This window comes from Bos indicus x Bos taurus, chromosome 19 (assembly GCF_003369695.1).
Source record: "Bos indicus x Bos taurus breed Angus x Brahman F1 hybrid chromosome 19, Bos_hybrid_MaternalHap_v2.0, whole genome shotgun sequence".
Classification (NCBI taxonomy): domain Eukaryota; kingdom Metazoa; phylum Chordata; class Mammalia; order Artiodactyla; family Bovidae; genus Bos; species Bos indicus x Bos taurus.
Window position 1 is genome coordinate 2,668,388 of NC_040094.1, and position 72,089 is coordinate 2,740,476.

A 72,089-nucleotide genomic window follows, 5' to 3' on the forward strand; every position below is an offset into this window, starting at 1 on the left:
CTGGCAACTTCTTTAACATTTAGAAAGACTAGATGTTAAATGTTGTAAATTAGGACTCAGTTGTTCATTTTATACACTATATACACAGCAAAGTGGAACAAAATGCCTGAACAGAAAAAAGACAATGGTTAATCTTTCCTCACTATGAAGATACTGGCACAGAGGTCTACATTTCCTTCTCCTACCCCTAATCTTGAACCAGTGCACAAAACAAAATCTGTACTATTCCAAGAGATGTTTTGGCTAACCCCACCTCACCCTCAACAACATATGAATCTTAACAAAAAGGTATTTACAACAATGTATTTTTATTACCTCTACTTTTAATATATATCAGGCATTTGAGACCACAGTAGTTCAGATGGTAAAGAATCTGCCTGCAATGCAGGAGTACAAGGTTCAATTCCTTGGTCAGGAAGATCCCCTGGAGAATTGAATGGCTACTCACTTCAGTATTCTTGCCTAGAGTATCCCATGGACAGAGGAGCCTGAAAAGCTATATGAGGTCAGAGTTGGATAGGACTGAGCGACTAATACACACACACACACACACACACACACTTCAAAAAAGTACTTGTCAACTATACATACAGTAGTGATGAATAAAATACACACAAAACAATGGCTATATGGAAGTGTCTTCCAAGTGTGACCAATGCTACATAGAACTTTCTATTCTTCCTCCTCAAGATCTTCCATTCCATGTCCTTCAACCCATTGAACAAAACATAAAATCTGGGGGCTCTGGATATTTTCTATGGTGACCAAACAGCTCCATTTTGAAAAGTCATTTCCAGAAGACATTTCATTTTTATAGCTTAAAAACCAAGGGTGGGGGGAGCATTTACAAGACATATGATTTTTCTAACTCTATAATGCGTTGACAATCTTTTTTCATTTAGGAGGCCTAGATATAATGAAAGTTTTCTTTTGAAATGTTGGGGAAACGTTGAGAGCAGCTTTTTCATATTATATACACAAGCCTTCTATCAGCAGCCAGTAAATCTTTCCAAAGGGCCGTGGGCACCTCCTGTTGGCCACATGGGGCATCTTATTCTGCCATTTTTATCTTCTAATATCAAGGTCTTAGCAGAATGATGACCTGCTGGCCTGCTAACATTCCACCTGTTGCCGACTGCAGCTCCGTTCACCTTCCAGGCCCATTAAGACCTTTCTCCACTGATATCCAGACAAAGTGAGGTCTCATCCAACTGGGACGGAGTGGTCACCTTTGGTTGCTGATCTTCACGGCTTCAAGGACTAAGAGTGGACCAGCTGGCATCTGCACGCTTTCCTGGATCCTGCAGGCTCTAACAGATCTCTGCAGTATTTGAGCGGCTGCCATTATTTTCATGCCAGCACACCCAACTCTCAAGTGGGCAACATCCTCAGTGGCCAGGGGGAAGTTTTTCCTAAGCCCAAGCACTGCAGCATTAGGTGAAGAATTCTAGCTGTCTGCAGGATCCTGGCTTGGAGGGGGTCTGCCGCCATTAGGTCATGGTGTTGGGGTAGCGGAGGAAAGGTTCCTGACTACTTCAATACGTGGTCCTCACAAGCTGGCTGCCTTGGTGAGCGCTCTGCAAGACACAACTCAAAACTGTCCTAGGAACCCCATGCCCCTAGTTTACCCACAGACCAGAGGCCTGCAGTACTCCAGGGTAGAAGGACACAATCCACTACTGGCCGTGTTCTCTACAGTGAGTGAGTGAAGTCGCTCAGTCGTGTCCGACTCTTTGCAACCCCATGAACTGTAGCCTGCCAGGGTCCTCTGTCTGTGGGATTCTCCAGGCAAGAATACTGGAGTGGGTTTCCATTTCCTTCTCCAGGAGATCTTTCCGACCCAGGGATTGAACCCGTGTCTCCCACATTGTAGGCAGATGTTTTACCATCTAAGCCACCAAGGAAGTCACTGGAACTCCATATGGTAGTTCTATTCCTAGTTTTTGAAGAAATCTCCATACTGTTTTCCATAGTGGTTATATCAATTTATATTCCTACCAACAGTGCAAGAGGATTTCCTTTTCTTTACATCCCATCAGTTCAGTTCAGTTCAGTTATTCAGTCATGTCCAACTCTTTGGGACCCCATGAACTGCAGCACGCCAGGCCTCCCTGTCCATCACCAACTCCTGGAGTTCACCCAAACCCATGTCCATTGAGTTGGTGATGCAATCCAACCATCTCATCCTCTGTCGTCCCCTTCTCCTCCTGCCCTCAAACTTTCCCAGCATCAGGGTTTTGTCAAATGAGTCAATTCTTTGCATCAAGTGGCCAAAGTATTGGAGTTTCAGCTTCAACATCAGTCCTTCCAAAGAACATGCCAGACTGATCTCCTTTAGAATGGACTTGTTGGATCTCCTTGCAGTCCAAGGGACTCTCAAGAGTCTTCTCCAATACCACAGTTCAAAAGCATCAATTCTTTGGTGTTCAGCTTTCTTCATAGTTCAACTCTGACATCCATACATGACCACTGGAAAAACCGTAGCCTTGACTAGACAGACCTTTGTTGACAAAGTAATGTCTGCCTTTTAATATGCTGTCTAGGTTGGTCATAACTTTCCTTTCAAGGAGTAAATGTCTTTTAATTTCATGGCTGCAATCACCATCTTCAGTGATTTTTGGAGCACAGAAAAATAAAGTCAGCCACTGTTTCCACCGTTTCCCCATCTATTTCCCATGAAGTGATAGGACTGGATGCCATGATCTTAGTTTTCACATCCCATAGCCAGTGGGAATTTGCTGTGTGACACAGGGAACACAACCCAGTGCTCTGTGGTAATCTAGAGGGGTAGAATGGGGTGGGAGATGGGAGGGAGACTCAAGTGGGAGGGAACATATGTATACCTGTGGCTGACTCATGCTCATGTTAAACCAACACATTATTGTAAGGCAAATATTTTGCAAAACAACAACTATATATATGTATATGTGTGTGTGTATATATATATATATATATATATATATATATATATATATATTTTTTTTTTTTTTAAAGAGAGAGAGTGAGAGAGAGACACAAGAGATGCAGATTTTATCTCTGGGTCCAGAAAATCTTCTGGAGAAGGAAATGGCAACCCACTCCAGTATTATTTCCTGGAGAATCTCATGGACAGAGGAGACTTGCAGCCTACTGTCCATAGGATCTCAAAGAGTCAGAATTGGCTGAAGTGACTTGCCATGGAGTCAGTATATGGCTTTTGTTTGGTGTAGTTAATTCATCTCCATTTAAGGTAATTATTGGTGTGTATATCCATATTACCATTTTCTTAATTGTTTGGGGTTTGTTTATGCAGATATTTTGTGTATGTGTCTTGCGTTTCCTGCCTAGAGAAGTTCCTTTAGCATTTGTTGTAAAGCTGGTTTGGTGATGCTAAATTCTAACTTTTGCTGGTCTGCAAAGTTTTTAATTTCTCTATTAAATCTGAATGAGAGCCTTGTTGGTTAGAATATTCTTGGTTGCAGATTCCTCCCTTTCATCACTTTAAATATGTCATGTCATTCCCTTCTCCCTTGCTGTTTTTTTGTTGACAATTCAGCTGATAACTTTATGGGTGTTCTCTTGTATGTTATTTGTCATTTTGTTTTTAATATTTTATCTTTGTTTTTAATTTTTCTCAATTTGATTACTATGTGCTTTGATGTGTTCCTCCTTGGGTTTTTCCTGGCTGGGAATATCTGTGCTTCTTGGACTTGGTTGAGTATTTTCTTTCCCATATTAGGAACACATTCAGCTGTTACATCTTCAAATATTTTCTCACATCCTTAGTCACTCTCTTCTCCTTCTTGGACTCATATAATGTGAATGCTGGTTCATTTAATGTTTTCCCAGGGGTATCTTAGACTATCTGTTTTTCTTTTCATTCATTTTTCTATATTCTGTTTCGTGGCACTAATTTTTACCATTCTGTTGTCCAGGTCACTTATCCACTTTTCTGCCCCATTTATTCCATTATTGATTTTCTCTAGTGTATTATTTAGGCTTTCCAGGTGGTACTAGTGGTAAAGAACCTGCCTGCCAGTGCAAGAGACTAAAAGACTTGGGTTTGATCACTGCGTTGGGAAGATCCCCTGGAGGAGGGTGTAGCAACCCACTCTGGTACTGTTGCCTGGAGAATCCCATAGAGAAAGGAGTCTGGCGGGCTACAATCCATAGTGTTTCAGAGTCAGACAAAACTGAAGTGACTTAGTAGGTAAGAATACAAGTAGGCAGTGTATTAGTCATCTATATTTGTTTATTCCTTACTTCTTCTAGGTCTTTCTTAAGCATTTCTCTATTTCTTCCACCCTGTGGAAGTCCTGTAATCAAATTCCACTAGACTTCAAAATCTGATTCCCTGGGAATTTCTGGTCCCTTTGCCAGAGCCCCACACTGGGAAGCCTGACATGGAGTGCAGAACCTTTACAATATTGGAAGAACTTTTTTTGTATTATTGTTCTTCAATTTGTGGGTCACTCACCTAGCCAGTATGATATTTGGTTTATGATAGCACACCTTGACCATCTCATTTGAGCTTATCACTTGTCTTTGGACATGGGGTATAATTTTTCAGTGTGTTTCAGCAATCTCCTGATTATGATTGTGACTTTGATGCTCTTGCAGGAGGAGGTAAGCAGATGTCCTTTTATTCTGCCATCTTGAACCAATCTTTACATTTTCTTCATTGCTGTTCTGTGCATAGGGTTATAATTAATTTTTGAATTTTTAATGCAGCTATCTTGTATATGCTATCTAGGTTGATCATAAATTTTCTTCCAAGGAGTAAGCATCTTTTAATTTCATGGCTGCAGTTACCATCTGCAGTGATTTTGGAGCCTAAAAAAATAAAGTCTGACACTGTTTCTGCTGTTTCCCCATCTATTTCCCATGAAGTGATGGGACCGAATGCCTTGATCTTCGTTTTCTGAATGTTGAGTTTTAAGCCAACTTTTTCACTCTCCTCTTTCACCTTCATCAAGAGGCTTTTGAGTTCCTCTTCACTTTCTGGCATAAGGGTGGTGTCATCTGCATATCTGAGGTTATTGATATTTCTCCCGCCAATCTTCATTCCAGCTTGTGCTTCTTTCAGTCCAGGGTTTCTCTTGATGTATTCTGCATATAAGTTAAATAAGCAGGGTGACAATATACAGCCTTGACGTACTCCTTTTCCTATTTGGAACCAGTCTGTTTTTCCATGTCCAGTTCTAACTGTTGCCTCCTGACCTGCATACAGATTTCTCAAGAGGCAGGTCAGGTGATCTGGTATTCCCATCTCTTTCAGAATTTTCCACAGTTGATTGTGATCCACACAGTCAAAGGCTTTGGCATAGTCAATAAACAGAAATAGATGTTTTTCTGAAACTCTCTTGCTTTTTTGATGATCCAGCGGATGTTGGCAATTTGGTCTCTGGTTCCTCTGCCCTTTCTAAAACAAGCTTGAACATCTGGAAGTTCATGGTTCACATATTGCTGAAGCCTGGCTTGGAGAATTTTGAGCATTACTAGCATGTGAGATGAGTGCAACTGTGTGGTAGTTTGAGCATTCTTTGGCATTGCCTTTCTTTGGGATTGGAATGAAAACTGACCTTTTCCAGTCCTGTGGCCACTGCTGAGTTTTCCAAATTTGCTGGCATATTGAGTGCAGCACTTTCACAGCATCATCTTTCAGAATTTGAAATAGCTCAACTGGAATTCCATCACCTCCACTAGCTTTGTTCATAGTGATGCTTTCTAAGGCCCACTTGACTTCACAGTCCTTTGCCAACAAAGGTGCATCTAGTCAAGGCTATGGTTTTTCCAGAGGTCATGTATGGATGTGAGAGTTGGACTGTGAAGAAAGCTTAATGCTGAAGAATTGATGCTTTTGAACTGTGGTGTTGGAGAAGACTCTTTATAGTCCCTTGGACTGCAAGGAGATCCAACCAGTCCATTCTGAAGGAGATCAGCCCTGGGATTTCTTTTGAGGGAATGATGCTGAAGCTGAAACTCCAGTACTCTGGCCACCTCATGCGAAGGATTGACTCATTGGAAAAGACTCTGATGCTGAGAGGGATTGGGGGCAAGAAGAGAAGGGGACGACAGACGATGAGATGGCTGAATGGCATCACTGACTCGATGGACGTGAGTCTGAGTGAACTCCGGGAGTTGGTGATGGACAGGGAGGCCTGGTGTGCTGGGATTCATGCAGTCACAAAGAGTCGGACATGACTGAGCAACTGAACTGAACTGATCATGTATATGGTATCCATCAGTTTCTTACAAATTGCATTTAATAGTTCAGGAAGACCATCATCTAATATATGGATTATAAAGAAAAAAAAATCATTTCCAAACCCTTTACCTCATATTGCTTTTCTGTTGTCTTTCTCTTTGGTTAGCAGTATACTGGATATTTTTAATTCTTTTCCTTATCTTAAAGTGATTGATTCTAATATTTCACCTTTGGTGAAATCATTGTTATAGTCTTTCAGTAGGTAAACTTCCTTAGGTCAAGAATGATTTCTTTTCCATTTTCAGTATACAATGAATTTTATCTCTTAAGTGTATTAAATTCTACTTAATATATTTTTTTGGATAAGATTAGGTAGCTTTTTTCTCCTTTAATCAGTGTGATACAATGATTATGTTAACAGATTTTTGTAAAGTTAACAATTCATACATCCTAGAACAAATCCTACTTGTATGCTCTAGAAAAAACACCTCCATGCTACAAGTAAAGAGTATGGGTTTCATCTCTAGGGAAAGTTGCTTAAAGGGGCATATCCAGGTTTATAGAGACCCGAAGCTTATTTAATTTGCCTCCCTATAATAAAAATAATCATGCAGATTTATGAATATAAAAGAGCCATAAATGCAAATACATATTTGAATTAAAAAGGAAACCATAATAAGTCAGAATATTATAAATCTGATAAATATCCTAAATATCACAAATTCTAGGAATGTAACTTAACTCTTATTCATCAACTGCTATTGATATAGCACTGCAATTTTTTTTTTTTTCCCCCCAACTCTTGGCTACGTGATCTTAAACTAGCCTTTTAGGACAGTTCAGTTCAGTCACCCAGTCATCTCTGAATTTTTGTGACCCCATGGGTTGCATTACGCCAAGATTCCCTGTCCATTACCAACTCCTGAAGCTTGCTCAAACTCATGTTAATCGAGTCAGTGATGCCATCCAACCATCTCATCCTCTGTAGTCCCTGTCTTCTCCTGTCTTCAATCATTCCCAGCATCAGGGTCTTTTTAAATGAGTCAGTTCTTCGCATTAGGTGGCCAAAGTATTGGAGCTTCAGCTTCAGCATCAGTCTATCCAATGAATATTCAGGACTGATTTCCTTTAGGATTGACTGGTTTGATCTCCTTGCAGTCCAAGCGACTCTCAAGAGTCTTCTCCAACACCACAGTTCAAAAGCATCAATTCTTTGGCTCTCAGCTTTCTTTATGGTCCAACTCTTACCTGACTATTGGAAAAACCATAGCTTTGACTAGACTGACATTTGTCAGTAATGTCTGCTTTAAAAAAATATATATATATATATATTTGTTTATTATTTTTAATTGAAGGGTAATTGCTTTAGAGAATGTTGTTTTCTGTCAAACTGCAACATGAATCCGCCATAGGTATACATATATCCTCTTCTTTTTGAAACTCCCCCCATTTTCCCTCCCATCCCACACTCTAGGTTCATACTGAGCCCCTTTTTGAGTTTCCTGAGCTTTACAGCAAATTCCTCTTGGCTATCTATTTACATATGGTAATGCAAGTTTCCATGTTACTCTCCATACATCTCACCCTCTCCTCCCCTCTCCCCATGTCCATAATCTATTCTTTATGTCTGTTTCTCCATTGTGGCCCTGTAAATAAATTATTCAGTACCATTTTTCTGGATTCTGTATATATGTGTTAGAATACTATATTTATCTTTCTGTTTCTGATTTACTTCACTCTATATAATAGGCTGTATAATAGGTTCATTCACCTCATTAGAATTGACTCAAATGCACTACTTTTTATGGGTGAGTAATGTTCCATTGTGTATATGTACCACAACTTCTTTAGCCATTCATCTGCATTTTAATATGCTTTCTAGGCTTGTCATAGCTTTACTTCCAATGAGCAGACATCTTTTAATTTCATGGCTGTAGTCACCATCTACAGTGATTTTGGAGTCCAAGGAAATAAAATATGTCATTGTTTCCATTGATTCCCCATCTAGTTTCCATGCAGTGATGGGACCAGGTGCCATGATATTTGTTTTTTGAATATTGAGGTTTAAGCCAGCATTTTCACTCTCCTCTTTCATTTTCATCAAGACGCTCTTTAGTTCCTCTTCACTTTCTGCTGTAAGTGTGTTGTCATCTGCATGTCTGAGGTTATTGATATTTCTCCCTGGAATCGTGATTCCAGCTTGTGCTTCATCCAGTCCAGCATTTCTCATGATGTAACCTGCATATAAGTTAAATAAGCAAGGTGACAATAAAAACCTTGATATACTCCTTTTCCAATTTGCAGCCAGTCCATTGTTCCATGTCCAGTTATAACTGTTGCTTCTTGATCTGCATACAGATTTCTCAGGAGGCAGGTAAGGTGGTCTGCTATTTCCATCTCTTTAAGAATTTTCCACAGTTTGTTGTGTTCCACACAGTCAAAGGCATTAGTACAGTCAATTAAGGAGAAGTAGACATTTTTCTGGATTTTTTTTTCTTGCTTTTTCTGTGATCCAACAGATGTCAGCAATTTGACACTCTGACTTTTCTAAATCCAGCTTGAACACCTGGAAGTTCTCAGTTCATGTACTGTTGAAGCCTAGCTTGGAGAATCTTGAGCATTACTTTGCTAGCATGTGAGATGAGTACAATTGTGCGGTAGTGTTGAACATTCTTTGGAATTTCTTTTCTTTGGAACTGGAATGAAAACTGACCTTTTCCAGTCCTGTGGCCATTGCTGAGTTTTCCAAATTTGCTGGCATATTGAGTGCAGCACTTTCACGGCATCATCTTTTAGGAACTGAAATAGCTCAGCTGGAATTCTATCACCTCCACTAGCCTTGTTTGTAGTGATGCCTCCTAAGTCCTTCTCGACTTCACACTCCAGGATGCCTGGCTCTAGGTGAGTGACCATGCCACTGTGGTTATCCGGCTCATTAAGATCTTTTGGTATAATAATTTTAAAATATTTTCTATATAAATCCTGGAGAAATAATTAATCCTTTCCTGTGCATGAGCAACAAAAAATAATTTTTAAAAAGTTAGTAATATTTTATGCAAATTTACATGCACCCATGCATGCACCCATTCTTTTTCTGTTGCATTTCTGTTCTTTATAAATCCCAGAATTCTAATATGGTCTATTTTTCATGATTTCAATAAAAATGACTGACACATTTAGAAGTGTTTAAGCTGCATTTTTAGTATATTATTTAAAGATGAAAGCTTCTCCTCTGAATAGACATTATTAATAAACATTCTTTACTTGAAAATTTATCTATATGCCATTTGAAAGACATTTCCAGAGACTAGATTATGGTTACACAAATTCAAATCTTGTTTTTCTTCCACTGCTCACACAATACTATTATTGTTATCTGAAGGATAACTTCATATTGTTTTAAGACCTGTGGCCCAGTGCTTTTATATTTTGTCATGGTGATTCTTTACAGTGGGCAGGAATATTTCTGGAAGCCATTCTTACACTGCCCATTTGGCAATAAGCTAAAAAAGAAAAAAAAAAAAAACTAGACATTTCTCCAAAGAAGACATACAGATGGCTAACAAACACATGAAAAGGTGCTCAACATCACTCATTATCAGAGAAATGCAAATCAAAACCACTATGAGGTACCATTTCACACCAGTCAGAATGGCTGCAATCCAAAAGTCTACAAATAATAAATGCTGGAGAGGGTGTGGAGAAAAGGGAACCCTCTTACACTGTTGGTGGGAATGCAAACTAGTACAGCCACTATGGAGAACAGTGTGGAGATTCCTTAAAAAACTGGAAATAGAACTGCCTTATGATCCAGCAATCCCACTGCTGGGCATACACACTGAGGAAACCAGAAGGGAAAGAGACATGTGTACCCCAATGTTCATCGCAGCACTGTTTATAATAGCCAGGGCATGGAAGCAATGTAGATGTCCATCAGCAGATGAATGGATAAGAAAGCTGTGGTACATATACACAATGGAATATTACTCAGCCATTAAAAAGAATACATTTGAATCAGTTCTAATGAGGTGGATGAAACTGGAGCCTATTATACAGAGTGAAGTAAGCCAGAAAGAAAAACACCAGTACAGTGTACTAATGCATATATATGGAATTTAGAAAGATGGTAATGATAACCCTGTATACAAAACAGCAAAGGAGACACTGATGTATAGAACAGTCTTTTGGACTCTGTGGGAGAGGGAGAGGGTGGGATGATTTTGGAGAATGGCATTGAAATATGTATAATATCATATACGAAAGGAGTCGCCAGTCCAGATTCGATGCACGATACTGGATGCTTGGGGCTGGTGCACTGGGACGACCCAGAGGGATGGTATGGGGAGGAAGGAGGAGGGTTCAGGATGGGGAACACATGTATGCCTGTGGTGGATTCATTTAGATTTATGGCAGAACCAATACAATATTGTAAAGTTTAAAAATAAAATAAAATTTAAAAATAAATAAATAAATAAAAAGAAAAAAGAAAATGTCTGATAATTAAGATTTAGTTTTCTTTTCTATTCTGAAAATGTTCTGTCTTTCTTACAGGTAAAAATGTTAGTCATCATTTTCCAAACTCACATAACTCCCACTAATATTTGTTATTAGTGAAATATGCACTACTAAATATTCTTACAGATGATTCACCATATATTCAGAGATGGATGATAAATAACACTTTATAAGTTTTTGATACACAAACTATAAATTTTGTTTTTATATGGAAGACTTTAGAAATATCAAATACATGTTCTTGATCTTGCCCTCTGTTGGAAAACAGCTATATATGCCAAAAAAGTAAAAACATCTGCTCATGTTCTTCACCAGAGAACCTATTAATATTTCTCAGAATTACTGGAAATTCAAGCAGGGGAATATTTCTAAGGAATTGTGGAACAGAAAAAATTTTCCCTTTCTCAACTCTTTCTTTCCTTGCCTTTCCTTTCTTTCCTTTTAGCTGGCTCCATACAGGTATTCATAGCATCCATACACTCTCTGACCCATGAGGGCATCAACTTCTGATAGATCCACGCACAACGTTTTGCTTTTCACTGGCATTTCTGACAGGCTTCACAAAACAACACGCACCTGACAACCCAAAAAAGAATTATTTTTTAAGAACCTGTTCAGAACAAGTAAATGTTCGCTTCTGATTATATAAGACATTTAGCATGAAATAGTTCTGATTTATTAAAGAAGTAATAAACAAGGAAGAGACATTTTAAACAGAGGGTAGGTAAACACAAACTTGAGAAAGATATCAAGACAATTGCAGCTTCTAAAGTTAAAAGAAATTTAAAGATGCAGCAGTAATCAGCTTGCAATCTAACAGTAATCAGCCCCCAATAAGAATGTGAAGGGGAGTGACCAACATGTCAAAATAGTAAAATCCTGAGCTCACCTCCTCCTGTGGGCACACCAAAAGCAAAACTGTTCATAAAACATCTGTCAATGAGAATGACCTGTATAGTAGCATAAAATATTTCCACAAGTAATGATATAAGGAAAGAACCACAATAAGATAGGTAAGATGGGTAGAGATGCAATATAGCCGACACTCTCACCCCTGCTAAACCACAGAGGGGCAGATAATCACAATTGCAGAGAAATTGCAGAGATTCTTCCCAAGGAGAGAGGAAATCAAGCCCTACATGGGGGTCCCCTGTCCTGGGATCATGCACTAGGAAGATGAGCCCCAGAATAACTTAATTCAGATAGCAGATCTTCTGTACACAAGCAGGAACTGGGAGGCTGTAGCAAATAGTGACTTGGTTCCTAAAGAGCACATAAGCAATCTCACATGCTCCAAGATATAGTGCAGAAGCAGAAGTTTGGAAGCAGCCTGGGTTAGGCACATTTACTCATCTTTGAGAACATCCTAGAGAGGCAGGAGGCAACTGGGACTACCTCTGGGGACAAAAATTCTGGTTGTATCCATTTTGGAGCGGTCTTTCTACAATGAGGACACTGTTGCTGGATGACATCATTTAGGTGCCTTCCTTCTAACCTACTAGTACTGAGGTCATACCAGTGCACAAAGTTGCACTGGTTACACCAGTTTCAGGATCCCCCCGCCATTACCTGTGATCAACCTTCCTGGGACACCCACCCACCAGCTGGCCAAGACCAGAACTGAGATGGTCCAAGCCATTGAGTCATCTGTCCCAGGGGTTGGCCCCATTCACCAAAGGCGAGAAGCTCCACATAAGGCAGGGGCTGGCAGCCAGCCAGCACAGGGCTCAGCCCAGTTTAAAGAGCACACACAGCATTTCACATCAACACAAGAGAAGGGCCCACTTAATCCATGTAGTGAGCACTCCTAGATCATCTAGCTCTAGTGAAAATAGGGGATTCTGCTATTGAACCCATAGGAAATATCTACATAAGGCCACTTCTCCGAGATTGGGAAGGAGACCAAAACAGTCAGTTCTAAAAGAAATCAACTCTGAATACCATTGGAAGGACTGATGCTGAAGCTAAAGTTCTAATACTTTGGCCACCTGATGGGAAGAGTAGACTCATTGGGAAAGACCCTGATGCTGGGAAAGATTGAAGGCAGGAGGAGAAAGGGATGACAGGATGAGATGGTTGGATGGCACCACCAATACAAAGGAGATGGATTTGAACGAGGTCCGGGAGTTGGTAATGGAGAGGGAAAACTGGCGTGCTGAAGTCCATGGTGTCACAAAGAGTTGGATATGCCTGAGCAACAACAACAACAACAAAATGTCTGAAATATATTGAAAGTGGAGGCAGTAAAATAGCCCCTTAATAAATGCTCTTTTGTTGGTTTTTAGGAAGGGCTGTGTCTTCTGGTAGTGTCTATGTTAATCCACCTCTGGGAGCTAGATGTAGTCTGGTACTTAGACAATGCAATGTTGGAAAAGGGATAAGAGGAATGATGAGGGGAAGGACTCTTGGCAAATGTATGCATTATCTGGAATACAGTTTTAGATTGTAACCATAAGGCTGTGTATACATTTTTGTAAAGTACCTATGTTTTTTCTAGAAAAGGTACATTATTTTGCAATATGTAGTCCTTTTAGGGGTCTCAAAGAGTCGGACATGACTGAGCGACTGAACTGAACTGAACTAGACATCCTGAGGTGACAGTGTATAATAAAAAGTAGAACTCTTCAATTAACCAATGTGTAAATATCTTTGCTATAATTAATTATTTTAAAAAGGCAGCATCTTGGACATGGAATTGTTAAACCATCTCTGAGAAATGTACATCAGGACTTGTTCATTTAGGTTGGCAGTGCAGGGGCAGAAAGAAGTATAAAGTGAGGGCTGTATGTGGATGTATTCATGTTTATATTTTTATGACAACCATTGATGTGTGTATCTCTCTTGGCTGTACTATAAGAATGCACTGTTAAATAATTAATTTAATGGAAACATACCTCCTTGCAAATACTTTAATAGTTTAGATCGGATAATGAATCCTCTTAGAAGCATTATACTTGATGCACTGTATTGCTTTATGACTTATTTTTAATTTAACATTAATGGGATGTGGTGTTTTAATCATAGCTCTGCCAATATCTTTATCCAGAGGCCTATTGCCATTTTTATCTTCTCTGAAAATTTTGTCACCAAGAAAAGCAGTATTATTTTTTTCCACCCAGATTGAGTTGGTGTAGCATATTCTTGGTAATCAAAGTATTAATAGCTTTGGGACTTTGAAATGGTAAATATTCATGATGTGTGAAAGAGCATGTTACATAGCTCTATGATCTTTATTACATAAAAATGTGAAAATCACAAATGAGAAGGACATGTCAGATGGCAAACTGCTTGTGATTATGAATGATTTTGGTTTTGGCTTCTTGAGTTTTTTTAGTTTCCTATTATGCACATGTTAACTTTTAAGAAATAAATGTTATTTTAGAAACCTAAAAAAGAAAAAAAAACTTACCTTACAACTGTGCTCATTTCACATGTTAGCAAGGCTATGTTCACATCCCTTCAAGCTGGGCTTCAGCAGTATGTGAACCAAGCACTTCCAGATGTGCAAGGTGGGTTTAGAAAAGGCAGAGGAACTGGAGATCAAATTTCCAACATTTGTTGGGTCATGAGAAAATCAAGGGAACTCTATAAAAACATTTACTTCTGCTTCATTGATTATACCAAAACTTTTGATTGTGTGGATCACAGCAAACTGTGGAAATTTTTTGAAGAGATGGGAGTATCAGACCACCTTATCTGTTTCCTGAGGAACATGTATGCAGATAAATAAGCAGCAGTTAAACCTGGACCTGAAACCTGTGACTGATTACAAATTGGGAAAGAAATATGACAAAACTGCACTTAAAAAGGGGGGGGGGGAGGAGCTAAGATGGCAGAGGAATAGGACTGGGAGAACACTTTCTCCCCCACAAATTCATCAAAAGAACATTTAAACGCCGAGTAAATTCCACAAAACAACTTCTGAATGCCGACAGAGGACATCAGGCACCCAGAAAAGCAACCCAAGTCTTCGAAAGGAGAGAGAAGAAACACAGCTCCACCCACCAGAACACTGACACAAGCTTCCCTAACCAAGAAACCTTGACAAGCCACCTGTACAAACCCACACAGAGCGAGGAAACGCCACAATAAAGAGAACTCCACAAACTGCCAGAATACAGAAAGGACACCCCAAACTCAGCAATTTAAACAAGAAGAAGAGACAGAGGAATACCCAGGAGATAAAGGAACAGGATAAATGCCCACCAAACCAAACAAAAGAGGAAGAGATAGGGAATCTACCTGATAAAGAATTCTGAATAATGATAGTGAAATTGATCCAAAATCTTGAAATCAAAATGGAATCACAGATAAATAGCTTGGAGACAAAGATTGAGAAGATGCAAGAAAGGTTTAACAAGGACCTAGAAGAAATAAAAAAGAGTCAATATATAATGAATAATGCAATAAATGAAATTAAAAACACTCTGGAGGCAACACATAGTAGAATAACAGAGGCAGAAGATAGGATTAGTGAATTAGAAGATAGAATGGTAGAAATAAATGAATCAGAGAGGATAAAAGAAAAACGAATTAAAAGAAATGAGGACAATCTCAGAGACCTCCAAGACAATTTTAAACGCTACAACATTTGAATCATAGGGGTCCCAGAAGAAGAAGACAAAAAGAAAGACCATGAGAAAATACTTGAGGAAATAATAGTTGAAAACTTCCCTAAAATGGGGAAGGAAATAATCACCCAAGTCCAAGAAACCCAGAGAGTCCCAAACAGGATAAACCCAAGGCAAAACACCCCAAGACACATATTAATCAAATTAACAAAGATCAAACACAAAGAACAAATATTAAAAGCAGCAAGGGAAAAACAACAAATAACGCACAAGGGAATTCCCATAAGGATAACAGCTGATCTTTCAATAGAAACTCTTCAAGCCAGGAAGGAATGGCAAGACATACTTAAAGTGATGAAAGAAAATAACCTACAGCCCAGATTATTGTACCCAGCAAGGATCTCATTCAAATATGAAGGAGAAATCAAAAGCTTCTCAGACAAGCAAAAGCTGAGAGAATTCAGCACCACCAAACCAGCTCTTAAACAAATACTAAAGGATATTCTTTAGACAGGAAACATAAAAAGGGTGTATAAACCCGAACCCAAAACAATAAAGTAAAAGGCAATGGGATCATACTTATCAGTAATTACCTTAAACGTAAATGGGTTGAATGCCCCAACCAAAAGACAAAGACTGGCTGAATGGATACAAAAACAAGACCTCTACATATGTTGTTTACAAGAGACCCACCTCAAAACAGGGGACACATACAGACTGAAAGTGAAGGGCTGGAAAAAGATTTTCCATGCAAATAGGGACCAAAAGAAAGCAGGAGTAGCAATACTTATATCAGATAAAATAGACTTTAAAACAAAGGCTGTGAAAAGAGACAAAGATGGTCACTACATAATGATCAAAGAATCAATCCAAGAAGAAGATATAACAATTATAAATATATATGCACCCAACATGGGAGCGCTGCAATATGTAAGACAAATGCTAACAAGTATGAAAGGAGAAATTAACAATAACACAATAATAGTGGGAGACTTTAATACCGCACTCACACCTATGGATATATCAACTAAACAGAAAATTAACAAGGAAACACAAAGGTTAAATGATACAATAGACCAGTTAGACCTAATTGATATCTATAGGACATTTCATCCCAAAACAATGAATTTCACCTTTTTCTCAAGCGCACATGGAACCTTCTCCAGGATAGATCACATCCTGGGCCATAAAGCTAGCCTTGGTAAATTCAAAAAAATAGAAATCATTCCAAGCATCTTTTCTGACCACAATGCAGTGAGATTAGATCTCAATTACAGGAGAAAAACTATTAAAAATTCCAACCTATGGAGGATGAACAACATGCTGCTGAATAACCAACAAATCACAGAAGAAATCAAAAAAGAAATCAAAATTTGCATAGAAATGAATGAAAATGAAAACACAACAACCCAAAACCTGTGGGACACTTTAAAAGCAGTCCTAAGGGGAAAGTTCATAGCAATACAGGCATACCTCAAGAAACAAGAAAAAAGTCAAATAAATAACCTAACGCTACACCTAAAGCAACTAGAAAAGGAAGAAATGAAGAACCCTATGGTTAGTAGAAGGAAAGAAGTCTTAAAAATTAGGGCAGAAATAAATGCAAAAGAAACAAAAGAGACCATAGCAAAAATCAACAAAGCCAAAAGCTGGTTCTTTGAAAGGATATATAAAATTGACAAACCATTAGCCAGACTCATCAAGAAACAAAGGGAGAAAAATCAAATCATAAAACTAGAAATGAAAATGGACAGATCACAACAGACAACACAGAAATACAAAGGATCATAAGAGACTACTATCAACAATTATATGCCAATAAAATGGAAAACGTGCAAGAAATGGACAAATTCTTAGAAAAGTACAACTTTCCAAAACTGGACCAGGAAGAAATAGAAAATCTTAATAGACCCATCATAAGCATGGAAATTGAAACTGTAATCAAAAATCTTCCAGCAAACAAAAGCCCAGGTCGAGACGGCTTCACAGCTGAATTCTACCAAAAATTTAGAGAAGAGCTAACACCTATCCTGCTCAAACTCTTCCAGAAAATTGCAGAGGAAGGTAAACTTCCAAACTCATTCTATGAGGCCACCATCACCCTAATACCAAAACCTGACAAAGATCCCACAAAAAAAGAAAACTACAGGCCAATATCACTGATGAACACAGATGCAAAAATCCTTAACAAAATTCTAGCAATCAGAATCCAACAACACATTAAAAAGATGATACACCATGACCAAGTGGGCTTTATCCCAGGGATGCAAGGATTCTTCAATATCTGCAAATCAATCAATGTAATACACCACATTAACAAATTGAAAAATAAAAACCATATGATTATCTCAATAGATGCAGAGAAAGCCTTTGACAAATTCAACATCCATTTATGATAAGAACTCTCCAGAAAGCAGGAATAGAAGGAACATACCTCAGCATAATAAAAGCTATATATGTCACACCCACAGCAAACATTGTCCTCAATGGTGAAAAATTGAAAGCATTTCCTCTAAAGTCAGGAACAAGACAAGGGTGCCCACTTTCACCATTACTATTCAACATAGTTTTGGAAGTTTTGGCCACAGCAATCAGAGCAGAAAAAGAAATAAAAGGAATCCAAATTGGAAAAGAAGAAGTAAAACTCTCACTGTTTGCAGATGACATGATCCTCTACATAGAAAACCCTAAAGACTCCACCAGAAAATTACTAGAACTAATCAATGATTATAGTAAAGTTGCAGGATATAAAATCAACACACAGAAATCCCTTGCATTCCTATACACTAATAATGAGAAAACAGAAAGAGAAATTAAGGAAACAATTCCATTCACCATTGCAACGAAAAGAATAAAATACTTAGGAATATATCTACCTAAAGAAACTAAAGACCTATATATAGAAAACTATAAAACACTGGTGAAAGAAATCAAAGAGGACACTAATAGATGGAGAAATATACCATGTTCATGGATTGGAAGAATCAATATAGTGAAAATGACTATACTACCCAAAGCAATTTATAGATTCAATGCAATCCCTATCAAGCTACCAACAGTATTCTTCACAGAGCTAGAACAAATAATTTCACAATTTGTATGGAAATACAAAAAACCTCGAATAGCCAAAGCGATCTTGAGAAAGAAGAATGGAACTGGAGGAATCAACCTGCCTGACTTCAGGCTCTATTACATAGCCACAGTTATCAAAACAGTATGGTACTGGCAAAAAGACAGAAATATAGATCAATGGAACAAAATAGAAAGCCCAGAGATAAATCCACGCACATATGGACACCTTATCTTTGACAAAGGAGGCAAGAATATACAATGGATTAAAGACAATCTCTTTAACAAGTGGTGCTGGGAAATCTGGTCAACCACTTGTAAAAGAATGAAATTAGAACACTTTCTAACACCATACACAAAAATAAACTCAAAATGGATTAAAGATCTCAATGTAAGACCAGAAACTATAAAACTCCTAGAGGAGAACATAGGCAAAACACTCTCTGACATACATCACAGCAGGATCCTCTATGACCCACCTCCCAGAATATTGGAAATAAAAGCAAAAATAAACAAATGGGACCTAATTAAACTTAAAAGCTTCTGCACATCAAAGGAAACTATTAGCAAGGTGAAAAGACAGCCTTCAGAATGGGAGAAAATAATAGCAAATGAAGCAACCGACAAACAACTAATCTCAAAAATATACAAGCAACTCCTACAGCTCAACTCCAGAAAAATAAATGACCCAATCAAAAAATGGGCCAAAGATCTAAATAGACATTTCTCCAAAGAAGACATACAGATGGCTAACAAACACATGAAAAGATGCTCAACATCACTCATTATCAGAGAAATGCAAATCAAAACCACTATGAGGTACCATTTCACACCAGTCAGAATGGCTGCAATCCAAAAGTCTACAAATAATAAATGCTGGAGAGGGTGTGGAGAAAAGGGAACCCTCTTACACTGTTGGTGGGAATGCAAACTAGTACAGCCACTATGGAGAACAGTGTGGAGATTCCTTAAAAAACTGGAAATAGAACTGCCTTATGATCCAGCAATCCCACTGCTGGGCATACACACTGAGGAAACCAGAAGGGAAGGAGACACGTGTACCCCAATGTTCATCGCAGCACTGTTTATAATAGCCAGGACATGGAAGCAACCTAGATGTCCATCAACAGATGAATGGATAAGAAAGCTGTGGTACATATACACAATGGAGTATTACTCAGCCATTAAAAAGAATACATTTGAATCAGTTCTAATGAGGTGGATGAAACTGGAGCCTATTATACAGAGTGAAGTAAGCCAGAAGGAAAAACACCAATACAGTATACTAACGCATATATATGGAATTTAGAAAGATGGTAACGATAACACTGTATACGAGACAGCAAAAGAGACACTGATGTATAGAACAGTCTTATGGACTCTGTGGGAGAGGGAGAGGGTGAGAAGATTTGGGAGAATGGCATTGAAACATGTAAAATATCATGTATGAAATGAGATGCCAGTCCAGGTTCAATGCACGATGCTGGATGCTTGGGGCTGGTGCACTGGGATGACCCAGAGGGATGGTATGGGGAGGGAGGAGGGTTCAGGATGGGGAACACATGTATACCTGTGGTGGATTCATTTTGATATTTGGCAAAACTAATACAATTATGTAAAGTTTAAAAATAAAATAAAATTAATTTAAAAAATTTAAAAAAATAAAAAAAATAAAAATTAAAAAAAATAAAAATAAAAATAGATATTATAAAAAAAAAAAGCTCTGATGCTGGGAAAGAGTGGAAGCAAAAGGAGAAGTGAGAGCAGAGACAGAGCTTGTTAGATTTCATAACTGACTCAATGGACTTGAATCACTCATGTAGGGCAGAGGAAGCTGGCTTGCTGCAGTCCATGGTGTCACAAAGAGTCAAACACAACTTAGTGACTGAGGAGTGGGAGGAGTTGAAAACATCAATGGATAAATAACCTGACAAAAAAATCAATTAGGAAACAGTGAACTTAAGTGACACATTAGAGTAGATAGACTTAATGCTGCTACTGATGCTAAGTCGCTTCAGTCGTGTCCGATTCTGTGCGACCCCATAGGCAGCAGCCCACTAGGCCCTGCCGTCCCTGGGATTCTCCAGACAAGAACACTGGAGCGGGTTGCCATTTCCTCCTCCAATGCATGAAAGTGAAAAGTGAAAGTGAAGTCGCTCAGTCGTGTCCAACTCTTAGCGACCCCATGGAATGCAGCCTACCAGGCTCCTCCATCCATGGGATTTTCCAGGCAAGAGTACTGGAGTGGGGTGCCATTGCCTTCTCTGAGAGTAGATAGACTTAGATATCTACAAAACTTTCTATTCAAAAGCATCAGAATATACACTGTTTCAAAGCACATACAGAACATGCCCCAGGATTGATCATGTTTTGTAAGACCACAAAACAAGACTTAAGTAAATTTAAAAAAATAAAATAAAATCATACCAAGCATCTTTTATGACAGGAGTAAGAGTAAAAAGTCAACTATAGGGGGAAAACACAACAACAACAACATAGCCCTAGGGGGCTTGGTGGGCCAAAGCAGACCATTTCATCATGCCAGGAGAAACAGATCTTACTTGGAACTGAACCTCCAGCCCCTCATTTCCTGTGCCATAGCTAGCCAAAGTGGAAACCACCATTATTCCAGGAGAAGCCTTGCACCTTCATCATTCTAAATCCAGCTCCTTGGGGTGCTGCCCCACCACTGGCCAAGATGGCAATTACCATTTTTCCAGGGTTAATCCCAGATCTATCAGGTTTCCTGTTTCAGCTCCTGGGGCTATGACTCTGCTCCCAGGCAGTGTGATGACCAACACTGAACCTGGTGTAATCCCTGGCTTACACCAAGCACCAGCACTAGCCCCTCTGATTCTAGCCATGACCCCATCATCAAGAAAGTGACTGCCAGTGCACCCTGGAAGAAAACAGCCCAGGCTCACTTCAGGCTCATCTCTGCCTCCAAAACTATTGAGCATAAGCAGATTTCATAAAGATACTCCCACACATAGACCTGCCTTCATGACTGGGATAGGCTAAAACAAAAACAAGAAGATACAACTATGTTACAACCAAAAAACAGGATAAAACCCCAAGATTAACCCTTATGAAACAGAGATAAGTAACTTACTCTATAATGTGTTCATAGAAATGGTAATAAAAAATCCACTAAATCTGGGAAAATGAAAAGCAACATAGTAAGTACTTCAATAAAGAAATGGAAAATTTAACGAACCATGCTGAAAAACATAACAATTGTAATGAAAAGTACACAGAAGGAATTAGGTGAGAACAAAGAACACATAAATGACTGGGAGGACAGAATAGTGGAAATCAAATCATACCAACATTTGCAATACAGTGGGCCCAGAAAGTGAAGCAAGGAAAAGAGGCATAAATCATATTTCAAAATTTACCTAACCTGAAGAAGGAAATGGATCAGATCAGATCAGTCGCTCAGTCATGTCTGACTCTTTGTGACCCCATGAATCGCAGCACACCAGGCCTCCCTGTCCATCACCAGCTCCCAGAGTTCACTCAGACTCACGTCCATCGACTCAGTGATGCCATCCAGCCATCTCATCCTCTGTCATTCCCTTCTCCTTCTGCCCCCAATCCCTCCCAGCATCATGTCCAAAGAATATGAAAATCCCAAACAAGTTAACACAAAGAGATTCATACCAAAACATATCATTATTAAAAAGACAAACGTTAATGGTAGAATTTTTAAAATGACAAGAGAAACAAAAAGTCACATAAAAGGAACCCCTATACTTTACCAGCTGCTTTTTCACAGTAATTTTGCAGGTCATAGGAATGTGGTCTGGTGTATTTAAAGTGCTGGTAGGGAAACAAACAAACAAATAAACAAACAAACCACGATTGAAGACACTCCACCCAGCAAGGTTATCATTCATAATGCAAAGACAGAGTTTTTTAGACAAGCAAAAAGTAAGAGTTCATCATTAGTAACCTACTTTACAAGGAATGCTAAAAAAAAAAGAATAACTGTGTAACAAGAAGAAAACAAATGAAAGAAATCTTAGTGGTAATGTTATATATAGTACAAGTAATGGATAAACCCTTAAATAAACTCGTTGAAAAGGTTTAAGGCAAAAATTTAAAAATCAAATATAGCTATAGCTATATTAGGTGTCACTAGTGGTAAAGTGACAATGCGGGAGACCTGGGTTTGATTCCTGGGTTGGGAAGATCCCCTGGAGAAGGAAATGACAACCCACTCCAGTACTCTTGCCTGGAAAATCCCCTGCACTGAGAAGTCTGGTAGGTTACAGTCCATGGGGTCACAAAGAGTTGGACAAGACTGAGCGTCTTCACTTTCACTTTCAGTGGTAAAGAACCCACCTGCCAATGCAGGCGATGTACAAGATGCGATTGGGAAGATTCCTTGGAGGAAGGCATGGAAACATAATCCAGTATTCTTGCCTGGAGAATCCCATGGACAAAGGAGCCTGATGTGTTACAATCAGTATGGTTGCAAAGAGTCAGACATGATTGAAGTGACCTAGCACACACATATGCAAAGGATAGGTATAAAGATATAAAATATAAATAGAAGCATAAAAGGTTGTGGCAGAGTAAATAAGATAGAGTTTTAAGAATGATTTTGAACTAAATGAGTATCAGTTTAAAACAGGTATATGTATATTTAGATATATATGTATATAAACTTCACAGTAACCACAAATAAAGAAACCTACTATATGTTCACCTCTTTATATATATATATATATATATAAAAGAGAGAATGGAAGAAAAAATAACACTAAAGAAAGTCATCAAATCACAAAGTAAAAGATGACAAGATAGCAAGGGATATGTGAATGTGGAGTGCATCTCTCTCCATGGATGCATCAGAAATACATCTTCCAATGCAGAAGATCTCAGAGCACCTGCTGAGTACTGGCAGGAGTCCCTGATCATGGAAAAATAATACGTAGATCCACAGAAAGTTAGGTAGGATGAAGGAAAGAAGGGAGACTAGGAGGAGGAGAGTGAGTGAGTGGGACCAGACCTGCCTCCTAGAATGGGGAACTTGAAACAGGGGAGAGATCCTCACATCGGGGGCAATCAGTTGGGACAGAAGGGAAGCATTTGAGGCTGTCAGAGAGTGAAGTATCTACTATGTGACAGTATGGATAAGTGAGGACTGCACAGATAATTGGTGTTGTTTATCCTAAGTACCCTGGACAAGGATGTTGTTCTGCCAGAATGCATCATGTCTGGGACTGCTGTTGACTTCAGGGAAATAGCCCCAAGGGGAAGGGAAGGAGGAAATCTGTGGTGATGAATACCTTTGGAGTAAAGCTGTGCAGACCTGGAGGCAGGGCACTACTGCTGAGTCACATTCAGGGGGTTGAGGCCTCAGTTGTTGTCTCTCTCCCCCTATCTCAGCACCAGTAGCTGACCAGGAGAGAAACATCGCAGTAAGGGTGGCTCTTTGAAGACGTGATGGTCTGAGCAATGGAGAAGGACCAGCCAGTGAGGTCCTTTGAGCTTCAGCTGCCAGAGGATAGAAAAGAATCCTAATAGAGACATACCTCCTGCACCTATAGCAATGCTGGCTGGCCTGCACACCTAGTGTCACGAAGGCCCATGGGATCCAAGCAACCATGCTGCTTCCACACCTGGTTTTCACTCAGGCCAACCCAAATCCTCCAGGATAGCTTAAGGAGCAAATTCTTGTAGATGACCACATGCAGAGCTTGGGATAAAGCCACAATTGACCTCTAGGGTGGAGACACTAAGGAAAAGGATCAAAATAACTTCTGCCAGCTGTACAGTTTCAGCAGTAAGTTTCAGGGTAAATCTCCACTTTCAATTAGGTAGACTCTGTGTCTGTGGAATATATAAAAGGATAATAAGAGTTCCCACGAAAGAAATGCTCTAGCTCTGGCAGCCATGGACCTCGGAAGCAAGCACATGTAGGATTATGGCAAGATTAGAGTCTGAGCTCTTTCCACATCAGTCCCAGAGACCAGTCCTCCCCAGTAGTATCAGGCCTCCTAGGGAAACAAAGATGGATGGTGGCTAACAGTAAGGGAAAAAATGCCAACATCTGAGACCCAGGAAAAACATTTATAACTTTTATATTTTGATTCATTCTGTATTTGGCTCTGGATTTTTTCTCATCTTTTTTTGTCCATTGTTGTAATTGCTTTTTATTATTTCTATTTAGGCTTTTGTGAACTTTTAAAATCATATTTTTATTTGTTTACTATATTTCAGCTTCTACTTTGGCTTACTGAAATGTTGTTTTTAATTTTTTGGTCCTTTTATGGTTCTTACTGCATTTTTTCACTAATAAATATAGATCTTTCTTATATACTTCTATTTAACTTAGTTTTTCTATTTTTTTTTTCCAACATATTTATTTGTTAGTTTTGTTTTCTTTGCTCTATTCCTTAGTTAGCACTCTGCTTTGGTCTTGTTTGTCTTTTTTTTTTTTTTAGTTAATTCTGTTCTTAATTGATTGACATTATGTTTGGTTTCCTTTGCTTGCTGGGTCAGTCTTTTGTATTTTGGCTTTTTTGATCTGTTTTGGTTTCATTTGTGTGCGGGTGTATGTATGTATATATTACTTTGTTATTGCTTCTATTTGTCTATTTTTTTTAATTTCTCTAGAATTTTTTGTTTCTTTCTTATTTGTTTGTTTTAATCCCCTTAATTGACATGACAAGAGGCTTATGGGATCTTGGCTCCCTGACCAAAAGTTGTGTCTGAGCCTCATGGGTGGGAGCACTGAGTCCAGAACATTAGACCATCAGAGAACTCCTGATCTCAAGGAGTAATAATCAAAGAGAACTCCCACAAAGTTCTCCACCTGTATCTAAGACCCAGTACCACCTAACAACATGCAGTACACAGTGCAGGATACATCACCCAAACAACAAACAAGACAAGGACACAAACCCAATCCTCAGTAGACAGGCTGTCCACAGACACCCCAAAACACATCACCTCATATGGCCTTAACCATCAGAAGTAAAAAACTCATCTCATTCCAGCAGAAGGCAGGTACAATTCTCCACCCCTCTGCCAAGTATGAAGCCTACACAAGACACTAGACCAACTTCACCTAGTGGAAAGTGAAGTCGCTCAGTCATGAACAACTCTGCCACCCCGTGGACTGTAGCCCACCAGGCTCCTCCGTCCATGGGATTCTCCAGGCAAGAATACTGGAGTGGGTTGCCATTTCCTTCTCCAGGGGATCTTCCCGACCCAGGGATCAAACCCAGGTCTCCCGCATTGCAGGCAGACGCTTTAACCTCTAAGCCACCTAGGTGAGCAGAGACCAAAAGCATGAAGAACTATGATGCTATAGCCCAGGAAAAGGAGACTTCAAACATAGACAAAATAAAAAGACAAAGAAATATTGTGCAGATGAAGGAATAAAATTAAAACAGAAGACCAAATAAATGAAAAGGAAATAGACAAGCTACCTGAAAAAGAATTCAGAGAAATAATAGTAAACATAATCTAGAATCTCAAAAATAGAATGAAGAAAGTGAAAGAATCATTTAACACATTTAGCAAGGACCTAGAAGGAGTAAAGAATAAAACTAGTGAACAATACAGTTACTGAATTTAAAAATACTTGAATTTGATGGCTATGTCACGTCTGACACTTTGTGACCTTTTGGACTGAAGCCCACTAAATTCCTCTGTTCATGGGATTTCCCAGGCAAGAATATTGAGTGAGCTGACATTTCCTTTCCCAGGGGACCTTCCTGACCCAAGTATTGGATCCTGGTTTCCTGCTTTGCAAGCAGATTCTTTTTGGACTGAGTCACCTGGTAAACCTGAAAAATACCCTAGAAGTAATCAATAGTAGAATAATTGAGACAGAAAAATGGATTTGTGACCCAGAAGATAGAATAGTGGATATGACTGCTGAAGAGCAAATAAAGGAAAAGGAATAAAAAGAATTGAGGGCAGTCTCAGTGACCTCAGGAAAAAATATTGAACCTACCAATATTCAAATTATAGGGGTCCCAGAAGAAGAAGAGAAAAACAAAGTATCTGAGAATATTTTTGAAGAGATTATGGTCATACACTTCTATAACATGGGAAAAGAAATAGTGGAGTCTAGGAAGCACAGAGAATTCCATACAAGAAAAACCCAAGAAGAAATATGTCAAGACATGTACTAATCCAAGTAACAAAAGTAAACACATTGAAAAAATACTAAAAGCAGCAAATGAAAAGCACCAGGTAATATACAAGGGAAACTACATGAGATTAAGAGCTGATCTTTCAACAGAAAACCTGCAGGCCAGAAATATATACTGCAGGCCAGTATATATTTAAAGAGATGAAAGTGAAAAACCTATAACCAACATAACTGTAACCAGCAGGGATCCCATTAAAAATCAATGAAGAAATCAAAAGATTTACAGACAAGTAAAGGTTAAGAGGGTTCAGCACCCCAAATGAACTTTATAACAAATGCTAAAGAGACTACTCTAGGGAGGAAACACAAGAGAAGGAAAAGACCTACACAAACAAATCCAAAATAATTAAGAAAATTCCAATTGGGACATATATATTAATAAATACTTTAAATGAAAATGGATTAAATCTCAAACCAAAAGACACTCACTGGCTGAATGGATACATTAATAAGACACATATATATTCTGTTTAGAGGAGACCCACTTCAGACCTACAGACAGATACAGACCAGAAGTGAGAAGAAAGATATTCCATGCAAATAGAAACCAAAAGAAATCCAGATTACCAAGTCTCAAATCAGACAAGATATACTTTAAAATAAAAGTATTACAAGAGATAATGTGATCAAGGGATCAACCCAAAAAAGGCATAATAATTGTAAATATGTATATATCACATAAAAGAGCACCTCAATACATAAAGCAAACATAGACCAAAAAAAGAAAAAGAAAAGGCTGGGGTGGGGGGGGGGGGGAGCGAGTGGAATTGACAGTAACATAAAAATATAAAAAATGTGTAGACAGATGATCTATACAGAAAATCAATAAGGAAATATAATCCTTATGGTACATACTAGATCAAATGGATTAATTGATATCTTCAGAGTATTTCATTCAAATGCAGAATATACTTTTTTGTCAAGTGCACATGGAATATTCTCAGGATAGATGACATATTGGGTCATAAATCAAAACTAGAGAAATTTTTAAAAAATGAAATAATATCAACCATCTTTTCTGACCATAGATTTTAATTACAGAAAAAACACTGTAAAATACAAAAACATAACAAGGTTAAAAAATATGCCTCAAAATATTCAACAGATTACTGTAGAAATCAAAGAAGAAAAAAAAATCTAGAAAAAAATTACAGTGAAAACACAATGTCTGCAAACCTATGTTGTTGATGTTGTTCAGCCCCTGGTCATGTACTATTTGTGACTCCAAGCTTCCCTGTCCTTTACCATCTCCCAGGGATTGGTCAAACTCATGTCCGTCAAGTTGGTGATGCCATCCAACCATCTCATCCTCTGTCAGCTCATTCTCTTCCTGCCCTCAATCTCTTCTAGCATCAGGGTCTTTTCCAATAAATTTGTTCTTTGCATCAGATGGGCAAAGTATTGGAGCTTCACCTTCAACATCAGTCCTTCCAATGAATATTCATGGTCAATTTCCTTTAGAATTTACTGGCTTGATCTCCTTGCTGCCCAAGGGACTCTCAAGAGACTTCTCCAGCACCACAATGTGAAAGCATCAATTTCTTGCACTCAATCTTCTTTATCGTCCAAATCTGACATCTGTACATGACTACTGGAAAATCCAGAGCTTTGACTATACAAACCTTTTTCAGCAAAGTCATGTTTTTGCTTTTTAATACACTGTTTAGTTTTGTCAAAGCTTCTGTTCCAAGGATCAAGTGTCTTAATTTCATGGCTGCAGTCATCGGTTACAGTGGTTTTTAGAGCCCAAGAAATTAAAATCTGCCAGAGTTTTCACTTTTTTCCCATCTATTTGCCATGAAGTGCTGAGACCAGATGCCATGAACTTAGTTTTTTGAATATTGAATTTTAAGCCAGTTTTTTCACTCTCGTCTTTCACTTTCATCAAAAAGCTCTTCAGTTCTCTTCACTTTCTGCCATTAAAGTGGTATCATCTGCATATTTGAGGTTATTGATCTTTCTCCCAGCAATCTTAATTTCAGCTTGTGATTCATCCAGTTAGGCATTTCACATGATGTATTCTTCACAGTAGTTAAATAAACAGGGTGACAAATATAGACGTGATGTATTCCTTTTCCAATTTTTAAACAATCTGTTGTTCCATATCTGGTTTTAACTGTTGCTTGACCTACATACAGGTTTTTCAGGTGGCAGGTAAGGCGGTCTGACATTCCCATCTCTTAAGAATTTCCCACACTTTATTGTGTTCAACTCAATCCAATAATTTTAGTCAGTGAAACAGAAGTAGTTTTTTTTTTTTTTTTTGAAATTCCCTTGATTTTCTCTGATCCAACAGATATTGGACATTTATTCTCTGGTTCCTCCACCTTTAAAATTCAGCTTGAACATCTGGAAGTTCTTGGTTCACATACTATTGAAGCCTAGCTTGAAGGATTTTGAGCATTACCATGTTAGCATGTTTCCCACCTCCCCCAACCAAAAAAAAAAAAAAAAAAAACTACTTCTGTTTCACTGGGAAATAGATGGGGAAACAGTGTCAGGCTTTATATTTTTAAGCTCCAAAATCACTGCAGATGGTGACTGCAGCCATGAAATTAAAAGATGCTTACTCCTTAGAAGAAAAGTTATGACCAACCTAGATAGCATATTGAAAATCAAAGACATTACCTTGCCAACAAAGGTCCATCTAGTCAAGACTATGGCTTTTCCAGGGGTCATGTATGGATGTAAGAGTTGGACTGTGAAGAAACCTGAGCGCTGAGGAATTGATGCTTTTGAACTATGGTGTTGGAGAAGACCCTTGAGAGTCCCTTGAACTGCAAGGAGATCCAACCAGTCCATTCTAAAGGAGATCAGCCCTGGGATTTCTTTGGTAAGAATGATGCTAAAGCTGAAACTCCAGTACTTTGGCTACCTCATGCGAAGAGTTGACTCATTGGAAAAGACTTTGATGCTGGGAAGGATTGGGGGCAGGAGGAGAAGAGGACGACAGAGGATGAGATGGCTGTATGGCATCACTGAGTCGATGGACATGAGTCTGAGTGAACTCCTGGAGTTGGTGATGGACAGGGAGGCCTGGTGTGCTGCGATTGATGGGGTCGCAAAGAGTCGGACACGACTGAGTGACTGAACTGATGTTAGCATGTTAAATGAGAGCATTTGTACAGTGTTTTAACATTCTCTGCAATTGTCTCTCTTTGGGATTGATATGAAAAGTAAACCTTTCCAGTCCTGTGGCTGCTGCTGATTTTTCCAGATTTGCTGGCATATTGAGTGCAGCATTTTAACAGCATCACTTTTTTAGAATCTGAAATAGCTCAGTGGAATCCTATCACCTGTTACTACCTTTGTTTGTAGCAATGCTTCTTAAGGTCCATTTGGTATCACACTTCAAGATATCTGGCTATAGGTGAGTGACTACACCATCGTGCTTATCTGGGTTATTAAGTCCTTTTTTTGTAGATCTTTTGTGTATTCTTGCCATCTCTTCTTAATCTATTCTTCTTCTTTTCATTCCTTGCCATTTCTGTCCTTTATTTTGATCATATTTGCATAAAAATTTTCCTTGATACCTCCAATTTTCTTGAAGTATTTCCCATCCTATTGTTTTCCTCTATTCCTTTGCATTTTTATTTAAGAAGTCTTTCTCTTCTCTTCTTGCTATTCTCTGGAACTCTGAAGTCAGTTGGATATATCTTTCTTTTTCTCCTTTGCTTTCCCTTTCTCTTCTTTTCTCAGGTATTTGTATGGCCTCCTCAGACAACCACTTTGACTTCTTTCATTTATTTTTCTTGGGGATGGTTTTGGTCATAATATCCTGTACAATGTTACAAGCCTCTGTCCATAGTTCTTCAAGCACTCTGTCTACCAGATCTAATCCTTTGAGTCTATTCATCACCTCTAGTGTAAAATTATAAGGGATTTGATTTAGGTCATTTGAATGTCCTAATGGTTTTCCCTATCTTCAATTTAAGCCTAAATTTTGCAATAAAAAACTGAAGATTTGAACCACAGTTAGCTACAGGTCTTGTTTCAGCTTACTGTATAGAGTTTCTCCATCTTTGGATGCAAAGAATATAATCGATCTGATTCAGTATTGACCATCTTATGACGCCCATGTGTAGAGTCATCTCTTGTTTTGTTCAGAGAGGTTGTTTGCTATGACCAGTGTATTCTCTTGATAAAACTCTGTTAGCCTTTGTCCTGCTCTATTTTGTATTCCAAGGACAAATATGCTTGTTACTCAAAGTATCTCTGTCCTACTTTTGCATTCCAATCTCCTGTGATGAAAGGGGCATCTTTTCTGATATTAGATCTAGAAGTTTTGCAGGACTTCACAGAACCATTTGACTTCACCTTCTTTGGCATTAGTGGTTGGAGTATAAACTTGGGTTACTGTGATACTGAATAGTTTGCTTTCAAAATGAATTGAGATAGTTTTGTTGTTTCTGAAATTCCACCCAAGTACTGCATTTTGGGCTTGTTGCTGACTATGCATCGTTCAGATTGGCTATCATCAAAAAATCCACCAAGAGTAAAACTAAAGAGGGTCTGAAGAAAAGAGAACTTTCCTACACTGTTGGGAGTGCAAATTGTTATAGTCATTATGGAGAAAAGTTGGAAATTCCTTTAAAATTTATGAATAAAACTACCATACAACCCAGCAATCCTACTACTCTGCATATACACTGAGGACACTATAACTGAAAAAGACACATGTACCCCAATATTCATTTAAGCATTAATTACAATAACTAGGACATGGGAGCGACCTAGATGTCCTTCAACAAATAGATGGATAAAGAAGTTGTGGTACATATATAAAGTGGAATATTAGCCATAAAAAGGAAACCATTTTAGTGCTAATGAGGTAGATGAACCTAAAGTCTATTATACAGCATGAAGTATGTACAAAAGACAACAAAATATACATTATATATTAATGCATATGTATGGAATCTCAAGAGATGGTACTGATTAGCTTATTAACTGGACAGCAACAGAGATGCAGACATAGAGAAGAGACTTGTGGACACAGTTTGGGAAGGAGAAGTTGGGACAAATTGGGAGAGCAGCACTGAAGCATATATTTTACCACATGTAAAATGGATGCCAGTGAAAATTTGCTGTATGATGTAGGGAGCTCAAACACGGTGCTCTATGACTGCTATATGGGAGGGGTAGAGTGGGAGGTGGGAAGGAAGTTCAAGAGGGAGGGTATGTGTGTATACTTATGATTGATTCATGGTGATGTATGGCAGTAATCAACACAATATTGTAAAGAAATTGTTCTCCAATTAAAAAAAATAAAAAGTTCTTTGTAAAACATTAATGAAAGAAGTTAAATATGACACAAATAAATGGAAAGCAATCCATTTTCATGAATTAGAAGAATTAATATTGTTAGTGTCCATACTACCTAAAGCAATCTATAGATTTAATGCAATTTTTCTCAAAATACACCATATATTTCACACAACTAAAACATATAAACCCAAGCTTTTTATAGAGAAACAAAATGTCCTCGATAGCCAATTAAACCATGAGAAAAAAAAAAAAGAACAAAGCTGGAGGTATCATGCTCCTTGATATTATTCATAACAGCATGGTACTGGTGTGCGTGCATGAGCGTGCACACACACACACACACACACACACAAACAGACACATATATTCATGGAAGATAATAGAGGACCCAAGAATAGGCCTAGACACATATGGTCAATAGGTCTACGCCACAGGAGGTAAGAATATACAACAAGGAAAGACATTCTTTGTAAAAATAGTGTTCGGAGAACTGGACAAATACATGATAAAGAATAAAATTGGTACATTTGCCCACATCATATAAAAAAAATATTTTAAAGACCTAAATATAAGATTTGAAGCCATAAAACCCTTAGAAAAATGCATAGACAGTATATTCATTGACGTTGGTCTTGGCAATATTATTTTGGGTCTGTCTCCTCAGAAAAGGGAAACAAATTCTAAAATGTTTTAAGTGATACATAATCAAATTTTAAACTTTTGACAGCAAAGGAAACCTTCAAAAAATGAAAAGGGAGAAGGTATTTGCAAATTATGTCTAATAGAAGGTTAATGTAAAAATATACAATGAACTCATACAAATCAATATCAAAAACACTAAAAGTCAGATTACAAATGGGCAATGGCCCCAATGGGCATTTTTCCAAAGAAGATGCAAAATATCCAGTAGGCAAATAAATACCAAAGATCACTAATGATCAGGGAAATGTAAATCAAAATCATAAAAAAAAAATATCACCTTGAATCTCTAAGAAGAGCTATCTTCCAAAAGACATCAAATAATAACTGCTGGCAGGAATATGGAGACAAGAGAATGTTCATGCATTGTCAGTGAGAATTTACAGCCACTATGAAAAACAGCATGGCAGTTACTAAAAAATTAAAAATTTAAAGTATAGTTTACAAATAATGCAGCAATCTCATTATTAATATTTATCCAAAGAAGATGAAAACTCTAATTCAAAAAGACATAAATAAACACCTCAATGTTCATGTAGCATTATTTACAATAATCAAGGTATGGATATAACCCAAGTGCCTACTGATAGATAATTGGATAAAAAAATGTTATAGGGATATATAATGGAATATTACTGAGTCATAAAAGAGTGAAATCTTGCCAGTTTTGACAATATTTATGGACCTGGAGGGTATTATGCATAGTGAAATAAGTCACACAGAGAAAGACAAATACTGTATGCTTTCACGTGTATGTAAAAACAAAAAAATAAAATAAATGAACAAATAAAATAGATAGAAAGCAAAAGTCATGACATGAGTGAACAGGGATGGGGTAGAAGCAAAATGGTTGAAAGAGATTAAGAGGCAGAATTCTACTAGGTATAAAATAAATAAGTTACAAGGAGCTAATGCATGAACAAGGAATACAGCCAATATTTTATAAGTCTGTATGGAGTATAATATATAAAAATGTTTAATTACTACATCATACAATTAAAACTAATATAATATTGTAAGTCAACTACATTTTAATTAAATAAAACTGAAAATAACAATATGTTACTAAACAAGAAATTGGTCACTGAAGTGAAAGAGAAAACAAAGAAATTCTTGGAATAAAATAAAAGCCATATCAGTTTAGTTCAGTTGCTCAGTCGTGTCTGACTCTTTGCGACCCCATGAATCGCAGCACGCCAGGCCTCCCTGTCCATCACCAACTCCTGGAGTTCAGTCAGACTCACGTCCATCGACTCAGTGATGCCATCCAGCCATCTCATCCTCTGTTGTCCCCTTCTCCTCCTGCCCCCAAACCCTCCCAGCATCAGAGTCTTTTCCAATGAGTACACTCTTCACATGAGGTGGCCAAAGTACTGGAGTTTCAGCTTTAGCATCATTCCTTCCAAAGAAATCCCAGGGCTGATCTCCTTCAGAATGGACTGGTTGGATCTCCTTGCAGTCCAAGGGACTCTCAAGAGTCTTCTCCAACACCACAGTTCAAAAGCATCAATTCTTCAGCGCTCAGCCTTCTTCACAGTCCAACTCTCACATCCATACATGACCACAGGAAAAACCATAGCCTTGACTAGATGGACCTTTGTTGGCAAAGTAATGTCTCTGCTTTTGAATATGCTATCTAGATTGGTCATAACTTTCCTTCCAAGGAGTAAGCGTCTTTTAATTTCATGGCTGCAGTCACCATCTGCAGTGATTTTGAAGCCCCCCAAAATAAAGTCTGGCACTGTTGCCACTGTTTCCCCATCTATTTGCCATGAAGTGATGGGACCGTATGCCATGATCTTCGTTTTCTGAATGTTGAGCTTTAAGACAACTTTTTCACTCTCCACTTTCACTTTCATCAAGAGGCTTTTTAGTTCCTCTTCACTTTCTGCCATAAGGGTGGTGTCATCTGCATATCTGAGGTTATTGACATTTCTCCCAGCAATCTTTATTCCAGCTTGTGTTTCTTCCAGTCCAGCGTTTCTCATGATGTACTCTGCATATAAATTAAATAAGCAGGGTGACAATATACAACCTTGACATACTCCTTTTCCTATTTGGAACCAGTCTGTTGTTCCATGTCCAGTTCTAACGGTTGCTTCCTGACCTGCATATAGGTTTCTCAAGAGGCAGATCAGGTGGTCTGATATTCCCATCTCTTTCAGAATTTTCCAGTTTATTGTGATCCACACAGTCAAAGGCTTTGGCATAGTCAATACAGCTGAAATAGATGTTTTTCTGGAACTCTCTTGCTTTTTTTCATGATCCAGTGGATGTTGCCAATTTGGTCTCTGGTTCCTTTGCCTTTTCTAAAACCAGTTTGAACATCAGGAAGTTCACGGTTCACATATTGCTGAAGCCTGGCTTGGAGAATTTTAAACATTACTTTACTAGCATGTGAGATGAGTGCAATTGTGCGGTAGTTTGAGCATTCTTTGTCATTGCCTTTCTTTGGGATCAGAATGAAAACTGACCTTTTCCAGTCTTGTGGCCATATACCAGGACCAAAATATATGACACACAGCAAAAGATGTTCCAAACCGGAAATTTATATCAATAGAAACCTACATCGAGAAACAAGAAAAACTTCATATAAATGATCTAGCTTTCCACCAGGATGAACCACAAAAAGAATAAAAAACAAAACCCAAATTTAATAGAATGATAGAAATAATAAGGATCAGCACAGAAATAAGTGAAAAAGACTTTACAACAATATTAAAAAATCAATGAATCTAAGAGATGGTTCTTGAAAACATAAAACTGATGAATCATTTAAAAAAAACAAAAGAGGAAAAGGGCACAAATAAATAAAATCAGAAATGAAAGAAGTTACAACTGACATCACAGAAATACAAAGTATCATAAAATATTACTACCAAAAATTATATGCCAAAAAAATGGATAACCTAGAAGAAATGGATAATTTCCCAGAAACATAATTTCTTGTGGCTGAATCATGAAGAAATACAATATAAACAGACCACATATAATCAGGTAGAATTCATAATAAAAAAAACTCAAAACAAATAAATTTCCTGGGCAAGATAGCATTATAGGTGAATTCTATGAAATATTTAGAGAAGAGTCAACATTTATTCCCAAACTATTCCAACAAATTGACAGGAAGGAATGCATTCTAACTCCTTCTATGAGACCAGTATCTCTCTGAAACCAAAACAAGAAAAAGACACCACACACACACACAAAGAAGGAAAATTATAAGCCAGTGTTACTGAGGCAAATCACTGACAAACGCAAAAATCCTCACTGAAATATAAGCAGACTGAATTAAACAATTCATTAGAAGAATTGTACACCATAACAAGTGTGGTTTATCCTAGAAATAAAAGATTGGTTCAATAGCTGCACATTGTGTAACACAACATTTATCAACACACTGAAGAATAAAATTTATAAGATCATCTCAATATATAGAAAAAAAACTTTTGACAGATGCAAATCCATCATGATTTTAAAAAACTGTCAGTGAATTTCGTCAGTGGTAATACGCCTCAACATAATAAACGTCATATAAGACAAACCTAGAGCCAGTACCACACCAATAGTGTAAAGAAAAGCATTTCTTCTAAGATCGGGAAAAAGAAGGATGTGCACACTTACCCATTTTATCCAACATATCAGTGACTATCTTGACACAGTAAGCATCAAGAAAAAGGAATAAAACACATTGAAATCAGAAAGGAAGAGTAAACTGTAACATATTTCAGGTGATTTGATGGTATATAAAGAAAATCCTAAAGATGTCACCAAACATCCAGGTTTGATGCACGATACTGGATGCTTGGGGCTGGTGCACTGGGATGACCCAGAGGGATGGTATGGGGAGGGAGGAAGGAGGAGGGTTCAGGATGGGGAACACATGTATGCCTGTGGCAGATTCATTTCGATATTTGGCAAAACCAATACAATATTGTAAAGTTTAAAAATAAAATAAAATTAAAAAAAAAGAACTGAGAAATAAATTCAGTAAAATTGTCAGTTATAAAATTAATATACAGAAGTCTGCTGTGTTTTTGTATACTAACGTCAAACTTCAGAAAGTGAAATTAAGAGACTATATCATTTCCAAATGAATATAAAATAATAAAATGCCTAGGAATAAATCTAACTGTGGAGGTTAAAGACCTTTACTTGGAAAGCTATAAGACACTGATGAAATAATTGATGATTACACAAACAAATGGAAAGATATATCTTGCCTATGAACTGGAAGAATTAGTGTTGTTAAAATGATCATATTACCCAGGGTTATCTACAGATTCAATGAAATATCTAACAAAATAATAATAACATTCTTCACAGAACTAGAACAAATAAAATTTGTATATAAACACAAATGATCCTAATTACCAAAACAATCTTGAGAAAAAACAGACCTGGAAGTTTCACATTCCTTGGTTTCAAACTAAAGCACAAGGCCACAGTGATCAAAACAACATGGTACTGGGAGAAAAATAGGGACATAGATAAATGGAAATGAATAGAGACCTTAGAAATAAACCCATATTTATGCAATCAATTAACTTATGACAAAGGAGGCAAGAATTTCACATTCCTTGATTTTAAACTAAAGCACAAGGCCACAGTAGTCAAAACAGCACGGTACTGGCAGAAAAATAGGGACAGAGATAAATGGAAATGCATAGAGAGCTTAGAAATAAACCCACATTTATGCAATCAATTAACTTATGACAAAGGAGGCAAGAATACACAATAAAAGGACTTCCTTAGCAATCCAGTAGTTAAGAATCTGCCTACCAGTGCAGGGGACACAGGTTCAATCCCTGGTCTGGGAAGATCCCACAGGCCCTAAGGCAACTAAACTCATGCCCCATAACTACTGAAGCCCTCCACCTAGAGCCTGTGCTCTGTAACAAGAGAAGCCACCATAATGATAGTCTGTGCACTGCAACTAAAGAGTATCCCCTATTCACCACAATTTTTGAAAGCCTGCACACAGAAATTGAGACCCAATGAAGTCAAAAATTAAACAAAATATTTTTTTTAAAGAATGTACAATGGAGAAAAATACCCTTTTCAAGAAATGATGTTGGGAAAACTGGACAGTCCATGCAAAAGAATTAAACTAAACTGCATTCTGACACCATAAACTCAAAATGGATTAGAGACCTAAATGTAAGACCCCAAATTATAAAACTCCTAGAAGAAAACATAGGCAGTACACAGTTTGACATTGAGCTTAGCAATGTTTTATGTATCTGTCTCTTTGGACAAAGGAAACAAAGAAAAAATAAACAAATGAAATCCAATGAAATCTAAAAGCTTTTGCACATAAAGGAAGCCATCAAAAAATGAAAAGACAATCTACTGCATGGAAAAAGTTATTTGAAAATGATATGTTCAATAAGGGATTAATATCCAAAATATATAAAGAACTATTATAGTCAATTCAAAAAGGTAAACAAACAAACAAACAAATTTAAAAGTGAGCAGAGTACTTGGATAGGCATTTTTTCAAAGAAGGCATAGGTCATCAAAGCACATGAAAAGATGCTCAAAATCATTAATTATCAAGGAAATGCAAATCAAAATCACAATGAGGTATTGTCTCACACCTTTCAAATTGGCTATTTTCAAAAAGATCACAAAAAACAAAAGTTGGTAAGGGTTTGGAGAAAAGGGAACACTTGTGCATTCTTGGTTGAAAAGTAAATTGGCATAGCAACTATAGAAAACTGTATTGAGGTTCCTCAAAAAATAAAAATAGTGCTACCATGTAATCCAGCAATTGTGCTCCTGCATATTTATCTGAAGAAAATGAAAACAGTAGTTCGAAAAGATATATTCACTCCTATTGTTATTGAAGTATTATTTATAATAGCCAAGATATGGTGGCATTCTAAATGCCCACTGAGAGATAAATGGATACTGGGAGCTAGGGGAGAGGGAGAATGGGAGAAAGGTTCACAAAAGTACAAAGTTTCAGTTGTAAGATAAATAAGGAAGGACTAGGGATGTTGTGTACAAAATGAACACTGTTTTATGTTATATATGAATGCATCAAAGAGAGTAAATTTTATGAGTACTTTTCCCAAGAAAAAAATTCCTTTTATTTTCTATCTATATGACATAATAGCTATTCACTAAAGTTATTGATATAATCATTTCATGATGCTTCTAAGTCAAATCATTATACTGTACACCTTAAGTTCATAGGGTGCTATATGTCAATTTTATCTCAATAAAACTAGAAAATTTTCAGAATATTTGGAATATTTTCAAATAAGCTTTAAAATTAGAAAACTGAGACAAATATTGAATAAAGGAAATTATCTTTGCTCATTTTAAATCTGAGAGTATATATTCTCGTGAATGAAGGCAGATACTCTCTGTCCTAAACACAGGTTGTTTAAAATGCCTGGCATTTTTCATAAGCAATTCAATTCTGTTCTTGGAGATAAAGATCAATGCACATGTTAGGAAAAAATATTTTTAGTATGGAAATATTGTTAGTATGATGAACTCCAAATATCCCTGAGTATCTACATCACCCGCAGAACTTGCTAAACGGCAAACACCAGAATACACAGCCAGCTGCAGGAACACTGACCACTTAGATGTAGGTCAGAGGAAAAAAGTACTTTGTTGCCCTTAAGGAATGAGCATTTTAAGATCAATTTGTGGTAATTAAATAATTCACACGACCCCACTAAACAATCTGGCCGAGACACCAGATAGTAATGGAGCAGACCCCTGGATCAATGCTGGAATCGTCAAATGTTCTTTGTTTCTCTCAGTAAAACCATTCATCTTTTTTGCACCTGCCATTTTCAAACTAACCTTCTTCATGGTGGCAGTTTTACCTAAACTATCATATAAAAGTATGGGGATTAAGAATATGAGTCTCAGAATTGGATCAGGACCTTAATCTTTATTCCACTTTTTATCCATGTTGGACAACTCAATCTTTGAACTTCTTTTCTTTAAATATCAGATTAAGATAATTACATCTATTTCATAGGAATTTATGGAGATTCAGTATAATATTTTTATTGAAGTGCTTTGTAAAGTACTAAGCATATTCTGGCTATGAGTTGTAATGCTTTCTGCTGGTGTTTAAAATAAACATCAGTCTCTTCAGTCAACTGTTTACACATCGTATGGATGGGTGCATTGATCTTCTAAAGGTTTATTTAGAAATTACTTGACTTTCCCAACCACTTTTTCACTATTTTCTGAATTGTATACACTTGTAGCCACAACTTTCAGTTCTAGAACACAATACATCCAGACATTCAAAAAGTAGTAGCACATATTTATCTTTCCAAAAGAATGTTTATGATTTTCTTCCTATGGGGGCCACCTCACTCTTACGTCATAATAATCTTCATCAGTCCCCATCATTCCACTGATGAGTTAAGAAAATATATTAACATTGGGAACTACCACTATTTTATGGATAAACATGTTGCACACGCCAGACTTATAGTTTTTTTCCTATACCTTTAGAGAAGTTTTGCCGGGAGCCGGCATATTGCATATTGAGTGCATATTGCATATTGAGTGCAGCACTTTTCACAGCATCATCTTTCAGGATCTGGAATAGCTCAACTGGAATTCTATCACTGCCGGTAGCCAGCGTGAGGAACTCCGCCCATGACAAAGGTCATGAGGAAGGAGGCTCGGCATACGCAAAGGCGGGTCGAGCCTCAGGAGTCCCCCATCTACCCCCAAAACCAGAGTCTGCCTACTTTCTGCTTTGTGCTTTCACCTACACCTCTGACTTTACAGGGGGCTGTCCCCCACTACCTCTCTCTGAAAAAAAGAGTTAGCTTACAGCTCCAGTTAATAATTCCTGCGTGTGACAGTGTTTAACCTACAAACTCCTTTGGAAATCCTCTAGCCTGCCTGAATAGGTTTTTCCGGCCACACGTGATTGTTCAGAGCCTCCCAACTGTGAGAGGCATGAGATGTTCTAAACTGTCTAAATACAGATTCCTTTCAGCAGTTAAAAGATTGATTAGAAATTGTATTGGTGAAGGGATTTTCACTTGTTGGGCCAACGTTTGCTGCTAAGTTTCCATATCCCTTATCTGCTGTGTCCCTGGCAGTGTATTGATTAATATAATTGGTGTAAGTAGTAGCTTTAATGTTTGTAACCTGGGACCCCTTGAGTTAATTCTTTTTCTTGTTATAGCCCACCACACCTTTGCTCTGTAGGGATGCAACTTTATTTAATGCTTTTTGGAGGCTAGCGCCTGACTTTAGAATAATCACCTTTAGAGAAACAGGCCTCCGGGCCAGAAGATGATGCAAATCACCTAAGCTTTTGCATATGATAAGTTTGCAGGAAGAAAGCCTGGCTTGCTGCATGACTCTACCCCTTCCCCCATTATCCTCTATGCATAACTTAAGGTATAAAAACTACTTTGAAAAATAAAGTGCGGGCCTTGTTCACCGAAACTTGGTCTCACCATGTCGTTCTTTCTCTTACCTTCTGGCTGAATTATTCAGCCTCTTTTCTCCACTGAATTTCCTCACTGAGCTATCCTTATTCTATTACTCTTTATATCCTTAATTAACATTTAATTAAGCAGTTGTTTCCTGATCCTCGCCGACGCCGTCCCCGCTTCGAATTCCCTGGATCCACCGGGGCTGGACCCCGGCAAAGTTTGTTGAGAAAGAGACCTTTTGATATCCTTTAGGATCAAGATGGGATAAACAAGTCTGAAATTATTGACTGTTCTCCTTCCCATAATGTAGTCTCCCTGAAAATGAAGGCAATATGGATGAGTAAAGAAAAAGAGACAAACTGGTGATGTAGTGTGAGCACCTGGGTACCTCTATGAATACTCTAGTTTTAAAAATGAAAAAGATTTTTTTCTCCTCCGAGCTAGTTTGTACTGGGTCTTTATTTTGAACCAAAAGAGTTCTGATCCCTAAAGATATACCTTCCTATCCATTTGTGGAATTCTAGTTTATTTGTGAATTCTTCTACTTTCTTGTTTCCATCCTAACTGAATTAATTAATTCTACCCTTTGTGCATTTCTCCACTGTTACCTATATTTGCATTTTAAGTGTGTGTCTTCCTTATGTATTATGAATTCCCCTAGAATATGGACTACTTCTTATTTAACTTTGTAATTTTAGTATCTTGCTGTTATTCAGTCACTCAGTCTTGCCTGATTGTTTGCAACCCCATGGACTGCAACACACCTGGCTTCCCAGTCCTTCTCCATTTCCTGGAGCTTGCTCAAACTAATGTCCAGTGAATCAGTGATGCCATCCAACCATCTCATCCTCTGTCATCCCCTTCTCCTCTTTCAGAATCTTGCAGAGTAATACCTGAAAAGTGAAAGTCTCTTTGCGACCACATGGACTATACACTCCATGGGATTCTCCAGGCCAAAACACTGGAGGGGTAACTTTTCCCTTCGCCAGAGGATCTTCCCAACCCAGGGATTGAACCCAGGTCTCCTGCATTGCAGGCGAATTCTTTACCAACTGAGCCACAAGGGAAGACCATCTAATCACTAGTAGGAGCTTAATGACATTTGTTGTGAAATCTGACTAATAGCTAAATGATTACAATGTCAGTTGTGATTTCCAAATGCGAAACAAAAATGTATTTCCTCCTTCTCACATCCTCCTATAACTAGACTCACAAACTATTTAATAACTTATTGAAAGAGAATATGGGAATCGGGGAGACAGCAGAACACATCTTCCATGATGGGGAATACTGAACTAATATAATTCATGTACTTTCTGATGATTTAATAACTTGGGAAACCTTTAAGAATAAATTGTTTGTACCTTCTTTAACATCATGTGTTTTAAATAATTCTTCAGCAGACTCAGTTCAGTTCAGTTGCTCAGTCGTGTCTGACTCTTTGCAACGCCATGAATTGCAGCAAGTCCCTCCCTGTCCATCACCAACTCCTGGAGTTCACTCAAACTCATGTGCAGCGAGTTGGTGATGCCACCCAGCCATCTCATCCTCTATCATCCCCTTCTCCTTCTGCCCCCAATCCCTCCCAGAATCAGGGTCTTTTCCAATAAGTCAACTCTTCCCCTGAGGTGGCCAAACTATTGGAGTTTCAGCCTCAGCATCAGTCCTTCCAGTGAACACCCAGGACTGGTTTCCTTTAGGATGCACTGGTTGGATCTCCTTGCAGTCCAAGGGACTCTCAAGAGTCTTCTCCAACACCACAGTTCAAAAGCATTAATTCTTCAGCGCTCAGCTTTCTTCACAGTCCAACTCTCATATCCATACATGACCACTGGAAAAACCATAGCCTTGACTAGATGGATCTTTGTTGGCAAAGTAATATCTTTACTTTTTAATATGCTATCTAGGTTGTTCATAACTTCCTTCCAAGGAGCAAGCATCTTTTAATTTCATGGCTGCAATCAACATCTGCTGTGATTTTGGATCTCAAAAAATTAAAGTCTGACACTGTTTCCATTAGGCTTCCCTGGTGGCTCAGAGGTTAAAACATCTGCCTCCAATGCGGGAGACCCAGGTTAGATCCCTGGGTCGAGAAGATCCCATAGAGAAGGAAACGGTAACCTACTCCAGTATTCTTGCCTGCAGAATCCCATGGATGGAGAAGCCTGGTAGGCTACAGTCCACAGGGTCTCAAAGAGTCGGACACGATTGAGTGACTTCACTTCACTTCACTGTTTGCACTGTTTCGCCATCTATTTCCCATGAAATGATGGGACCAGATGCCATGATCTTCGTTTTCTGAATGTTGAACTTTAAGCCAACTTTTTCACTCTCCTCTTTTACTTTCATCAAGAGGCTTTTTAGTTCCTCTTCACTTTCTGCCATAAGGGTGGTGTCATCTGCATATCTGAGGTTATTGATATTTCTCCCGGCAATCTTGATTCCAACTTGTGCTTCTTCCATCCCAGCGTTTCTCATGATATACTGTGCATGTACGTTAAATAAGCAGGGTGACAACTTACAGCCTTGACGTACTCCTTTTCCTATTTGGAACCTGTCTGTTGTTCCATGTCCAGTTCTAACTGTTGCTTCCTGACCTGCATATACTTTTCTCAAGAGGCAGGTCAGGTGGTCTGGTATTCCCATTTCTTTCAGAATTTTCCACAGTTTATTGTGATCCACACAGTCAAAGGCTTTGGCATAGTCAATAAAGCAGAAATAGATGTTTTTCTGGAACTCTCTTTCTTTTTCCATGATCCAGCAGACTAGCTTGTCATTAATTTATAATCATGCTCTCTAGCAAATGTCAGCAGTGGAAATGATTTATCAAGCACGTTTGCCCACTAGGAACAGAATGAACTGATCGGATTGCTGTGTATTGCTGGAATCCTGGCAGTCAAGATTTCTTCTTGTGACTTATTAATATTGCTTTCCCATGTGAGTTTGATTGATAAAGGCCAGACTTTCTTTCTGCTACATCTTGGATTTTTTAAAGATAAGAAGGGGAGCAATCTCAGTTAACTATTGAGATTGGGGGTTAGAGTAGTTGTCTTACTCCCTGCATACAAGCTCGGCTTCTTGTGATCTTCTTCTAGATTTTATTTTGTTCACATTTTTTGGTTACATGGTTTGTTTGCAAGATTACTAAAGGAGAAACTAAGAAAGAGATCTGGTCGTCTGTTAAATACAATAAATCCCCTGCATAGAAACCTTCAAGTTGTGACCTTTCAAACCTGCAAAAATGGGTTCCATTATCAGCTGTGAATGAAATTGAAACTTGGCCTCTATCTCCTATTGCTAATTATACTTCAACTCTGTTATCTCCTATCTGTTCTTCCTCCACCAGTAAATAATTCTTCTTGCCTGTTCACCTGATGACAGCCCATGTACACCAGCTGTTACACTATACTACTATACTTTTTAAGGCATTGTGCTGTAGATTAAAAACATTTTCCTTATGTGTTTTTTTTTTTATGTATTATTGTGTGAAACATATTATAAATCTATTACTGCACAGTATTATATAGTCAATTGAGTTAGGTTGACTTCAGTTCAGTTGCTCAGTTGTGTCCGACTCTTTTTGACACCATAGACTACCACACGCTAGGCTTCCCCATCTATCACTAACTCCTGGAGCTCGCCAAACTCATGTCATCGAGTCGGTGATGATATACAAACATCTCATCCTCTGCCATTTCCTTCTTCTCCTGCCTTCAATCTTTTCCAGCATCAGGGTGTTTTCCAATGAGTCAATTCTTCCCAACAGGTGGCCAAAGCACTGGAGCTTCAGCTTCAACATCAGTCCTTTCAATGAATATTCAGGAATGATTTCCCTTAGGATTAACTGGTGTGATCTCTTTGCAGTCCAAGGGACTTTCAAGAGTCTTGTCCAATACCACAGTTCAAAAGCATCAATTCTTCGGTGCTTAGCTTTCTTTATAGTCCAACTCTCACATCCATACATGACTACTGGAAAACAATTGCTTTGGCAAGACGGATCTTGGTTAACAAAGTAATGTATCTGCTTTTGTCTAGGTTGGCCATAGATTTTCTTCCAAATAGTAAGGGTCTATTAATTTCACAGCTGCAGGCAACATCTGCAGTGATTTTGGAGTCTAAGAAGATAAAATTTCTCACTGTTTACAATGCTTCCCCATCTATTTTCCATGAAGGGACCAGACCTAATGCCATGTTCTTAGTTTTTTTTTTTTTTTTTCTTAGTTTTTTGAATGTTGAGTTTTAACCCAGCTTTTTCACTCTCCTCTTTCACCTTTATCAAATGGCTTTTCAGTTCCTCTTGCCTTTCTGCCATAAGGGTGGCATCATCTGCATATCTGAGGTTATAGATATTTCTCCCTGCAATCTTGATTCCAGCTTGTGCTTCATCCAGACCGCCATTAGGCATGATGTAATCTGCATAGAATTAAATAAGCAGAATGACAATATACAGCCTTGAATTATTCCTTTCCCAATTTAGAACCAGCCTGTTGTTCCACGTCCCATTCTAACTGTTGCTTCTTGACCTGCATACAGATTTCTCAGGAGGCAGGTAAGGTGGTCTGGTATTCCTGTCACTTTAACAATTTTCCACAGATTTTTTCTGATCCACACAAAGACTTTAGAATAATCAATGAAGCAGACATTTTTCTGGAATTCTCTTGCTTTTTCTATGATCCAGCAGATATTTGCAATTTGATTTCTGGTTCCTCTGCCTTTTCTAAAACCAGCTTGAACATCTGGAAGTTCTCAGTTCATATACTGTTGAAGCCTAGCTTGCAGAATTTTAAGCTTTACTTTGTTAACGTGTGAAGTGCGTGCAATTGTATGGTAGTTTGAACATTCTTTAGTGTTGCTTTTCTTTAGGATTGGAATGAAAACTGACCTTTTCCAGTCCTGTGGCCACTGCTGAGTTTTTCAAATTTTCTGGCATATTGAATGCAGCACTTTCATAGCATCATCTTTCAGGGTTTGAAATAGCTCAGCTGGAATTCCATCACCTCCACTAGCTTTGTTCATAGTGATGCTTCCTAAGGCATATTTGACTTCACATTCCAGGACATCTGGCTCTAGGTGAGTGACCACACCATCATGGTTTTCTGGGTCTTTAAGATCTTTTTTGATCAGTTCTCCTGTGTATTCTTGCCATCTCTTTTTAATATCTTCTGCTTCTGTTAGATTCTTATCATTTTTGTCCTTAATTGTGCCAATTTTTGTATAAAATGTTCCCTTGATATCCCTAGCTTTCTTGAAGAGATCTCTAATTTTCTCTTTCTATTCTTTTCCTCTATTTGCATTGATCACTTAGGAATGCTTTATCTCCTCTTGCTATTATTTGGAACTCTGCATTCAGATGGATATATCTTTCCTTTTCTCCATTACTTTCCACTTATCTTCTTTTCTCAGCTATTTACATGACCTCCTGAGGCAACCATTTTTCCTGTTTTCATTTGTTTTTCTTGGGATGGTTTTGATCATTGCTCCTTGTACAATGTCATGAACCTCCATCCATAGTTCTTCAGGTACTCTATCTATCAGATCTAATCCCTTGAATCTGTCACTTTCACATATAATCATTGGGGATTTGATTCAGATCATATTTGAATGGTCTAGTCATATTCTGTGCTTTCTTTAATATAAGTCTGAATTTTGCAATAAAGTGTTCATGATCTGAACCACAGTCAGCTCCTGGTCTTGTTTTTGCTGATTGTATAGAGCTTCTCCATCTTTGGCTGCAAAGAATATAATCAGTGAATTTGGTATTGATCACTTGGTGATGTCCTTGTGTACAGTCATCTCTTGTATTGTTGGAAGAGGGAGTTTGCCTAGATGTTACCTAGGCTAACTTTCTTGCACTGCAAACAAATTGAATTATGAATGCATTCTTGAAATGGAACTTGTTTGTATATAGGGGCTTATTATACTTATTTTTCATTTCTACCTGTTTGAACTATGGAAGGAACTAATGAGTTATACAAATCATTGTATGGTTAAAAGATTTGAAAGTTATGTTTTAGCCAGAGATAAATATAGCATGGGAATGACTACTTTAAGGTTAGGATAAAAGGTTGCCTCCTGTAGAGAGCTCTTTCCTGCCAAAAGCTGCTTGTATTACCACAAGCAAGCCATTTAGGCTTTGCACCTGAGAGATCAGTGTGTAGACCCATGTTTGCATAAGACTCACCTAGTTATAGCTCTGTTTTCCATTGCACTCCATTCCTTCAAGTCCAGTCTTATCCTTATGTAGGTACACACTGAGCAAATAAATATTTCAGCCAACTATGCATAGCTTTTTCCTTTTAATGTGGCATTAAATATAAATATAATGTTAATTATGTCTTAGAAGGACTTTTACAATGGATGTCTGATTCAAACATAAGTCAATGGAAAAAGAATTTTTAAAAAAAATTTGATTTGCCTTTTCTCAACCAATTTTAAGCATATTTTAATTTTGTATATTATATTATAATTTATATTTAATATGATTTAAGTATATATTATAATGATTTAAATTATATTATTTAAGTTTTGAGAAATAATGAACTGCAAATGTCAGTGGCCTTGAAAGTTTTCCAAACTCCAGAGATTTTACCTCACCTTTTCTTAGTACTTCATTCTATATTTCAGATATTCTATCAATAATAATGATATTTCTCTGGGAAAATTTTAGAACACTTAACACTGGGTGTTATAGTTTAATGAAGCAGGGTGTCATATTTTAGTCTAAGATTTCTTTAAGATATATTCCTTTAGAAATGGCTCCAAATCAAATAGTTGTGAATCATAGTTTGCTTTCCACATCAAACAGGAAAATTCTGAAAGAGATGGTAATACCAGAACACCTTACCTGCCTTCTGAGAAACCTGGATGCAGGTCAAGAAGCAGCAGTTAAAATCAGACATGGAACAGAGGACTTGTTCCAAATTGGGAAAGGAATATTTCAAGGCTGTATATTGTCACCCTGCTTATTTAATTTATATACAGAAAACATTACTCAAAATGCTGAGTTGGATGAAGCACAAGGTGAAATCAAGATTGCCAGGAGAAATATTCATAACCTTACATATGCAAATGACACCACACTTATGGCAGAAAGTGAAAAGGAGCTAAAGAGCCTTTTTATTTTTAGTTTTAGTTTATTTTCTATAGAAGGATAATTGCTTTGCAGAATTTTGCTGTTATCTGTCAAACTGCAACATGAAACAGGCATAGGTATACATATCTTCCCTCCCTTTTGAACTTCCCTCTCATCTCCCTCCCTATCCTACCCCTCTAGGTTGACACAGGGTCCCTGTTTGAGTTTCCTGAGCCATACAGCAAATTCCTGTTGGCTATTTTACATATGGTAATGTTAGTTTCCATGTTACTCTTTCCATTCATCTCACCCTCTCCTCCCTTCTCTCCATGTATATAAGCCTATTATCTAGGTCTGTTTCTCCATTGTTGCCGTGTAAATAAATTCTTCAGTACCATTCTTCTAGATGCCATATATATGTGTTAGAATATGATATTTATCTTTCTGTTTCTGACTCACTTGACTCTGTATAATAGGTTCTAGATTCATCTGCCTCATCAGATCTCCCAAATCTACCAAATCAGGACACATTTGTTTCAAATGTGTTCATTTTTATGGCTGAGTAATATTCCATTTTGTATATGTACAATAACTTTTTTATCCATTCACCTGTAGATGGATACCTAGGCTGTTTCCATGTTATAGCTAATGTAAATAGTGCTTCCATGAACAATGGGATACGTGTGTCTTTTTCAGTTTTAGTTTCCTCAAGGTATATGCCTAGGAGTGGGACTGCTATGCCATGTGGTGCTTTTAGTAGTAGTTTGTAAGGAATTACTATCTTACATAGTGGCTGTATCAATTTACATTCCCACCAACAGTGCAAGAGCATTCCATTTCCTCCACACCCTCTCCAGCATTTATTGTTTGTAAACTTTTTGATGATGGCCATTCGGACTGGTGTGAGGTGATATCACACTGTAGTTTTGATTTGCATTTCTGTAATAATGAGCGATGTTGAACATCTTTTCATGTGTTTGTTAGCCATTTGTATGTCTTCTTTGGAGAAAAGTCTGTTTAGGTCTTTTTCCCCATTTTTTGATTGAGTTGTTTGTTTTCCTGGTATTGAGTTGTATGAGCTGCTTGTATATTTTAGAAATTAATCCTTTGAAGTTGTTTCATTTGCTATTACTTTTACCCATTCTGAAGGTTGTCTTTTCACCTTGCTTATAGTTTCCTTTGCTGTGTGAAAGCTTTTACATTTATTCAAGTCCCATTTGTTTACTTTTGTTTTTATTTCTGTTAATCCAGGAGGTGTGTCATAGAGGATCTTGCTTTCATTGAGTATTCTACCTATGTTTTCCTCTAAGAGTTTTATAGTTTCTGGTCTTACATTTAGGTCTTTAACCCATTTTGAGTTTATCTTTGTGTATGATGTTAGGAAGTGCTCTAATTTCATTCTTTAACATGTAGCTGTTCAGTATTCCCAGCACCATTTATTGAAGAGGCTGTTTTTGCCCCATTGTATATTTGTGCATCCTTTGTCAAAAATAAGGTACCCATAGGTGCATGGGTTTGTTTGTGGGCTTTCTATCTTGTTTCATTGGTCTATATTTCTGTTTTGTGCCAGTACCATATTGTCTTCATGACTGTAGCATGTAGTATAATGAGTAGTCAGGAAGGTTGATTGCTCCAGCTCCATTCTTCTTTCTCAAGACTGCTTTGGCTATTCGAGATCTTTTATGTTTTCATATGAATTGTGAAATTTTTTGTTCTAGTTCTGTGAAAAATGTCATTGGTCATTGGAGATGGATCACATTGAATCTGTAAATTGCGTTTGGTAGTATAGTCATTCTCACAATATTGATCCTTCCTACCCAGGAACATGGGATATCTATCCATCTGTTTATGTCATCTTTGACTTCTTTCATTAGTGTCTTATAATTTTCTGTTTACAGTTTTTTGTCTCCTTAGGTAAGTTTATTCCTAGATGTTTAATTTTTTTTTGTTTTGTTCCAATGGTGAATGGGATTGATTCTTTAATTTCTATTTATGAATTTTCATTGTTCATATATAGAAATGCAAGTGATTTCTGTGTATTGATTTTGTATCCTGCTACTTTGCTAAATTCACTGATTAGCGCTAGTAATTTTCTGATACTATATTTAGGGTTTTCTATGTACAGTATCATGTCATCTGCAAACAGTGAGAGCTTTACTCCTTCTTTTCCTATTTGGATTCCTTTTATTTCTTTTTCTTCTCTGATGATTGTTGTAGCTAGGACTTCCAGAACTATGTTGAATAATAGTGGTGAAAGTGGACACCCTTGTCTTGTCCCTGATCTTAGGGGAAATGCTTTCATTTTTTCACCATTGAGAGTAATGTTTGCTGTGGTCTCATCATATATAGCCTTTGCTACCTTGAGGTAGGTTCCTTTTACTTATTTTTTGAACAGTTTCAATCATAAATGGGTGCTGATTTTTGTCAAAGACTTTTATTGCATCTATTGAGATTATCATATGGTTTTTATCTTTCAATTTGTTAATATGGTGTAACACATTGATTGATTTGTGTATATTTAAGAATCCTAGCATCCCTGGAATAAACTCAACTTAATCATGTATGAGCTTTATGATGTGTTGCTGAATTTTGTTTGCTAAAATTTTGTGGAGGATTTTCATATCTATGTTCATCAGTGGTATTGGCTTGTAGTTTTCTTTTATTGTGTGTTGTCTTTTTCTGGTTTTGTTATCAGGATGATGGTGGCCTCGTAGGATGAGTTTGGAAGTGTTCCTTCCTCTGCAAGTTTCTGAAAGAGTTTTAGAAGGATAGACATTAGCTCTTATCTAAATGGTTGATAGAACTCTCCTGTGAAGCCATCTGGTCCTGGGCTTCTGTTTTTCGGGAGACTTTTGATCACAGCTTCAATTTCAGCACTTGTAATTGGGTTGTTCATAATTTCGATTTCTTCCTGGTTCAGTATTGGAAGCTTGAACATTTTAAAGAATCTGTCCATTTCTTCCAGGTTATATTTTTTATTGCGATATAATTATTCATAATAGTCTAATTCTTTGTATTTCTGCATTGTCTGTTGTAACCTCTCTTTTTTTCATTCGTAATTTTGTTGATTTGATTCTCTCTTTTTTCTTGATGAGTCTGGCTAAAGGTTTGTCAATTTTGTTTATCTTCTCAAAGAACCAGCTTTTAGTTTTATTAATCTTTAGTATTGTTTCTTTCATTTATTTTTCATTTCTTTCTGCTCAGATCTTTATGATTTCTTTCTGACTACTAATAGTGAATTATTTTTGTTGTTTCTGTTCTTCATTTTCCAGTTCTTTTAGGTGTAAAGTTAGGTTGCCTATTCAATGTTTTTCTTGTTTCTTGAGATTAGATTTTATTGCTATAAACTTCTCTCTTAGAAATGCTTTTGCTGCATCCCATAGGTTTTGAGTTGTCATGTTTTCATCGTCATTTGTTTCTAATTTTTTTTAATTTCCCTTTTGATTTCTTCAGTAACCTGTTGGTTATTTAGAAACATCCTGTTTAATCTCCATATACTTGAGTTTCCTGCAGTGTTTTTTTTTTTTTTTTTCCTTGCAATTAATATATCGTCCCATAGCATTTTAGTTGGAGAAGATGCTTGATACAATTTCAATTTTCTTAAGTTTACTGAGGTTTGATTTGTGACCCAAGATGTGGTCTATCCTGGAGAATGTTCCATGTGTGCTTAAGAAGGAGGTGTATTCTTCTGCATTTGCATGCAATGTCATGAAGATATCAATGAGATCCATCTCATTAAGGTATCAGTTAAGACTTGTAGTTCCTTATTAATTTTCTGGTTTGATGATCTATCCATTGGTGTGAGTGGGGTGTTATAGTCTCCTACTATTATTGTGTTACTGTCAATTTCTCCTTTTATGTCTGATAGTGTTTATCTCATGTGTTGAGGTGTGCCTGTGTTGGGTACATAGTTATTTACAATTATTATGTCTTCCTCATGGATTGACACTTTGATCATTATGTAGTGCCTTCCTTATATCTTGCAGTAGTCTTTATTTTAAGGTCTATTTTTTCTGTTGTGAGGACTGCTCCTTCAGCTTTCTTTTCATTCCTATTTGCATGGACTATAATTTTCCACCCTCTCACTTTCAGTCTATAGATGTCTTTAGGTCTGAAGTGGGTTTCTTATAGACAGCATATATATGGGTTATTGTTTTTGTAGCCATTCAGTCAGTATGTGTCTTTTGGTTGGAGCATTTAATCCATTTACATTTAAAATAGCTATTGATATATATGTTCCTATTGCCATTGTCATTACTGATTGGGATTGATTTTATAGGTATTTTTTCTTCTTTTTTATTTCTTGATTATATAACTTCCTTTAATATTTGTTGTAAAGCTGGTTTGGTGGTACTGAATTCTCTTAACTTTTGCTTGTCTGAAAAACTTTTGATTTCTCCATCATTTTTTAATGAGATCCTTGATGGGGACAGTAATCTTGGTTGTAAAATTTTCCCTTTCAGTTCTTTAAATATATCCTGTCATTGTCTTCTGGCCTGCAGTTTCTGCTGAAACATCAGCTGTTAAGTGTATGGGGTTTCCCTTGTATATTACTTGTTGCTTCTTCCTTGCTGCTTTTAATATTCTTTCTTTGTGTTTAGTCTTTGTTAGTTTGATTAGTATGTGTCTTGGCATGTTTCTTCTTGGGTTTCTCCTGTATGCATCTCTTTGAGCCTCTTGGACATGACTGACTATATCTTTTTCCATGTTGGGGAAATTTTCCACTATAATCTCTTCAAAAATTTTCTCGTACCCTTTCTTTTTCTCTTCTTCTTCTGAAACCCCTATAATTCAATGTTGGTGTATTTGATATTGTCCCAGAGGTCTCTGAGACTATCCTCAGTTCTTTTCATTCTTTTACTTTATTCTACACTTCAGAAGTTATTTCCATCATTTTATCAGCTCACTGATTCCTTCTTCTACTTCAGATATTCTGCTACTGATTCCTTCTAGAGTATTTTTTATTTCAGTAATTGTGTTGTTTGTCTCTGTATGTTTATTCTTTAATTCTTCTATGTCTTTGTTAATTGATACTTACATTTTCATCATTTTGCTTTCAAGGCTTTTTATCACCTTTACTATCATTATTCTGACTTCTTTTTCAGGTAGTTTTCCTAATTCCTCTTCATTTATATGGACTTCTGTATTTCTAGCATGTTCCTTCATTTGTGTAGTATTTCTCTGCCTTTTCATTATTATTATTTTTTAACTTACTGTGTTTGAGGTCTCCTTTTCTCAGGATTCAAGGTTGAATTCTTTCTTCCTTTTAGCTTCTGCCCTTCTCAGGTTGGTTCTCTGGTTTGTGTAAGCTTCAGATAGGATGAGATTTGTACTGAGTTTTTGTTGGTTGGTTTGTTTTTCCTCTGACAGGCAAGGCCAAATGAGGTGGTAATCCTGTCTGCTGATGATTTGGTTGGTATTTTTGTTTTGTTTGTTGTTAAGATGAGGCGTCCTGCACAGGGTGCTACTAGTGGATGGGTATTGCCAGGAATTGTATTCAGGTGGTTTCCTTTGTGCGAGTTCTCACTATTTGCTACTCCCTAGGGTTAGTTCTCTGGTAGTCTAGGATCTTGGAGTCAGTGCTCCCACTCCAAAGGCTCAGGGTTTGATTTCTGGTTAGGAACAAAGGTTCCACAAGTGGTTTGTTATGGCATTAAGTAAGATTAAAGCAAATACCAAAAACGAGAAACCAAAGAGGAATCCCAGACAAATGGCTGTTACAAAATCAGGCAAATAATAATTAAAATAATGGGATATACACATATACATATATATCCATAAGCAAAGTCAAAACAGTCCAACAAAATAAAGTACAGTAGATTGACCTGTTGAACAAAGGAAATAAAAAATTATATTTATCAGTTAAGAACAAAAAAGCACAAACTGTAAAACAAAACTAAAGCAAGTTGCCATCCTGGGAATAAAGTAATGAAAATAAAACTTACAAATATATTGAGAGGAAAGGAAAGAATAACAACAATAAAAAGAATAGATGTGCAAATTTAAATAGAGTCAGATAAAGAAGATAAATATATATATATATATATATATATATATATATATACACACACACACATATATATATATACACATTAAATATTAAGTGTAAGGGGAAAATAACATAGGAAAGGTAAACAAAGGAATAAGTGTAGAAAAAATATATTAGGCTTAAAAAAATTAAAAATTAAAATTATAAAAAGGAGAAAAACTCATCAGAACTGCAAAAGCCCAACACAGAGGCAGAGATTTATAAAAACAATAAAAAATGTGACTGGAAGAAAAAAAGCTCAAAGGGTTAATTAGATTTCATAATGCCAATACAATTGACAAGTACAACACAGGAGCGAGAAAAGAAAAAAAGGAAAAGAAGAAGAAAAAATTCAGAAGAATCTACAGGACAAAGTCTAAACTTAAGAATAGTACATGTTTGTGTCACTGCTTTCAGAGTCCTTTCCCTCACTGGGAGACACAATCCCCCTCATCTCCCTAGGATGCCCTGTAATACTGTGCTGATCTCTAGAGTTGCTGTGGGGGCAGCTAAGATTCAAATATGGTCCTACTCCTGTGTGTTCTTACCTCCAGTGTCCACAGCTGTCAGAACTAGTGTGTTTTCCTTTGTGGGAGTTCTCAGTGTCATTTTATATATTCCATAGACACAGAGTCTGCCTACTTGGTCATGTGGATTTAATCTTCTGCTTCTTCAGCTGGTGGGAAGGTTTGGAGTCTTCTTCCTTAACCACACTGTCCCTGGGTTTCAACTGTGATTTTATTTCCACCTCTGCATGTGGGTTATCCCTGGGGTTTGCTCCTGAGGCTACCCTGGTGGGCTTTGGTTTGCCCCTTTTAGGGCCAGGGTTGGAGGTGGTGCAGCTGCTTGGGTTGCAGAAGTTCTGGTAGCACTCAGGGGAGCTGGTGGCTAGGGCAGCAGGAAATATAGTGCTCTAGAAGGGTATGGCAACCAATATTGGCCAATATACTCCAGTATTCTTGCCTGGAGAACCCCCCCCCCCCCCAAAAGAGAAGCCAGGAAGGCCACAGTCTACAGGGTCACAAAGAGTCAGACACTACCGAAGTGACCCTGCATGCATAGACATAAGATTTTTTTTGCCTGTGGCAGCTTTGTTCCAGTGAGAGTTGAGCATGAAGGTGGCACAGCTGCTTGGTTTTCAGGGACTTTGTTGGCACCAAGTGTGCAGGGACATGGACTGTCTCTGCTGCAGAAACTAAGCCTCTTGTAGCTGGCAATCAGAAGGGCTCTTTGCCTAGTCTTGACTGTAGCTCTATCCATTCAGGGACTTAGAGGGCTCCCTTGCCTGTGGTCCTTCTCTGTTGCTCAGTGCATGGGCACATAGAGGGGCTAGCCCTGGCTGGGGTCTTACTCTGTAGATTGGTGCATCAGGCACTTAAAGGAGCATCCTTGGTGGGGTCCTACTTAGTAGTTTAGTGCATCAGCTGCCAATCTTGGCGTGTGGGTAGAGAGAGGCTATGTTGATGGCTCCACACCCCACATGTGACTCAGAAGTATCACCTTGCTTCCACGGTTTCCTGGCTTTCCTCCATAGGCCTTTCCCACCAAAATCTCCTCCCTCATATCCCCTTGATCTGTCTTTCCACAGTCAACAGGAGCCCTCACCCTGGGATTGCTCCACAGTCTTAAACTCAAACTCCTAGTTGCTGCACCTTCCAGGGGGAACTGTGTCCCTGTCTGGGCTATGTATGGTTGTGGCAGGGACTATGTAATTCTCATTCCATTTAGGCTGCCACAGATCAGCTATTTCACTCTCAAGGTTAAGTGTTTCTACTATGACTCAGACAATTGTCCCGATGTGGATCGGACCACTTGCTTCAGTTCCCCCACTGGCCAAGGGCAGGTCCAGTCCTACCAACACTCTTGTTTTCCCCCCTAGTTCCTTTGCCCTACTGAGTTTTTTTGTGGTTCTATATATTCTTTTCTGCATGCACTTCTGTATCTCAAGGTGTATTCCTGATATATCTGTTGAGAGAGATATACTCCACGTCCACCTACCCCTCTGCCATCTTGTTCTCTCCAAGAGCCTCTTGATTAAAGTGAAAAAGGAGAGTGAAAACCTGGGTTAAAATTCAACCTTCAAAAAGCTAAGATCATTACATCTGGTCCCATTACTTCATGGCAAATTGATGGGGAAACAATGGAAACAGTTAGAGACTTCATTTTCTTGGGCTCCAAAATCACTGCAGATGGTGACTGCAGCCATGAAATTAAAAGGCACTTGCTCCTTGGGAGAAAAACTATGACAGATCTAGATAGCACATTAAAAAGCACAGACAGTACTTTGGTGACAAATGTTTGTCTAGTAAAAGCTATGGTTTTTCCAGTAGTCATGTATGGATGTGAATGTTGGACCATAAAGAAGGTTGAGAGCTGTAGAATTGATACTTTAGAACTGTGGTTTTGGAGAAGACTCTTAAGGGTCTCTTGGACTACAAAAAGAGCAAACCAATCAATTCTAAAGGAAATCAGTACTGAATATTCATTGGAAGGACTGATGCTGAAGCTGCAATGCTTTGCCTGTCTATTGGGAAGAATTGATTCATTGGAAAAGACCATGATGCTAGTTATGATTGAAGGCAGTAGCAGACAGGGATGATAGAAGATGAGATGGTTGGATAGTATCATGGACTCAGTGCACATGAGTTTGATCAAACTCTGAGAAATGGTGGAGGTCAGGGAAGCCTGGCATGCTGTAGTCCATGGTTCTCAAAGAGTCAGACACAATTGAGTTACTGAACAATAACAGCAATATATACATATTTGAGAGATGGACCATAGTTAAGGCTGAGCACTGAAGAATTGATGCTTTTGAATTGTGGCACTGGAGAAGACTCTTACGAGTCCCTTGGACTGCAAGAAAATCAAACCGGTTGATCCTAAAGCAAATCAACCCTGAATATTCATTGGAAGGACTGTTGCTGAAGTTGAGGCTCCAATAGTTTGCTACCTTATGCAAAGATCTGGCTCACTGAAAATTGCCCCTGCTGCTGGGAAAGATTGAAGGAAAAGGAGAAGGGAGCAGTAGAGAATGAGATGATTAGATAGCATCACTTACTCGACATGAATTTGAGCAAACTGTGGGAGACAATGAAGGACTGTTGAGCCTGGTAGGCTGAAGTACATGGGATGACAAATTTTCTGAACAACATGTTGCCCTCTGAAGAAAATTCTGCACTTTTGGTGGTCCTGCAGTTTTCCAACATTGTGTCCAAGTTTTTCATTGAGATACAGTGAAAGTTTGAATAATATCACTTATCTCAGTCTTTCTTCACTTGAGAGTAAAATCCAGTGTCTGAAATTTTTGTCTCTTTTCACTCTAAAACTGTATTCATCAGTCTTTCTTCTCAACAGTCCTATTAAAAATGAAAGAGAGAGAGACATTTGCTTCCTCTCTTTTAAGGCAACTAAAGTTACTATATATATATATATATATATATACACACACACATATATATATATAACCTATAGCACATTACACAGGTAGAAGAGATTGTTCCATAATTAGCTTGTTCCATGATATGTGTTGCCTATGACTTTGTTTTGTGAGGACAGTTTTACTCTTTTAACACAGTGCTTAGAAAATAAGCTGAGACATGATTCATTCAAATATTGCTTTTTAGAGTACACTTTACTCATTTGTCACTAAAAAATCTCATTGAAGAAAGTACCATTTTAAATAATTTAGCTTTAGAATCAAATGGAAGCTGTATCAATACTTGGAAAGAGCTATTATACAGTTCTTAAAATTTTGACAAATATTTCTCTTACAAATTATAGTTATTTTGTTAGCTTATATAAGCTGCAGAAATTTTAGGATAAGTATTACCAGTGGAATCATGTAATTTTTCATTATGCACAGAAAACTTCAGGATTACTAACAAAGTAGTCAATATCAAGAATATTGGGGTCTTGCTTTGAGACAAAAGCTAATAAGGCTGAAAAAGAGGCCTGTCTTAAATATGCAAGGTAGGGCTTTATCAGAATATACCAATAAAAGACAGATAAAATTAAATCCTTAACCATTTTAGTGCTATAGGACCTTCTGAGGGAGGTTTAACACTCTCCATTTCTTGAGGGTCAGTTATGTCAGGTTTTCAGACTATTGGGAGAATAGAATATAAAAAATAAAAAAGCAAAGTTGTGCTATGTGTTAGAAAATGTGGGAAATCCTAGATAGATTTGGTGGTCATTAGGGGACTACTTAGAAATACAGGATATGGCCCAGAAAGTGCACATCAGAGATCTCAGGTATCCATTTGTTAAGTATTGATGTGGGAAATATGCTCATAAGACAATCTAGAAATGACTAAAGACCTGTGAAATACCAGGTCTAGAAACAGTGTCAGATTTTTTTTATAATAAGAATTTCTGAACCTCAGAGGCCATAGCAGGTGCTGACTATCAAGTATTATAAACTAACAAGAATACTGCAGAAATTAAAAGGAATCACAACCCTCTGACAAAAGTCTGGAATACACTTATTACCTTTCCATATGTCTTGAAATTCCAGTTTTGGAACAGATCAACTAAACAGTTATGAAATCTCACCTCATAAGTAGTTTTGTTCCAAAGAAAGAAAGCATGAGGAGTTAAAAGGATAAATAAAATATAATGTATCCAGACACTGGAACACTAATTGGATATAAAAAGAAACAAATACTGTGCATGCTACAATATATATGAAGCCTAAAAAAAAAAAAAAAAAAAAGCTAATTTAAAGATGTCAGACAAAAAAGACCACATCTTGTGATTGTATTTATACAAAATGCCTAGGAGAGACAACTCTATAAAGACAGAAAGTAAATTAGTCATTATTTATGATATAGCCTAGGATGGGAAGAGGGAAGGACTGCAAATGAGCACATTTCTTTGGTTTGGTAAAAATGAGATTGTGGTGGTTATTGTAGAACACTATAAATATACTGAAAAACCAGTAGCTTGTCATGTATATAGCTTTATCTCAGTAAAGCTATTTAAAAAGAACAGAAATGATCTTTGTGGAGAAAGAATAGACCTAATGAACTCTGAAAAACATCAACAATTGGTTCATTAAGATAGCACTTTTCCTCTTTGACTAGGAATGCAAGACTCAGGTGTCAGATCACCATCTAAGTTTCAGTGGATAAAAAGAGAAAGCCTCACCAAGCTCTGAGTTCACATCACAGCCTCTAGTCAGATCAATTGTCATTTGGAGGATACTATTGTTGCAGGAAGAGGAACATTTTCCAGGGGCCGAGAATAGGTTCTTTTCTAACATTCGGAAATGAATTATCTGAGGACACATGCATGCTGACAAAGCAAGACATTTTATTGGGAAGGGGCACCCGGGTGGAGAGCAGTAGGGTAAGATGACCCAGGAGAACTGCTCTGCCACATGTGTCACTGTCTCAAGTTTTATCATGATAGGATTAGTTTCTAGGTTCTCTTTGGCCTATCATTCTGACTTAAGGTCCTTCCTGGTGGCTCATGCATTGATGAACCAAGATGGATGCCAGCAAGAAGGATTCTTGAAGGTGTTGGGACATGTGGTGTCTCACTTTGACCTTTCCGGAACAGTTCTGGTTGATGGTGGCTTGTTAGTTCACTATTCCTTACTAGGACCTCCTGTCATAAAATAACTAACACAAATGGTTACTATAGTATCTGGGCAAGGTGGGTGGTTTCAGTCAGTGTGCTGCCCCCAACATTATTATGCCATTACCATAAGAGGGAATACTAGACTAAGCCCTTGGATTTATTCTCTGCAATTGTATGCAGGTATGTTGCAGACCCAGGACTTCAGGGGGGAACACTCATATGACATTCCCTGTAGGTGACCAACACTAGACTTGGGCCCTGTTGTACTGGTTATTGATCCTCTAGGTTTGGCTGAAGGGTGCTGGAAGATAGGATAGGAGGGTCTCTGAAAGCCTTATGAAGATAGGATCCTCTGAAGATAGGATAGGAGGGTCTCTGAAAGCCTTAACCAAATTTATCTCCTACCTCACATGGTTAGAAGAGATTCTAGGAGAAAACCAAACTCAGCATATTCACCCAGAGCTGAATTGTTAGTATGAGTTCTAGGACCAATATAAATAGGTTCTCTAGGAAATTCCAGGCTTTGGAAGACAGATTGCAAATGGTCACTGATGATCTAGATTGGATTTTAATGGGCCTCAGAAGTAGGGGCTTTGTGAGAGCAGTCCTGATCTCTGGAGACCTCAGCCTGCAATGACTTGAAGGAGGGCTTGGGTAACCAGCCATAGGTTGAGGCCAGGTCATGGCGGTGAAAGCACTAAATCCTAGCCAGTAGACTAGTGGTCAGTGACAAAGACCCTGGCTTTTCAACTTTGTAGAAAATCTTTTCCACAAAGATAGAAAGTAGTGAACCAAGTAAAGTGTATATTAAGAGAGAAAGAGTATAGTACGTGGGATAGACACACAGGCAGACTCAGAGGGAGAGTCTCTGAGTTGAACCCTTATGGCAGTTTTAATTACTTTTATAGGGCATTTCTTCCAGGTTTCCTTTGGCCAGTCATTTTTGTTTGCCTGGTTCACAGTCCGTATTTGGTATGGACACAACATCCTCCTTTGTGTGCACATGTCTCCTCTGTCCATGGGATTTTCTAGGCAAAAATACTGGAGTGGGTTACCACTCTCTTCTCCAGGGGATCTTCCCAACACAGAGATCGAACACAGTTTTCCTGCATTTCAGACAGAGTCTTTACCATCTGAACCACCAGTGAAGCCCAAGATGGGTTCTAGCCAAGATGGATTCTACCAAAAAAGCATATGGGAAGGTCATTCCTTGGCAACACTCTTCCAAGGAACCTTTTTGCCCATGTGTGGTTGACGAGGTCTTCTGACTTAGAGAATGAGAAATATGTGGTCTGGGCAGGGCCCAGCCTCCTTCCTTAATTGTTCTTCTATTCTCATCTTGGAGTTTCGGTCCATAGGGGATGAATCTCCAATCCTTTGCTGAAGATGAGGAGGGTATCTACCTCCTGCCTCAGTTCATAGTGTCAGCAGACACAGAGCGAAATTGATTCTAATGTAATTACCTGAGTGGAGAATTTCAGGTTTTGTTACAGTAGGGCTTGGGACTAAAGGGAATAGTGAGGGCAATGGACAGGACTAAATACATTATCTTCATTTGGTTGACAATGTGCTAATTAGGGAGAAAAAAAAAAAAAAGATGAACTTAAAGTAAAGAGGTTCAGCACTATCAGAAAGATCAGAAGTTTGGTTTTGGGGGAGGAACACAAAAATTACCTTAGCTAAGTCAGAATTTCAGGTCAAGCTAAATCATAGAATGCAGCTCAACAACCAACAATTGGAACAGGACCTGGAGCAATGGACTGGTTCCAAATTAGGAAAAGAGTACTTCAAGGCTGTATATTGTCACCCTACTTATTTAACTTATATGCAGAGTACATCATGTGAAATGGTGGTCTGGATGAAGCACAAGCTGAAATCAAGATTTCAGGGAGAAATATCAATAACTTCAGATATGCAGATAACAGCACACTAATGGCAGAAAGTGAAGAGAAACTAAACAGCCTCTTGATGAAGGTGAAAGAGGAGAGTGAAGAAGCTAGCTTAAAATTTAACATTCAAAAAACTAACATCATGGCATCTGCTCCCATCCCTTCATGGTAAATAGATGGGGACAAAAAATGACAGAATTTATTTTCTTGGGTTCCAAAATCACTGCAGACGGTGACTGTAGCCATGCAATTAAAAGACATGTGTCTCTTGGAAGAAAAGCTATGACACACCAAGACAGAGTACTAAAAAGCAGGGACATCACATTATCAACAAAGGTCCATTAGCCAAAGCTATGGATTTTGCAATAATAACATATGGATGTGAGACGTGGACCATAAAGAAAGTCGAGTGCTGAAGAATTGATGCTTTGAACTATGCTGTTCGTGGAGACTTTTGAGAGTCCCTCAGACAGCAAGGAGATCAATTTTATAAGAAATCAACCCTGAATATTCATTGGAAGGTTTGATGCTGAAGTTGAAGCTCCAATACTTTGGCCACCTGATATGAAGAGCCAAGTCACTGGAAAAGACCCTGATGCTGGGAAAGATTGGAGGAGAGGGGGTCACAGATGATGAGATGACTGGATGGCATCATCGACTCAGTGGACATGAGTTTGAGCAAACTCTGCAAGACAAGGAAACCTGACATGCTGCAGTTGATGTGGTTGCAAAGAGTCAGACACGACTGAGCAACTGAACAAAAGTCAAAATTATGGAATATTTGCCCAAAATCTGAGTTAGACTTTTGCTTGATAGTTTTTTAGTCTTGGAGTCTGGATAGGCTACCAGCTAAGCATTAAATCATGTTATAACTTAGCAGTAATATTCTCTTTGAATTTAGCAGAGGAAAATAAATGCTGACAATTCATATTTTTTTCATATAACTCAGAAAAGAAAACTGTTAAAAGGAGCTTTTGTTCACTATTATGATTCAGTAATAAATATCTTATAGTGTCATATACATTTGTACTTTGTGTATTCTAGAGTTTCTCTGAGATTTCCAAGTTTATATCAAAAAAGAGTAATTGCCATTAACGTCCTTCAGTTTCTTCAGAAAAAAATGGGATTCAGAATAAATTCCTAGGAACTACACTACCAACCCCAAGATTAAGCCATTGATAACAAGGTTGATTGGCTCACAATGTTAAACCCAGATGTGTCTTTATCATCAATAAACTTCTTTACCTGAAGACAATGGTACAGGAGTGTCCTTTATGGCTTTCTAGCAGGGAGTCCTTTTTTCAGTGCTGTTGTATTTTGGTCTGGGATACATCAAGTTTATGTTATTTCACATTCTATTGCTCTCACAACTTGAGAACTAACAGGTCTTATTGGAACTATCATTGTGTCAACTGAAAAAAAAAAAGTGCAACCTAAATTTGAGAGTTATGTTTTATTTGGTGGGCAAGCCCAGGAGACAACATCTCAAATAATCCTTAGCCAAGGAGGAGGCAAGGGTGGAGCCAGGATACACAGGAGTTTTTGCAACAAAGGACAGGTAGCTGAAACTTCAAAAGATTACTGTTAATGAAAACCACATCTCAAGGATTTAGTGCTTTTAAAGGTATGCATGCATGTGTGCTCAGTTGTGTCTGACTTCTTGTGACTCCATGGGCTGCCACTAGCCAGGCTCCTCTGTCCATGGAATTTCCAGGCAAGAATACTGAGTGGACTGCCATTCACTTTTCCAGGGGATTTTTCTGACACAAGGATCTAACCTGTGTCTCCTGCATCTCCTTCATTGGCAGGTAGATTCTTTACCCCTGACCCACAAGAAAGCTCATTTTCTAGGTGGGATATGCAAGAGTCTGGGCTCACTGAAAACACTCCTTTGATATTCACCTCAGCTGTCCAGGGCCAGCATCCGGTGTTTTCTCATCCTGAGTTTCCTCAAGCTGTACTACTGTGGGTGGCTATAGTCTGATAACTGCTAGATGGCAGACATTTCTCATTTGCATCTTGAGTTCCCTCTCTCAGGATTGGCCACAGTCACTGATGGTTGTGACATCTTTTATTTACTGATATGGTAGGCAGCATTCTTAGCCCACAGTGGCTATTTATCCTGGCTTCTTTGTTGGTAATTCAATTAATTTTGTTGTGAATTCACACATGAGTCCAAGTCAGAAGGGCTTTATGAGCTGTGGCTAAACATTTGTAGGGAAAAATAGGAAATTTTATGCTCACTTGAAATATAAAACTTCTCTTTTGGATATTTTTTTTGCTCTTGAAATGATTTTGTCTGCTCTTAGAAGCAGAGTAATGCTGTCGTCATAAAATGGGTTGAGAGGTGTTCCATCTTTTATATTCTAGAAGGATGCATGTGGAATTTTTTTTTTCATTTATCTTTGAAATCTATTTAATGGATGTTTATTCACTCTTCACATCCCTGTTATTACAGAAGAAAGTTGCTTTCAATGAGGCAGAATCTCGAATAGTGAGATAGAACTACTCACGTTCTTCACCATTTCCCATCTAGGGAAAACTTACTTCCATTTTCTTTATAACTCCAAGTGCCCTTTTGGTGTCTTTCTGGAGTATAGTTTTTCATATCAGACAGACTTGGGTTCAAATTCTAGCTTTGCTTCTGATCTTTCAATAGATTTATTTTTTTAGAGAAATTTTTAGGTTTACAGAAAAATTGCATGGCAAGTATAAGGAGTCCCTTTCTTTTCTGCCTCCTACACAATTCCTCCTATTTTCATCAAATTGCTTTATTGTGGCTCATTTGGTAGAATTGTATTAGGAAAATTAAAATGTAGGCGGTTTTATTCAGGCTTCAGAAGCAGGAGAACAGGCCTCTCAACTGCTCCTGACCTTCCTGGACACTGCCAAGATTGCATACCTGCCTGCAAGCATGGCAATTCAAGTGGCATTTTAGATAAGAAAGGCAGTGGGTCTTGGAATCTCTGAAGCTCTTGAGGGCTTGGTCAGCATCCCCACCTCTCCCCCTCAGGACCTAAGAAGTCTTATGACTCACAAGATAAAACAAGCAGCCTTTTAAAAACTAAACCAGAACTGCATTTTTGCACGCAAACAGATAGTTGTATCAGTCTGTGTCCTGGGGTTATAAGCAGGCACCTCCAAAACTGCAGTTTGAAGTCTCACCCATGGAAGGGCCAAGCTCCCAAGACTTACCCAATTGGGACTCCAGATTGCTGTTTGTGAGGGACTTCCCAGAGCTGTTCAAGACTGCGTGGAGGTTGTCAGCCCAATTTGGTGATGTATACGCACTATCTGAGAAGGCAATGGCAACCCACTCCAGTACTTTTGCCTGGAAAGTCCCATGGATGGAGGAGCCTGGTAGGCTGCAGTCCATGGGGTCGCAAAGAGTCGGACATGACTGAGCGACTTCACTTTCACTTTTCACTTTCATGCATTGAAGAAGGAAATGGCAATCCACTCCAGTGTTCTTGCCTGGAGAATCCCAGGGATGGGGAAGCCTGGTGGGCTGCTGTCTATGGGGTCGCACTGAGTCCGACTCGACTGAAGCGACTTAGCAGCAACAGCAGCAGCAGCATACACTATTACTTCTGTTGTTTCTCTTTTTTTTTATTTTAATAACTATTGAAATTAAGTCAAATGATCTTCTATAAAAATAAAACAATTTGTGAGTAACGAGTGGTTTCTTTTCAAATCCTTTGAACCTAAAATGAACATAAAACTGTTGGCAAAACAAATTGATAAACCAAGACTGACAAATAATTATAAATAAGAGTCCATAATTTGCATTAGAGTTTACTCTTTGTGTTGCACAATTCCTTGTATTTGGAAAAATGTATAATGTCATGTATTGATTATTACAGAATCATATACAAGTTTTACCACCGTTTTTGTCCTGTAATATATTTATTCATTCTGATCTCTCTGCCCCAAAATCCTTGGCAACTATGGATCTTTTTACTATCTCCATAGTTTTTCCTTTTCCAGAATGTCATACAGTAGAAATAATACACTATATCATCTTTTCAGACTACTTGTTTTCAATTAGCAGTGTGCTTTTAAATTTCTTCCATGTCTTTTAATGGCTTAATAAACTCATTTCTTTTTTAATGTTGACTAATATTCTATAGTTTCAGTGAACCACGGATTATTTATCTATTCACCTACTTGAAGGATGTCTTGGTTGCTCCTAAATTTTGGCAATTATGAGTTATGAATAAAGTTGCTATATGGACATAATTTTTTGTTGTTGTTGTAGACATAAGTTTTTAAACTCATTTGTGTAAATGCCTAGAAGTGTGACTATTGGATTATATAATCAGAGTATGGTTAATTTCGTAAGAAATTGTGTTTTTCAATGTTGTTAATGAATTTAGTTCTATGGACCTCTCTTGGGTCTTAGCCTGGCTGAAGCCCTCTGTCTTGGTGGAACGGTTATTTTTGATTCCAGTTCATACAGCCAAAAACAAAACTGAAGCTGTGATTGAAGCAACTCAAGCTTTATTCAATGGTCAAAGAATGGAGAAGTGGCATCATAGATCACAAAAGAACTTCTCCTCTTAATGGAGAAAGGAATTTGCATTTAAGGAGTAAGGACAATGGCAGGGCAATGCAGATAGAGACGAGACTAATGGTGGGGAGGCATAAGTATTAGTTTTCTGGGACAGAGCAAGGGTTTCCCTGGAAATGGGGTACCACCCTTTTTCTGTCATTTTTTGTCAGTGACTTATGGCCATGGCCACAATCTGGTGTCATTTAGTATACTAAAGTAGTAAAATCAGTATAAAATGAGGATCTGTTGGAGGTCAGATTTGTCATCGTTCTTTTTGAAGTATGGTTGATTTATAATATGTGTTAACATTTTCTTCTATACAGCAAAGTGATATATATATATATATATATATATATATATATATATATATATAATCTATCTTTAGTCATGTCTGATGCTCTGTGACCCTATGGACTTGTAGCCCACCAGGTTCTTCTCTCCATGGGATTCTCCAGGTAAGAATACTAGAGTGGGTTGCCATGCCCTTTTCCAGGGTATCTTCCCAACCCAGGGATTAAATCCTCATCTCTTACGTTCCCTGCATTGGCAGGCAGGTTCTTTACCAGTAGTGCCACATGGGAAGCCTATATAAAACTATTTCACTGGGGACATTGATCTGCTTTAGGGCAAATATATATCTATATCTATCTATCTATCTACTTGTATTCTTTTCCATTATGGTTTGTCACAAGATAGTAAATATCATTCCCTGTGCTATACAGTAGAACCCTGTTGTTTAATCCATCCTATATATAATAGTTTGTATCTGCCAGCCTCAAACTTCCAATAATTCTTTCCCCCACTTGCCTCACCCTTGGCAATCAAAAGTCTATTATCTACATCTGTGAATGTTTTTGTTTTGTAGATTTGTTCATTTTTGTCATATTTTAGATTCTACATATAAGTGATATCATATAGGATCTGCCTTTATTTTTGTGACTTACTTTGCTTAGTATGACAAGCTCTAGGTCCGTCCATGTTGCTTCAAGTGGCATTATTTTATTCTTTTTTAATGGCCGAGTAATATTCCATTATGTATGTAATCACATCTTCTTTATACATTCATCTGTGGATGGACATTTAGCTTGTCTCCATATATTGGTTATAGTAAATAGTGCTGCCATGAACACAGGGGTGTATGTAACTTTTCAAATTACAGTTTTGTCTGGGTATACCCAGACAAATGCCCAGGAGTGGGATTACTGGATCATATGGCAGTTTTTTTCAGAAACCTCCATACTGTTTTAGATAGCAGCTGTACCAATTTATATTACCAGCAACAGTTCAAGATGGTTCCCTTTTATCCACACCCTCTACAGCATTTATTATTTGTAGAATTTTAATGACAGTTATTCTGACCTGTGTTATGTGGTATCTTATTATAGTTTATAGGTTTATAGTATTGTAGTTCTGATTTGCATTTCTCTAATAATAATGATGATAGGCATCTTTTTATGTACTATTGGCCAGCAGGATGTTTTGGAGAAATGTCTATTTAAGTTTTATGCACATTTTTCAATGGGTTTTTGTTGTTATTGAATTTTATGAGCTGTTTGTATGTTTTGGAAATTAAGTCCTTGTCAGTTACATCATTTGCAAATATTTTCTCACAGTTCATAAGTTGTTTTCGTTTAGTTTATGGTCTTCTTTGCTTTACAAAAACATATAAGCTTGACTGGGTCCCATTTGTTTACCTTTGCTTTTATTTCTATTGCCTTTGGAGAATGACCTAAGAAAATGCTGTTGAAACTTATATCAAAGAATGTTTTGTTTATGTTCTCCTCCAATAGTTTTATGATGTCTTCGCTTATATTTAAATCTTTAATTCCTTTTGAGTTTGTTTTTGTGTATGATGTGAGGGTATTTTCTAACTTCATTTTTACATGTGATTGTTCAACTTTCCCAACACCACATGCTGAACTCTTTTCCCCATTGTCTATTTCACCTAAAATTAATTGCCTAAAGGCATGTGGGTTGATCTATGGCTCTCTATTTTGTTTCATTTTATGTATGTTTTTGTGCCACCACTATGCTGTTTTAATTACTGAAGTTTGTGGTATTGTCTGAAGTGTGGGAGGGTTATGGCTGCTGCTTTGTACCTTTTCCTTAGAATTGCTTTGGCAGTTCTGTCTTTTATGTATCTATATAAAATTTAGGATTACTTGCTCTGCTGTTGTTCATTGCTAAGTGTGTCCCACTCTCTGTTACTCCATGACTGCAGCATCCCAAGTTTCCCTGTCCTACACTCTCTCAGTTTACTCAAACGCATGTCCACTGAGTCAGTGATGCTATCCAATGATCTCAACATATGGCAACCCCTTCTCCTCTGGCCTCTCAGTCTTTCCCAGCATCAGTCTCTTTTCCAAAGAGCCAGTTCTTTACATCTGTGCCCAAAGTATTGGAGCTTAAGCTTTAGCACTAGAACTACAAATGAATATATTGCTTAATTTCCTTTAGAATTGATGGGTTTTATTTCCTTGTCGTCCAGGGGATTCTCAAGAGTCTTCTCCAAAGTCACAGCCCCAAAGCATCGATTCTTAGTCCAACTCTCACATCTGTACATGACTACTGGAAAAACCATAGCTTTGACTGAGAGAGTCAATCCCCAGGCAGGTTGATAAGAAATTCATGGTACCCGAGGAGGAGAAAGGGGTCTGGGGCTCTTGAGGAGATAGGGGTCTGGTATTTCTCAAGGAGGTGGAAAGGACAAAAATTTTTTCCCTGGTAACTCAGAGGTTAAAGCGTCTCCTTGCAATGCAGGAGACCTGGGTTCGGTCCCTAGGTTGGGAAGATTCCCTGGAGAAGGAAATGGCAACCCAGTCCAGTATTCTTGCCTGGAGAATCCCATGGATGGAGGAGCCTGGTGGGCTACAGTCCACAGGGTCACAAAGAGTCAGACATGACTGAATGACTTTACTCACTTTAGTCTTAGTCACTTTTTTTCCCCTTCTTTAAGCCCTGAACTGATGATTATGCAACAAACAACTCAGTTTAAACACTGTAATAAGGATTATATAACAACAATGTATCCTGCTTGAGGACAGTTTCTCCTTTTTGAAAACCTTCTGACTGATCCTGTTATCTTAGAATACATATTGTGGGAGTGGGTCTGGTAAGATCTTTCTATTCTTAGTTTAATTCTGTCATCTTAAAATGTTAATTGTGGGAGTAGGCCTAGTAAGATCTGTAAAACCTTGAGACATTCTTTGATTTACTACAATAATAAAATAAAATAGTATATAACTCCCTTATGGCAGAAAACTAGTCAATCTAATCACACTAGGACCACAGCCTTGTCTAACTCAATGAAACTAAGCCATGCCCTGTGGGACCACCCAAGATAGGCAGGTCATGGTGGAGAGGTCTGACAGAATGTGGTCCACTGGAGAAGGGAATGGCAGACCACTTCAGTATTCTTGCTTTGAGAACCCCATGAACAGTATGAAAAGGCAAATGATAGGATACAGAAAGAGGAACTCCTCAGGTCGGTAGGAGCCGAATATGCTACTGGAGATCAGTGGAGAAATAACTCCAGAAAGAATGAAGGGATGGAGCCAAAGAAAAACAGTACCCAGTTGTAGATGTGACTGGTGATAGAAGCAAGGTCTGATGCTGTAAAGAGCAATATTGCATAGGAACCTGGAATGTTAGGTCCATGAATCAAGGCAAATAGGAAGTGATCAAACAGGAGATGGCAAGTGTGAACGTCGACATTCTAGGAATCAGCAAACTAAAATGGACTGGAATGGGTGAATTTAACTCAGATGACCATTATATCTACTACTGTGGGCAGGAATGCCTTAGAAGAAATGGAGTAGCCATCATGATCAACAAAAGAGTCCGAAATGCAGTACTTGGATGCAATCTAAAAAACGACAGAATGATCTCTGCTCATTTCCAAGGCAAACCATTCAATATCACAGTAATCCAAGTCTATGCCCCAACCAGTAATGCTGAAGAAGCTGAAGTTGAATGGTTCTATGAAGACTTACAAGACCTTTTAGAACTAACACTCAAAAAAGATGTCCTTTTCATTATAGGGGACTGGAATGTAAAAGTAGGAAGTCAAGAAACACCTGGAGTACCAGGCAAATTTGGCCTTGGAATATGGAATGAAGCAGGGCAAAGGCTAATACAGTTTTGCCAAGAGAACACACTGGTCATAACAAACACCCTCTTCCAATAACACAAGAGAAGACTCTACACATGGAAATCAGATTGATGATATTCTTTGCAGTCAAAGATGGAGAAGCTCTATACAGTCAGCAAAACAAGACCAGGACCTGACTGTGGCTCAGATCGTGAACTCCTTATCGGCAAATGCAGACTGAAATTGAAGAAAGTAGGGAAAACCACTAGACCCTTCAGGTATGACCTAAATCAAATCCCTTATGATTATACAGTGGAAGTGAGAAATAAACTTAAGGGACTAGATCTGATAGATAGAGTGCCTGATGAACTATGGACTGAGGTTTGTGACATTGTACAGGAGACAGGGATCAAGACCATCCCCATAGAAAATAAATAAAAAAAGCAAAATGGCTGTTGGAGGAGCCCTTAAAAATAGCTGTGAAAAGAAGAGAAGTGAAAAGCAAAGGAGAAAAGGAAAGATATAAACATCTGAATGCAGAGTTCCAAAGAAGAGCAAGAAGAGATAAGAAAGCTTTCCTCAGTGATCAATACAAAGAAATAGAGGGAAACTACAGAATGGGAAAGACTAGAGATCTCTTCAAGAAAATTAGAGATACCAAGGGAAAATTTCATGCAAAGATGGGCTGATAAAGGACAGAAATGGTATGGACCCTAACAGAAGCAGAAGATATTAAGAAGAGGTGGCAAGAATACACAGAACTGTACAAAAAAGATCTTCATGACCAAGATAATCACAATAGTATGATCACTGACCTAGAGCCAGACATCCTAGAATGTGAAGTCAAGTGGGCCTTAGAAAGCATCATTACGAACAAAGCTAGTGGAGGTGATGGAATTCCAGTTGAGCTATTTCAAATCCTGAAAGATGATGCTGTGAAAGTACTGCACTCAATATGCCAGCAAATTTGGAAAACTCAGCAGTGGCCACAGGACTGGAGAAGGTCAGTTTTCATTCCAATCCCAAAGAAAGGCAATGCCAAAGAATGCTCAAACTACTGCACAGTTGCACTCATCTTACATGCTAGTAAAGTAATGCTCAAAATTCTCCAAGCCAGGCTTCAGCAATATGTGAACCATGAACTTCCAGATGTTCAAGCTGGTTTTAGAAAAGGCAGAGGAACCAGAGATCAAATTGTCAACATCCACTGGATCATCAAAAAAGCAAGAGAGTTCCAGAAAAACATCTATTTCTGCTTTATTGACTATGCCAAAGACTTTGACCGTGTGGATCACAATAAACTGGAAAATTCTGAAAGAGATGGGAATACCAGGTCACCTGACCTTTTTCTTGAGAAACCTATATGCAGGTCAGGAAGCAACAGTTAGAACTGGACATGGAACAACAGACTGGTTCCAAATAGGAAAAGGAGTACATCAAGGCTGTATATTGTCACCCTGCTTATTTAACTTACAGCAGAGTACATCATGAGAAATGCTGGGCTGGAAGAAGCACAAGCTGGAATCAAGATTGCTGGGAGAATTAACAATAACCTCAGATATGCAGATGACACCACCCTTATGGCAGAAAGTGGAGAGGAACTAAAAAGCCTCTTAATGAAAATGAAAAAGGAGAGTGAAAAAGTTAGCTTAAAGGTCAACATTCAGAAAACTAAGATCATAGCATCTGGTCCCATCACTTCATGGGAAATAGATGTGAAAACAGTGTTAGACTTTATTTTGGGGGGTTCCAAAATCACTGCAGATGGTAACTGCAGCCATGAAATTTAAAGACGCTTACTCCTTGGAAGAAAAGTTATGGCCAACCTAGATAGCATATTCAAAAGCAAAGACATTACTTTGCTAACAAAGGTCCGTCTAGTCAAGGCTACGGTTTTTCCAGTGGCAAAAGTTGGACTGTGAAGAAAGCTGAGCACTAAAGAATTTATGCTTTTG